At 41.8% G+C, this 52,848-nt stretch overlaps 4 protein-coding genes across 6 annotated transcripts; 2 read left to right on the top strand and 2 right to left on the bottom strand.

The window, feature by feature from the left end:
- Window positions 1-3,683: 3,683 nt before the first annotated feature.
- On the top strand, window positions 3,684-8,508 carry lmod2b (leiomodin 2 (cardiac) b). The gene is made up of 6 exons (XM_063905070.1): window positions 3,684-4,236; window positions 4,487-4,963; window positions 5,593-5,853; window positions 5,982-6,197; window positions 6,711-7,139; window positions 8,163-8,508. Exons 1-6 carry the CDS (start codon window positions 3,961-3,963, stop codon window positions 8,187-8,189), a joined length of 1,686 nt encoding a protein of 561 aa, XP_063761140.1. The 5' UTR covers window positions 3,684-3,960; the 3' UTR covers window positions 8,190-8,508.
- A 3,177-nt stretch (window positions 8,509-11,685) lies between these two features.
- Window positions 11,686-33,096, bottom strand: waslb (WASP like actin nucleation promoting factor b). Of its 3 annotated transcripts, none has more exons than XM_063905762.1 (11): window positions 32,522-33,094; window positions 25,749-25,883; window positions 25,486-25,572; window positions 24,667-24,763; window positions 22,981-23,004; window positions 19,821-20,004; window positions 18,845-18,887; window positions 17,175-17,328; window positions 15,767-16,287; window positions 15,512-15,620; window positions 11,686-15,010 (listed from the first exon to the last, which is right to left on the bottom strand). In XM_063905762.1, exons 1-11 carry the CDS (start codon window positions 32,624-32,626, stop codon window positions 14,949-14,951), a joined length of 1,521 nt encoding a protein of 506 aa, XP_063761832.1. In that variant the 5' UTR covers window positions 32,627-33,094; the 3' UTR covers window positions 11,686-14,948. The 3 variants fall into 3 exon arrangements, with proteins under 3 accessions (XP_063761832.1, XP_063761834.1, XP_063761833.1); XM_063905764.1 differs by lacking the exon at window positions 32,522-33,094 and adding an exon at window positions 31,720-31,820; XM_063905763.1 differs by lacking the exon at window positions 22,981-23,004 and having other exon boundaries at window positions 32,522-33,096.
- Window positions 33,097-37,999: 4,903 nt separating this feature from the next.
- Window positions 38,000-46,083, top strand: LOC134879408 (hyaluronidase PH-20-like). The gene is made up of 8 exons (XM_063905909.1): window positions 38,000-38,117; window positions 38,810-39,568; window positions 41,813-41,979; window positions 42,059-42,227; window positions 42,337-42,555; window positions 42,641-42,799; window positions 43,525-43,614; window positions 44,306-46,083. The coding sequence occupies exons 2-8, from the start codon at window positions 38,822-38,824 to the stop codon at window positions 44,741-44,743; spliced, it is 1,989 nt and encodes a 662-aa protein (XP_063761979.1). The 5' UTR covers window positions 38,000-38,117; window positions 38,810-38,821; the 3' UTR covers window positions 44,744-46,083.
- A 328-nt stretch (window positions 46,084-46,411) lies between these two features.
- Window positions 46,412-49,671, bottom strand: tmem229a (transmembrane protein 229A). Its single transcript, XM_063905910.1, has one exon. The coding sequence runs from the start codon at window positions 49,398-49,400 to the stop codon at window positions 48,321-48,323; it is 1,080 nt and encodes a 359-aa protein (XP_063761980.1). The 5' UTR covers window positions 49,401-49,671; the 3' UTR covers window positions 46,412-48,320.
- Between the last annotated feature and the right edge of the window lie 3,177 nt (window positions 49,672-52,848).

Below are 52,848 nucleotides of genomic sequence, written 5' to 3'. Positions count from 1 at the left end.
TGTGACCAAATGACCTCATGTGAGTGAAGTCACAATCAGGGTACTTTGTACTTACGGGAGAGCTGGAAGTGAAACTGCAGCAGAGCTGAGTCAGGTCGTCTACAGCGGGTCTAAATATAACCCAGACACACACGGCACACGCTCACATCAACAGGTGAGGCGGATTGTGAACAAAATCACGTGTTTGAGGTGTTAGATGTGACAGATTTACACTAATGTGCCTAACATGTGCAGCCCTTTAGCCCCCAGCTGTGACACAGTGCAGACAGGTGTGACTTTAGCATGTTTGAAGAGAGTCGAGCTTGAGTTTACTTTATGATAATAATCCTTATTGTGTCCCTGGATGTAGAAATGGATGAGAGGAACTTATGGAGTTTGTCTTTCGAGAGAGCATTCAGGATGCCTACAAGCAGCCATGTGGAGCTGAAGGGTCTCACTAAGTGCACAGCCACTCATGAAGCTGCAAAAGTAAACAATAATACTGGCTTGGTAAAACATTGCGCAATCACATTTGTTGTTGAATTAACCAGAAAACACTTTTCCCAGCAGCACCATCAGGCCTTGCTGTGTGTGTGTGTGTGTGCGTGTGTGTGTGTTCCTGTGCTCCGCTAGGTGGTGACGTGTTTGCCACACAGTCCTGTGTGACGCGTCTGGATCTGGAAACTTGGACTGCATCGAAGCTACTTCTGCAGAACGGAGCCAATCTAGCTACGCCTGCCAGCTGCCCATCCACAGAGCTGCATGTGAGGGACACACACTGTGAGCTCCAATCATCCAGCATTATTCCCATGCATACAGTTTAAGAATATCAGAGCTTTTAATGCACATTATACAGGTCCAGGAAGATAAGATATTCCTGAAGGGAGATTGCCACCCCTCTCCTCTCACTTGGAGGCCAAATTGATCCAACTGTGAAGTGTCTCTCTCTGCACCTCGCAGCTCTGCCGTCACTCTGGTAATTTTCCACAAAGAGCCTTCTGTGTATCACTGTTTTGCAGTTTCATCACCGAACAACACTGCAGCAAAACCACAATCTAATGAACATTTTTCACGATGTCCTGTTTTCTGCTTTTAGCATTTGTTTTTCACTGTGTCTGGTATCTCTCTCATGCTGCCCCCCCCTCCACCCTCCTCCCCTCCCTTCTCTCTCTGTCTTTCTCAGAAAATATTCAATTCCAAAACAGCTTTATTGGCACCAATGTAACAAGGAAAATTGCAGAGAAACATTCAGTCCATTCTGTGTGTGTGTGTGTGTGTGTGTGTGTGTGTGTGTGTGTGTGTGTGTGTGTGTGTGTGTGTGTGTGTGTGTGTGTGTGTGTGTGTGTGTGTGTGTGTGTGTGTGTGTGTGTGTGTTGATCAAATGTTTATCGAAACACATGCAAACAAGGGAAATTCAGACTTTGCATTTAACCATAGTATTTGGATACTACGCCTAACCCTCCATCACAGATTCAGAATCATTTGCAGTAGGTGATGAATTACTGTTAATAAAAAGAGGGGCGGACACACACCCTGCCGTAGAATGCGCTTTATTACACACACACACACACACACACACACACACACACACACACACACACACATTCTTCTCAGTGTATCATGCAGCCAATCAGTGAGACAATAGTAAAACACGTTCAGTAAACAACATTCCACATCAGTTCTGTGTCGGTGGCGTGGCTCGCAGATGTGGTCGGCAGCTTTGTAAGGACGCTCTTGTCATGTCAACATCTGTCCCGTCATCACCCGCGTCCTGGAGGAGACGCCCCAGTGGGAGGATATGTCTGAGTAAAACTTTAAACCTTAAATAAGATCCAGGGTGTAGATAAGAAGGCTGGAGGCTGGTTGTTTGTGTGTGTGTCTCCAGGCAGGCTGAGATCTCTGCTGCAAAAGTGAAATGTTTTCTGTCTTTATTGAGTCTTCTTATGTTGCATTGACACATTCTCTCCTTTTTTAAAAGAAGATTGATTAAGGGCCATGAAAGACTTAAAAATAAATTGAATAAGGAGCTAGGGAAGGTCCGGGAATATCCAGAAAGGACGCGTATGGTTTTAATTTACGAGTTGGATCAATCAGTCTGGTAATATCCTTAAAAATTGTCCAATTGTAGGTTTTTATTTTGAGTTTTGTACTGATCTGACCTTCAGGTAATTCCCATGTTCTTACATAAACCATCATCATTAAGAAAAACCACGTAAAGAAACGGTTGATGAAGAAAATAGGTGCATGTGCTCGCATTTCAATGACTTTACTGAGTGTGTTTCTGTATGTAGTATATTGAACCCCCTTATGTCAATGTTTCTGTGTGAATTTGACACCTTAACCTTGATTTTGTTTTACAAATAAGGTCTTCCCCAGGTGTGCAGACTAACAGACAGTGTGCATACAATGTCTGCAAGAGAGCCATGAAGCACCTGGTCACGGCGCTAGGGTCTTAAATGCACGTTCCTCTCACACAGGTGTCTACACTTCACGCTTCAGCTCAAAGGGAACACAGGCAGGGTTTTATTTGAGGTCACCAAACTACATCAACCAATCAGAACCACTGAAGTGCATTCAGACGCAGTCCTGAGAAGAGGTCCAATCAGTGAAAACACCGGTGGTATTCTGACTTTGTACTGGCTATAAGTGATCATATTGTGTATAATCAATAAGGCTTTTTACGTAGTACTGTCCGTTACACATATGTACAAGAAGGTTGCAATAAAAAAAAGTGGTGTTTACTGACAGCTTAGGGTTTTTGTGCTCTTATCTAAAAGCTAGTCACTCAACAGATAGATCATCAGAAATATAAGCTGTTTTAAAGCCCTTAATAATATCAGCAGAAACTCCTGTAATTATAAAATGAGAAATGTGAAAGTGTTGATAAGAGACGTCTAACCTCACAGCAGCAAGGGCGGGCATTCTAAAAATACACGTTGAGTAAATTAGCGCTCAACCAGACCCTACTTTTTTTTTAAAAGGGACAAATGTGACAGATTTAATACTGAGGTCAAGCTTATTTACATCCCTCATTCTGTTATGCAACACTGGATATAATTCTCCCACCATGCTGGCAGTTCTGTGAAGCTGTAGCCTGCTTGACGCTAAACGCTAATGACGATGCTAAAATGCTAACGTTTAGTAGCAGTAATGTTACAATGTTTACCACCTTAGCTTAGTGTGTTAGCATGCTCATATTGACTAATTAACACTAGTGTAATGTGTAGTTAGCAACTGACAGGTTATTGTTGCTAGCTTGGCTAAAAGCACTAAAGCTGAATTCTTGTTCACAGTACTTGAGCGTGCTTTTGTTTTGGCGGTGCCTCAAAATCAAAGGTATCAGAAGAGACAAGAAGTTAGGGGTGGAGAAAAACCTCAGCCCACACCTTAATCCTGAAGCAACAACAAAAAAAATAAACCCTTTAACCCTAGCTCCAGCCTCCATATGTTTTTAATCATCCAGATCGACTGACAACCACAACAACAGAGGAGTGCGATTGAGTATTTGTGCAATACTTTATCTCTGTTGGGTCCAGTTGTTCTTTTTTGGCCGTGAACAAAGCCACTCATGCTGTGGTGACAGACAGCTACATTGACAGGCCACAGTCTCTGAGCTCACATGCTTTTTGTGGCTCTCTAGAGCAGTGCCTCCCAAAAAAGACGCTGCATCATGGGGCCCACACTTTGGTACGCTCCCCTCTGATCCCTCTCTTAAGGCCAGAACGGCAGCTGGAGAGATTAGACAGGAGAGGACACACACAGCCAACACACAGCGATACGACAAGCCAGGATAGATCCAGTTCAGACTGGAGTGGGACCTGTACTTCCCCCGGCTCGGATCACCTCAACTGGACCCCTTATGACCGTGGATAGCAAACTCAAGTTGGACCTTTTGTTGGATCTTCTATATCAATAAACTACTTCATTTTGGGCCTGGTTCACGTACAACTCTAGTGTTCCTGCGGTTCAAACGCTTCGGCCATGAGCTGCTTCGGGTACCGCAGAGAGTTGAGTAAGTACGAAGATGTCGATGAGGACGAGCTTCTGGCTTCCCTCAGCCCCGAAGAGCTGGCCGAGTTGGAAAAGGAGCTGGTGGACATCGATCCTGACGCCAACGTGCCCATAGGACTCAGACAGAAAGACCAGACGGACAAGACCCCGACGGGTACCTTCAGCAGAGAGGCCCTCATGAAGTATTGGGAAAATGAGACCCAAAGAATGCTTGAGGACGAGATAGCTGGAGGAAGCCCCAAACTGGTCAGTATTGATGTTTGATTAGATTTGCTTGGCATTTCTACAATGTGCTAGAGGCAAAAACAGCTTGTTTGAAGTTTAATCAGATGGAGACCAAGACCAAATATTTAAAAAAGCTAAAAGTAAAAAGGAATTTCAAGCAATAAGAGGAAAAATGTAACTTTCTTTCTCTGTTTCTTTCAAAAACACATCATTTAGATGAACAATAAACATGTCTTTAAGAAATGAAAAACGTATAGCACTGCATTTACAGGATGAAGAACAAGAGGAGGCGTGTGTGACGGAAGAAAGCAGCGGAGAAGAGGATGAAAAAGATATTGAAAACGAGAAAGAAGACAAGAAGGAGAAGGAAGAGGAAGAAGAGGAGGAGCAGGAAGAAGAAGAAGAAGAAGAAGAAGAAGAAGAAGCAGAAAGTGAGGAAGAAGCTGTAACAGAGGAGGAGGAGGAAGAGGAGGAGGAAGAAGAAGAAGAAGATGAGGACGAGGAAGACAATAAAAAAGTGGAACCTGAACCCTCAAAGGATTCTGGGGTGCTGAGTTCACGGGCAGAGGCCCCAATGCTACTGAAGCCACAGAGGGCGGAGCCTATTCGACTGACTCCTCCCCCTCCACCTGCAGACCCGAACGCGATGGGAAACCCGACCGTTGTTGACGAAGCTCTCCGACAAGCTCTGGACAACAGCCCTGAACTCACAGAGGTCAATCTCAACAACATTGAGGATATCTCTCAGGTACGACTGCAAACACACTGATGTAAACAAACCTGTAGCTGCAGAAATAACACAGAAATAACACAGAGATATAACGGCTAGCGAGTCGTACGCAGTGATCCAAGTCCAGATTAGATCGTTGTTTCGTACATTTATTTGTTGTACCTGTTTCCAAAACATTCACAATCTCCAGGTGCCCAAATCACCCAGTACCTAAAGCTGCCTTCAAAATAAAAGCATACTTTAATTAAATAATGACCCTAAATAGATTGGAAAGTAACAATAACTGCACTAATGTTTAACCATTCAATTATATAAAGCAATATATAACTCCAACAAAACCTTTAATATTTCTGATGATCCTCTGTTTATAAATGAGCTATGAGATTTAAAGTGTATTTTGAGCTTGCTAGCATCCTAGTCTGGGTAACTTTTGGTAGTACATCAACCTTATTTTTAGAGCGGGCGTCTTGTCTTGGTTGTGTAACTGATAGTGTAGTTACATATTTGGCAAAGCCCACATATTATGATTGGAAAACTACCAAAATCACGGCGTCCACAGGTCTGTTTTCAGTAAGATATGGAGGACGATAGTGACGCTGGTCAAGTATATTTTTGTTGCTGTACAGTTTCTTTTTTTTACATTTTAGGACACCCTTATCCGCTTTGCTGAAGCGCTGAGGTCCAACACACACGTCCGGGTCTTCAGCCTGGCGAACACCCATGCCGATGACCCTGCGGCTCTGGCCATCGCTAAGATGCTGAGGGAGAACTCTTCCATCACCAGTCTGAATATAGAGTCCAACTATGTGACTGGGAAGGGCGTGATGGCACTGGTTCAAGCTCTTCCTGGGAACAACACCCTGACCGAGCTCCGCTTCCACAATCAGAGACACATGTGTGGAGGACAGGTCTGTCGCCAAAGACATCTTATGGATATTTCTTTCTGTTTGATTCATTTGTATTGCATTTGATATTAGGGATGAACAAGTCTTCAATATGCACATTGTCTTGCTCACTCAAACTCCGTCCCCTCCAGGTAGAGATGGAGATGGTGAAGATACTGAGGGAAAACAACACCTTGATCAAGCTGGGCTACCAGTTCAACCTTCCCGGTCCCAGGATGAGCATGACCGGGATCCTCACCAGGAACCAGGACCGCCAGAGGCAGAAACGGATGCAGGAGCAGAGGCTGCTGCAGCAGGGCCAACCAGGGGCGCCAGAGGGAGCTGGTTACCCCAGAACCAATGCACTGGTATGTAGCTTTGCCATCAAATAAGCCGATAAAACGTATATTTTAGGTGTGTTTCCAGTGACAGTGGGTCAACTTTATAATCCCTGAAAGTCACCAAGGGCTCCGGTCCCAGCTGTGTGCGTCACTTCTTAGTGTCCCCGTTTCCGTTGTGTATTTGCAGCGTTACGTTCATGCAGCACTTCTAGTTAACGCTGCACATGTGTTGCCAAGTTGGTGAAGAGGTTTCTTAATTTGCATGGCACGTTTGGGCTTTTATATTTGCAGCGTTTTGGAAAGTGCAGCTAGTTTCTCCCAATGGAAATCTTTTGGGCCGTCGTAGCGTGTTTGCACCTGTCGGCCACCGTACGTTTCAACTGTTTTCACATGAAAACTTCAATGCTTTCATCTCTTACACTTCAAATGACACTGCACAGTCTTTCAATGCATCCTTACTGTTCAGAGTAGGCGAACACGTTAACCTTTTCTAGCTATAAACGCATTCCTAATAATCCATGTTCCTCTCTTTGTCTCTAGAAAGGAACCTCATCCCCTTACAGCTCACCCAGAGCCTCTCCTTGGTCCTCACCCAAACTTACCAGGATCGACCTGGTTAAAAAACAAACTCCTCCACCTCCTCCACCACCACCTCCGCCACCTCCTCCTCCTCCTCCCCCACCTCCTCCCCCGCTGCCACAAGAGAAGAAGAAACCCACCAGGATGATTGCGGAGGTCATCAAGGCGCACGAGGCGGGCGGAAAGAAGGCGAAGAAGACGAAAGGTAAGAAGGGCAAGAAGGGGAAGGAGGAGACGAGCAGCATCCTGAAGGAGCTGAAGAACGCCCTGAGGCCGGTGTCGGTGGAGAGGAGAGGGGAGGAGGGCAGCAGGCCGTCCACGCCGATGAGGTCAGCCCACGACCAGCTGATGGAGTCCATTCGGAACAGCACAGGACGCAGCCTGAAGCGGGTGAGTGGAGGACGTTTAAACCACCTGATGGTCATTTCATGGTCGTTTTTTTTATAGTTTGCATCAAATGTACCCTGTGGTATTATCCAATGCTTTTACAGTCAGAGAGAGATCCAGAAAATACAAAATATAGCCAATAATAATGTCAGCCAAGCCTTATAGGTAGGAAATAATGCATCTGAACTCCTTTACCTCGGTGAAGAGAGTGAAGTATCATCCTGGCTGAGGCTCTAGTAACGCTTGTTATTGCTGGAGTGGAAAATGAGTTCTGCCCTCAGATGCCGGGGTCTCCTGGCTGTGAAATTCCTGCCACTTAGTGAAGGTATTTATAGAAACCGTTCAGTGAAACTTTGATAAAGACAGATATGACACTTTACCACAGCGAGCACACACACTAACAACACCACACACTTCATCTGTTTACCCCACTGGTTCCTCAAACATCCACATGTCAATCAGCAGGTTAGGTTAGCATAGCATAAAGCCTGGAAACAGCTAGCCTAGCAACCTCCAAAGGTGACAAAAATAAATGATCATGAACTTTCTAGGAAAAATATACAGAAGAGGATAAGCGCCACGTGTAACTTTTAATAAAATTTCAACTTGTTTTGTCATATTTCTCAACTTGTCGGTCTTCAAATTGTTGTTCACCCTAATCTTCTCCTGGCAAGATATTTATTCGCAAAATAATGAGAACTTTTCCCAATTATGAATTGAAAATGCGTCATTTGTTGATACTAAGTCTTTCATTGAGACACAAACTCATTATTTTTTAACATTAAAATGAATAACACATCCATAAAGTTGGAAAAAATGGGCTCCCATATTTGCCTTACCCTAACATCGATACCATTTTTATTAAAATACAAATCACAGCTGAGGGAAGATGGAGCCCGGCCAGTGGATAGGACGAAGACGCCAGCCTAAACCCAATGAAAAGTAGCCAATAAAACCGTGGTTTGAAAACCCATGATTGCCATTTTATTCCGTGTATAAAACTGACACAGCATTAATATTTTCCAGGTGGAAATCCCACATCACCTACGATAAAACGAGCAGACGTACAGAGTCTGTTACATCTGTCGGAGGCCACGCCGCCTAATGATGACACTGGAGGGATGGAAACTCAATATGGGATGTTAAGTAGGCAAAAACTGAATTCTTACTCAAGAAAAATATATATATTTACTGGAAATTTGCACTGCAGTTATAACTTTACATGTTTGTTTTCTAATGTATTTAAACATAGTTGGAAATGAATTGATACGCTTTCTAATTCAAAGTTTTCTTGTAAAATTGTAAATACGATCTGTTGTTGGTTGAATTATTCCTTTCTTAATATAGCCATGTGGTGTTTACATTACTTCTTGTCAGTGTGTATTCTCTCTTCTTCTTCTTCGGTTTCTGGATGAGGTCCATTTCAAAGAAAAGGGTCACGCTGTTATGCAGCAGGGTTTTTTGAGTGAGTCAGCTTACTGGTCAAGTAGCACTCATGCTTTATTCCCACTGCGACACACTCACAATACACCCACTCCTGTCAGAGCGCGTTAGAGCACGGCTTTTGCTGTGGTACTGAGTTTGAACAATTCACAAAGCATGACGAGTGAAGGGAGAGAATAGACACTCTTAACACTGACATGAGATGAGACAAAAATCACAAGATCAGATTTGGAGCAGCTACTGGGTGACGTTACATGAACAATGCCCTAAAACAAAGTCTATGAAACTGTAGAAATATCCATCTGTGTTACCAGCACAGGAACTAAGCATTGCTGTGGACGGAAACAATCAGAAACCTTAGCCTTTTATTCAAAGAGCTCACCTTAAGAAATCAGTTTACGTTTATGTATAGAAGATATTTTCACCTTACTGTCAGACGGTGTTTTCTGCTTTATTGAACGTCAACAGACTAATTTAACAAACACAGTAGTTTTACCTGGATGTTAGTTGGGATTCACTTAAGTCACACTAATACACAAGTACTTAAATGACCAGGGAAATGGTATATCAGCAACTGTTGTGTTACAGAAAGTAAAAATGCTGTTATTGTGAATGGAGTCTGGCAGCCATATAGAGAGCATAGAACACTGCTATAGTTTAACATTGGGAAAAGGTTGTCCAAAAGCAAATGGACTATTTTAAAATCCATAAAATAGCCTCGCACCCTCCAAAAGTGACGGACAAGTAATCACAAACTTTCTCTGAAAAATATACTTACTTAAAATCTGAATTCTTAGGTCTTTTTTAATCAGAATTATGCATTTTTCTTTTCCGAATTAAAGGAGATAATTCACCTTGGGTCAGATTTAAGTAAAAAAAGTCACATGTGGCCCTAATCCTCGTCGGTCCGCTTTCTCTAAGGTGTCTTAGTATGTTTCGTTGCTAATACTCCTGTTTATTTCTCCACACTGATGGCTATTTTAGGTAACTGTTAATAAGTGGCTCAACCCCACTTCAACAAGTCTGAACCAAGATTAAAGAAGTTTGAACCAAAAAACAGGGTAACATTTCAAGAGGAAAGCTGTCGGTACAGTAGGTAAAACTAATCTCAATGTATTCTGGATTGGTGGGATTACATTAGGGATGTATTGATTGAATAGGGTTAGAGTTAGGGGTTAGGTGTCAGGTTTATAAAGGGGATGAGAGATGAGAGAGTCTGAGGGGTGTGAGCTATTAGCATCCTAATCCTGATCGTGCTTTCGGTGTCTTTCAAGAGCTCTTTAATCTACAGTGCAGCTGTCAGGGGATCAAGGGTGGAAACATGGGGAAACATACAAATGACATAATGGTTAACGCTTTACCAAAAGAAAGCAGACCTCTTTGGAGTGAGTTACTCTTAAATAATCATTTGTTTGTTTTAAAAAATGGGTTATTATTAAATGGCAGCATAGATGTATTGCAGGCTCGCATGTTGATGCTTCAAGTTTTGATGTTAGATGAAGGATACACTCCCCATGCTGAGAAGCAGTTCTCAACGGCCTCCCCAACCACAGCGGTTCAGAATGCACAATGCATTCCTCAGACCTAAGTGTCCTAAGAATAAAACTTCCTCTACTCAAGCAGAGCACTTTGTCATATCTGTCAAACTGTCAATAGGGATCCTTCCATAAAATTCATGCATAAAATGGAGACACTTCCTGCTCGTTAAATGGGGTCTCATGGTGCACTCAGGGTGGCCACCTCATTTACTATTCATGATGGAGGGGTTTTCTGCACCATAGGGAAATTAAATACAAGTCATTGAAACTGTTAAGTGTACACAGGTTTACACAACTCTGGCTTTAAGCTCATTTAGGGGCAATTTCACAAAGAGTTGTTTTTATTTTCTACTGAGCTAAAATCACATTTTTCAATGTCTGGCTGCATTTTAACAGCAAAACCTTTTTAGGAAATCATATCAAACATTTAGAGGGAGGCCCTTTTGTGTCCAAAATAAGACATTTTATCCCTTTAAAAGCCAAAAGGTAAACAATGAGTATAATAATGGACAGAATCTAAAGCCCAAATCACTTCTATAAATGCTTTTGTTTATGTGCTTGTGTGTATTGTATTGTGTGTGTTGTTCAGGGGGGGGGGGGGTCTCTATGGAAGCAAGCCTTGCTGACACAATAGTGGAAAGTGTAATGCCGCTCTAATCCCCCCTCATAAACTCAGCAGCACACAGAACTGATGCAGCTGATGAGGACCATCACCTAAAAATAAATACAGGCGTTGAACTGTAGTGGTCGTGATTGTGACAGTGAGAGTTAATTAAGGTCTGTTTTTTCAGTGGAAATATTATTTGAAGGGCAATTTTGTGACATAGCTATGATGGTATTTAAGGGTCACTGAGGGTAAAATAACAGAGCTATCATATCTGAGAAAAACATAGAATTTAAGGATTACATTTCCAAGAAAAACTTCCCTGAAATGAAGTCACAAACTTTCCAGGAAAAACAGAAAGTGATAAAACATGTTTCTCCCTCATACTTTACACCTGTTGCATAAAACACACAGCATGGCGTTGATCCAACCTTGGAAAGTGGAGCAACATGTTGTACCTTTTCCTCGAACATTTGTGATTTACATTAGTAAAATCCCCCCCACCCCCACCCCCACCCCCAGCTGAATATTTGTATCTTTCACTGGCTCTGATAAACATAAAGTTATACACACAGCTTTACTTTTACCTGCCTGATGAAGTAGAGTGTGTGATAATCCTCTGCTCAGCTGTTTCCAGATCTGTGCAATGCCTGCATGCCTATATACTGCAGGTGATGAGGCCTGTATCTATCACCACACACCCACACCCACACCCACACAACAACCTTGACAGACCTGGTTGTCCTCTTTTAAACTTTCTTCAACAAAGTCTGTGTGCATTAAGTATACGAATGGTGTGTCTTTTCCCTTTTAAAACTCAAATAAATGAATCAACATTGATCAGAAAGCACACAAAAACAAGGCAGAAATTGCACTGGAAATGATGGATCCTAAAAACATATTTGGTAAGGAACATCTATTATTAGAGGCTCTGAAGGTAAAGGAAGCCAACATGCAAAGTATGTAAATACCAACCTTTTATTGGAGTGAACAATGTATGAATCATTATTTGTTAACAGCTACAGGAGCTAACATTAGCGACAACATGGCTATGGTTTCCCCCTAAAAGTATCTTGACAAAGGAGGTCAGTTCTTACATCCAACAAGTGGGGATTGTTCTCGTAAAGACAAATAAGTTAAACAGAGAAAAAGAAAAACACATTTTGACGGGCCATTGTGTTTGTTGGATCTTTATTACACTGTGGTAAAAACGTCTCTAGCATGCTACTCGGGTTACATGCCCCCAGTCCGACATCCTGCCACTTCGACATGCTATTTGTCAGACATGCTGCTATTCCGACATGGAACATCCGATATCAGACATATTTTAGTACCGCCATTCCGACAGTCCTATTATTATTATTTTTTTTTTTATTCAATTTATCTTCACGGTTCCTGTATCAAATTCCAACATCCTGAGAACCACGGATGAGCCTAATGTCATCTGCACCCGCAGCTATCAATAATCCACCCGCCATCCACCCGAGGCAATGCTTTTTTTTTTCAACAATTGATATCCACACCCGCCCGCTACCCATCATCATTCATTAGGACTAAAAGGTGTGAACACATATCCTAGCAGCACTTCACTGGCTCCCAATCTGGAGAATTAATTTTAAAATTCTTCTTTTAACTTTTAAAGCTCTTCATGACCTTTCCCCCAATTACATTTCAGACTTGTTAGTGCCCTATCGTCCTACCCGTACATTGAGGTCTGCAGGCAGGCTTATTAACCATCCCTGAGTCCCGCCTTGCAAGTAAAGGAGACCGGTCTTTTTCCGTCTTAGCTCCAAAATTATGGAATGAATTGCCTGAGGAACTAAGGTTGGCAGATTCTGTCACACATTTTAAGTCTCTCCTTAAGACTCATTTATACCGCAAAGCTTTTGAAGGGTTTAAATAAGTTTAATTTTGTCATTGTTTATTTTGTATTAACCCTTTTTGTTGTTGTTGTTGTTGCTATTTTGTTTATTTTATCTGTAAAGCACTTTGTGATTCTGTTCAAGAAAAGCGCTGTATAAATAAAGTTTATTATTATTATTATTAGTAGTAGTAGTATTATAGTAGCCTAGCCTATATGCCGACACGTCGCTACCAGTCGCTTGCCCTCAAAGTCCATCAGTTGTGTTTTACGTTGGTTATCTTGATTGTGTGATGCATCACCCCATACATTAATAGTGTAGAATGCTTTCATAAGATTTCATGTTTTTTTTACACACGGACTACAGAAAGCACGCAAGCAAATAGGCTACTGCAAGATAGGACCCATTTCCCTTATTACATTAATGGCCCTAATGTCGGAATGACGGGACGTTTTTTTTGTCGGAGTGGTGGGAGCTTTGAAAACAATGGAACTGCTTCCACTTCGACAATTAGACGTCAATGTCGGAATGGGGGTATGTCGGAATTGATGGCGGCTACCGCTACTCGTTAGCAATTTACACATGCTAACGAGTAGCATGCTAATATTGCTATCATAAAAAATAAAAAGAATAGCAGACTGGAAGTCAAATATTTATATTTGTGACCTAAAAGTAAGATGGGGTTAGCAGATAAGAGCCATACAACGCGAAGATTAAAGTGAGGAATCAAAACGTTATGAATTATTCAGGAATAACATTTTTAGCAATAGGCCTACTCGGGGGTTTCGCCTGGTCTGGGATGACCAGGTAGCATATAGAGTCTAACGTTAGCTAACTTTAGCTAGATATTGTTCAATTAAATACATTGTTTGTCTCCATTTGTCATACCATAACAGTAGGTTTTAATGTACTTATTGTAGTTATTAGCTGTGTTTAAAGTAGCTGCTGTTTAGCAAGCTAAAGTTCAGCTTCAAAATAGTTACTCTGAATTGTTAGCGTGTCAACATAGGCCATAAAACCACAAATGCTAAAATAAAAGGATATTTTCTTAAGTTTCACTTTGTTTTGAACTTTGGCTTGATGGATTTACCACATCTGGACAAGTCATGCCACTATGATTGTCTTATCAAATAAGAAGCAGCTAGTAACTATGTGGAAATATGATTTAAACATGAAATACATGTCGGTATCTATTTGGGAATCATTAAGCACTGTAATAAGCCATTCCTACCTCATGATTTACTAGATATATAGAAAATATTGATATTATTTTGAATAATGCTATGGATCTATTGTTTCTAACTGTGTCAGCACTTCGTGTCTACAGGAAAAACATTACATTGGTTCAGTACAGTAGAATATAGACACGGACCGGTACAAGCGTCAGGTGTGTAAAACTAAAATGTCTTTATTCCTTAAGCTCTACATAATGAATGACCTGATTCCAACAAACAGTCATTTATTAATACTCTGAAAAAAAGATAAAAAGAAAAGAAGCACAATTTCAATTGAATCTGTAGTGTAACAGTAACAAAAAAATTAGCAATAAATCACAACGAATAGCCGACATAACACTGTGGGCTATCTACATGTGTATACTGGTTGTAGTGTGTTGGGTTTTGTAATGCTTAGTGTCCAAGTGCTTCATTTTTTAAAGCACATGTTCCAAGATGTAACAGATCTGAAAATGTCCTGTATTCATGCGCCGAGTCGCCTCTTTCAATCTGTGCAAAAATATAGCAAGACTCAAACTCTGGAGAAAATGTACAGTCAACAGCGAATGAAGCTAAATATTTCAAAAAAGAGCATTTTAGGTTTTCTCTTCTTCTTTGTTTTAAGAAAATATGAGCGCTAAACTAGGTTCCTTTGAATAAGTAAAAATAAACTAAAGAGCAATAGGTTATGAAAATAGTTTTTTCCCCCTCCTGACATTGAAGACACGATTGATGAAAGATTTGTGGCGACATAGCCCCGCCTTCACTCACTGACCTAAAGAAAAACGTTTAACGCTAGAGGTTAAATCGACAATTTGATGAACGTGCTAATCTGGAAGAGAGAAAGTGTGACGGGTGGAGGCAGGTATGAAGCGACAGATGGCGGTAAGGATGCAGAGAGATGGAATAACAAGTTCAAATGGTGCTATCAAGACATAGAATAGAGCCGGAGATAGAGAAACTAAGACCTCAGATATGAAAACTATCACAGATGAAATGAGGTATTGCACAGATTAATAAAAAAAAAAGCATAAAAAGGCAACAAAAATATACAGCGAGTTGATAGATCATTTACATTTAGAGTTTTGAACTATTTTAGTGTCATCCACGGATAAGGGAGGGTAGAAAGAAAAAAAGCCAATGAGATATAGCTAGTCCTCCCATTCATCATCATCCTCAAAGTCCTCATCATCTTCATCGTCATCGTCCTCATCTATGGAGAAAAAGAGATTCACTTGTAGATAAACCAAGTGCATTTTCCAGACTTCACAAGATAACGTTTGTATGTATGGCAACAAGTGTCTTATTTCCTTCCGTCTGTTCAAGAGTAACCCTTCACTTTCTATTTTCTTACTTCAAGGGAAGAAGTATTTCCCTGACAGAGGCTTAAAATACAATAAAAAGGACCAAGAGGGACGTTTGAGACTGAAGAGGAAGTGGTGAAAGTCAGATTTATTTTGGACGACAGTGTGTCATTTCTTAGTGACGCAAAATGTCAACAAACTGCTGCATTTTTAGAAGTTTAAGAGGCAAGGTATACTTCTGAATCCACTCAAAGGAACAGTGAAATAATCACAACTTAATATATGTGTGTTTATTAATGTATACATGTTTGATATAGTTTGGGTACTACACCTGAAGTACAGTCTGACGTAAACAAAGAGTATAAGAGTGTTGAGGGTCAGGTAGATGGTGGAGGTTTCTGAGGTTGTACCTGAAGAGTGAATGGCCTTGCTGCGTTTCTGCATCACCTCCATCAGAGCCCCCACGATGCCTGCCGACGGGGTGGGGGTGGAAGGAGCTGAATCGTTATTTTCCTCCCTCTGTAAAGAAGCGACACGAGTTAAAGCACAGGATAAAGGTGAATAAATATCCCAACATTTGTATGTCTCAACGCTAATATGTTATTTAAGTCACTTAGTTTTTGCGGGACTAATAAAGGAACTCTGATATTTGATTGACTGCTGACCGCTTTGAGTTGGATTCCTTGTCTGATTTGGTCCAGAAGTGCGTCTCTGCCGGTGCTGCTGGACACCGGCCTCTCTTTCTGCTCCACCTTCTTCAGCTGGGTGCCCTCTCTGATCTGACTCAGCAGGGCCGACTTGGGCACCTCCCCTCCGTTAGCCTCCACGGGCGGCGGCGGGGCCGGTGGCGGAGGTCCGGGAGGTGGTGGAGGAGGAGGGGGAGGCGGCGGTCCTCCAATCGAGGCAGGAGGAGGCGGTGGGGGAGGAGCCACGTGGATGGAGGCGTGGGCCGGCGGAGGGGGAGGCGGGAGTGCGCCTCGGCTTGGCGGTGGGGGCGGAGGAGGAGGAGCGGACATGCCCGGTCGGGAAGGAGGAGGAGGAGGGGGCGCGGAGACGGGAGCTCTGGAGGGGGGAGGAGGCGGTGGCGCACCTCGACCCCTGGCAGGAGGAGGGGGTGGTGGGGCCGAGCCGTGGTGGGGGGGAGGTGGAGGAGGAGGGCCGCCTCTGGATGGAGGGGGCGGAGGAGCTGGGGAGGAAATCACAACGAACAGAAAACTTTAAAACATTTCAAAATGAAGTCACTTTTAAAATCTCACTTTTCTGTGACTTTACTTTATTCGTTATCTCTGTAGTTTTTGTTTTATTATTTTCATTCTGTTTGACTTTCATTGTTGTTTAGTTCACTGAATCTACCTATGATCAGTCAGACAGCACACTGCAGCCGGGAGCAACATCCAGATCTCTCTCTAAAAATACGTTCATAAAAAGCGACGGACAGAAGATCTGGATGCTCACAAAGAATTTCACAGCACTTCTGTCAAAAATGCATCATGCAGTTACATGTACATACCACAGGGGGCATCCTTCACCTGCTGAGAGAAACTGTAACGTTGATTGTGTGAAACAAAATGCTTTTGAGTTTATTAGTTGTGTTATTATCGTTTGTCTTCACCACTTTGAAAGATGACAGAGGGTGAGCTTGTTTTATTTACTGTGTGTTCCTAGGTAAGTTATCAGTGGTTTCCTTTTTGTTTATTCAACTTTATTAACCTTTCAACTTCAGCTCGGACTCTTCTTGAAAGCGCGATGCAGCCTTCAGTCTAGTTTAGCCTCTTGTTATTGATATTTACTGTCTCCAGAGTCAGATAACGATCAAAATCAAACTCAAGAACAAACCAAAAGAGCAAACAATGAGCTAACTTAGTAATTGCAAAAACTTCAAACATGCACAGCAGCATGCACAGGAACCTACCGCTCCAGCTGGGCGGACCTGAGGACAACATCACCACACAGTTAGATTACTGTCCAAAGTATGGGATCTCTCCTCTTCTATTTACCCGTACGATAATATAATCTATAATATCTTTCCAGGGCCGAACCCAATCAGTTTTCCCTACATGTAAAGCTTGTTACCTTGTCTCCGTAGCTCATTTTTGACAGCTTCTACGCCTCCTTTCTTCTCGATGAAGTCGTAGATGACCTTGGATGTCTCCTTGTCCTTCAGCTGAGCCTCGGAGATGCCGCACATATCGAACAGATTCTTCAGCTCTGGGTCCAAGTTATTCAGCTGAAAGAACGGATTTTTGGATTAGGTTTATTGTACTGAATTACTACAAAAGGGTCTTAAATCGAACAGAGACACTACTGATCATTCTCATTAGGCACATTAATTAAAAACTGTATTTACATCAAACTTTAGTTTCACCTGAGAGGAAAAACTCATCAAAACTCGTCAGCTGATACTGTAGAATCAGATATTTAAAAAAGGAGTACACAGAAGCATGTGTGAATCATTTGTGAAGTTACACTTTCCTCTTGTGACAACTTTAGAAAAGTAGATAAAAAAAACCTACAATATCAGCTGTTATGCTGCCCCCTGGTGGCGGGGGGTTACACTACAATGCAGGACCTTTATGTGCGTCTTTCAGGAAGAAAAATCATTATTTAATCATCACTATTTGTTACTAAAGTTCCCCTTTTTGAATGCTTCCCTTTCTCATACAGTGCTCTGAACTATACAGCATGCTGGGTTTTGATTTAGCCTCGCCTGCCCCTATATCCTGTTCCTGGGTTGAGTGTGCGGTTAATGCTCTTGGCAGATTTGTAAACAATGCAAGATACACAAACCTGCCGACACCCTTATTTATTTTAAACACACGTGCTATTAAGTTGAGGGATGTGGAACAATGTAGGAGTGAAATGAAAATAAAATAAATGATCTTCCTGCAGGAGATGGAGGTATATGGTATATTTGTAGGCATGCATTTTTTATTCTAAAAAGTCGGAATATAAATCAATTAAAGCAATATTATTTTGTAATTTGTATGACTGTTTTTCAGACATGTATCATGTTGAGTTTGCTCTCTCTTTTCTACTCATTTTATTACTCTTTTTTAAAGTCCAAATGTTAAGATCCTCATCTTCAGAGTTGAAGTGTATTTCCTTCCACATGTAACTGTTTATGTCCATTATTACTAACATGGATTCCAGTTTTAACCCTAACCCAGTGTACAGAAAACTCCAGACCTTTTAAAGTGTTACTTTAAGGTGGATTATCACTTCTATATGAAATGATTTACCTACATTACCTTTAGTGTAAGGATAGAAAAGAATGTAGCAAGACTATGAAATATATCTCTTATGAGGGTTTTAAAAGGCGATCAAGCTTTATTCAACTGACGTCATCCAATTAAATCAGTCCTTGAAAGCTTTAAAGTTATGAAATCATCTGAATTCATTTTGTTTCAGTTTCTGACGGTAAGTCCTCTGACCTGCGTGATCTGGCACTCATCATCCCACACGCTATAATTACTGATGATGCCTTTTTTGGGACCGAGTCCATGGATTATGCAGATGCAGGTTGAGTCTCTTCCCTCTCAAATATATCCTTGTGTAACCCTCCTGATGACTTGGCTGCGCGGCTCGGTTTCATATTTTTGGAGGAGAAATTACATTTGAAGGGTCTGTCTGTATGAGGGATGTATGACTGAGGAACAGGGCCAAGTTTTAGGAACATCTGGAGGTTGCATACGATGTGAGAGACAGATGAACACATAACAAACACAGTCTTGTTTTGAACTTACATCAAAACCGGTATTTGGATCCCATCCTACGTGCCCGATGTGCCTGAGAGAGAAGAGAAGAGCAGGTGAGAAGGAGAAGATATAAGCAGCACACATCCCCAAAATAGAGAGGAAACACACAAGTAGAAGCTCAATACATTGCAGCCATACACTCCTCTTGTAGGGCCCAGTGGTAACCATCAGAATCGCTTAAAAGAACATGAGAGCTGCCTCCGACTATTCCTGAAGGCATCGGTCCGATATTCCTGCGTTTCCAATAACTCCTCACGCTGTATAGGATTAGATTCTAAAGGATAACCGACTGGATTAAAGCCTCGTCCAGATCACCCGTCCTTATAAGGGCATGGGTTATATAGGAGTCTGGGCAAATGCGACGTATAAGAAACTAGAACAAACTCAACGACCCACAGTCATGAAGTCATTGTACTGTGAGGTTTATATACACATGTAATCTGCAGTTGTGTCTTGATGCGAATAGAATAACATATTTAACCATCATTTAAGCAGCGTTTTGCAGGTTAAACAACATTAATGATCCAGGATAAGGACCTCTTTACTTCCTCTACAGAAAAAAGGAGAGTAAAAGAAACAATCCAATTCAGAAATCCCAGTTTAACTGCTGCCTGCCAACTCCCACCGGACATCCATCCCTATTGATATAAATTAAACCATAAATCAACGCTGATCATCCATCGCCAATAATGTTCAATTATTCAATTTGTCTGACCATCATAATTGGGCTTCTTGTAGATAAACAAGGTGCAATATTATCAATTTTTCGATGTAGTAAGTGATATAAATTAAGTCGCTAGGCTACTGCGACACGTTTAAAAGTCTGTACCAAAGTTCCAAACCTAGCTCAGCCTCGTTGTCTTTCCACAAACCCGGACGAAACCAAATATAAACAGCAGATGAATAAGCATCTCGGGTCCTACGGTATCATAAAGAGTTATGAAGAGATGTGTGTCTGACTCACTGGAAGTTGCTGGGGGTGCCGATGTCTGCCTTGGTCAGCCTCTTCTTCTTGGCCTTGCCCTTCTTCTCCCTCTTGGGGAAGGACGAGTGCATGATGTTGTTCACCTGAGAGTTGTTGTTGTAACGCTGCATGTTGCTGATCTCCGGGTTCTTGATGTCAACCGTGGCCATGGGCAACGTCGGGCCTGGAGAACGAAAGGCAATAAAGTTTAGGGTATAGGGGTATATATTTAGGGTGTGGGGTTTTGCATTAGATCTCACAGCCTTTGTTGACGTGGAATAAAATGACCTTCTTAAACACAGACAGGGCTGGAGATAAGGTCCAAGATGAAATGCAAACATGGGACTCCTTCAGGGACAGCTGTGTTCCCAATCTTACGTAATACATATTTTCAAAAGCAGACTAAAATATTGACTCTGTTTGGCAAAAATAAGCTTTTCTGGGTTTGAAATATGTGAGATTATAACAACATTTCAGGGCCAAAATGAAGAGATTACAGAAACAGAACAACCTCAGTTCACAATGTCATAGATATAAAAGCTTTTAATATGTTTTAGGACTCTTTCTGTCAGTTTGAGGAGCCTATGATCCTTTAGTCTGAGCCCTGTTTCATACCCAATCAATCATGCAAACTGTCAGCTATGTACAGTGAATGGACTTTACTTTATTAACTTAACTCTCATTTATCCAGTAAAGTCATATCTAGATGTTAATCCCAATAAGGCCTCGACAGGCAGTTATAACTATGAGTTGTCAGACAAAAATGATGCAATATCTGACATCAACGCAACAAGATTTTGTTATCGGAAGCTGGCTTTGGTTTGCAATTTGGATGGAATCTACCAATCATGTTGGAGCGGGGTTTTGGTTGCACGCAGGTAGTGTGGATCCCATGTGGAGAGCAAAAAGAGGCGGAACACCATCCCTACACACAATGGATTTAGTTTAACATTTGGGTTTTTCGCTTCACATGCAGATCGGAAAGTGTATACAGCCTAGCCATGAGCCCTCAACTATTTTAGCTTCTCACACTGTATAAGATGTCCGATGCATGACATATTGGGCGATGAGACTACATTGTCATAGGACAGATAACATATGGATCCAAGTTTGATCAACTACCAACATAAAATGGACAAAAACTGACATTAAATGTCAATAAAAGATGCACTTTTCGCCTTGTACATAAATCTAAAGAACAGGAACTGGACACAGGCCACATGGCACCCACATAACTACGCACTAATGTGACCCACTAAGCGTTCACAGGAGCTCCGTCACACACGTGCAGCCAGACAACGTGGATTCACATCACCATTGAGAGGTAGCAGTGCCTCCGTACCTTTGACACTCTCACTACACGGACTTCTGGGTGTTTTGCTGGGCGATGGCGAGGCGGAGCGGCTGCGTCGCCTCCTCACCCGGTCCCAGATACACCCACCCTCCCTCGCCGCACACGTGCCCATACCGACACCTAAAAGCATTCTGTCCACCAGGTTTCCAGGTCCCTCTTCGGAGGGTACGGCGACGGGAGCGTCGGATGGATACAGTTCGTCCTGAGGGAGAACCAGGCAGTGTAAAGAGGTGAGGCAGCTCCCTGGGCTCAAACCTCCACCTCCTACTGCCCCTCCTCCTCCTCCATTGACTTCATAGTTAGGTTCCTCTGAGGGAGCGGACAGGAAGGTGGTGCAGAACATCATCGTGGGAGATGTTCGCAGGGCATGAGCGATACAGAGAGAACAAGAGTCCAAAGAAGATCCAGGTTCAAACTAAAGAGTTGTGGTTTGGCTCCAGGAAGATCAGAGGTGTTCTTTCTCAGTCAAGTAAGGAATATTGTGAGCTGCAAGGTTAGGATTCCCAACATAGATGGACAACTTCCTCTTTAATTTAATGCTGTAAGTCGCAATCCACGTGTTGTCTCGTTTCAGAATTGAGTCATGGAGAAAAGATTCTCAAGAAATCAACGATGATCTCAAAGGTTTTCCAAAACACCAGCTCTGAAAATAAGCCAACGTGTGACAGACTCTGAGGTAATATCCTCATCAGACATCTGGTGGAGTTTACACGCTGTCTGAGCTGTGAAGGCAGACGTCCAGCGGTGCCATCAGAAAGGAAGAAGGGCCCACCAACAGTTTAAAGTTTCCTCTCTCATTCCTTCCATCACAGCAAGAGTTTCCATGCAAATCGTTCACCAAATGTCCCGGTTTTAACCGTGTCTGAGCTGCGCATATTTTCTATCTGTTCTGCAATCATTTTCTATCCCGTTGACTTTCCGTCTCAGCGGGGAAGCACCCCGCCCCCACCTACCTCCACTCCCACCACGGTCTCCTCCCTCTCCCTGATAAAACACACATCTAATCCCAGCAAATCATTCTGGATTTAGAGCTGGATTTTTTTTTTTACGTAACACATTAAAACCCCATCCGTGCGTAATCCCACGTTAATCTCGGGAGGGGGCGTTGAAAGACGATGGATGTGCACGGTGAGAGAAGAGAGTCGAAGAAAGGGCAGAAATGATGAGAAAAAGGGCAGAATAGACGGAGAGCAGACAGGAGATGACGGACAGTAACTGAGATAAGATGCCTTATGGAAGCCAGAGTGAGACAGATGGAGACGGAGAGGAGGTGCTCCTGTGGGTCGGACACGGCACCAATTCACACACGAGATGCACTTGCTCACAAACGACAAATCCAAGACATGATGAGCAGGACGCATCCTTTTAATTCTCCGGTCCTCTGCATAAAAACAAGCTAGATAGCAGAGTCAAGTCAACCATTATCCCACGAATGGTTTATACCAGCTCGGTGTCACACGGTGGTTTAGATACGTCACAAATGACCGAATCTGACCCCACGTGACCCTGAAGCAATGTGTGGAAATGTGTCTGCATGCACACACACGTATTAATAAGCCAGCTGTTTTCAACCATGCTGCATGTCAGCCTCGGGGTGTGTGTGATGCTGCTTGTCCACAAAGAGTGTGTTTTTGCAAATGCATTCCTTCTGTAAAGGCATCATAATGAGTGAAGGTCGGGCCATGAAAGGCACGTAGTTTAGAGATGAGGATCACCTAAAAAGTGCATTTTTAAGCCTGATTCCCACCCTACACTCCTCTTGTGTTTATTCCTGAAGCTAACGACAGGACACATTGGAAAACGTACCATTTGGAGGGTCGCGTCTCTTCTCTGTGAACACACAGACAAAGTGAATGGTTACAATGCTTTGCTGTTCAGTGGCTTGTGTTAGTGAGAGGTGTCAGACAGACATTTACACAGAGTTTATTGGTGAGTGTGAGGCTCGGCGGCTTTGTGCATGTGCTGCACCGAGTGGAAAGTTAGGGAGAAGTTTGCCAAGCGGAGTGCGTGTGGTTAGCGCGTTTTAGGAGACGTTAATCAGACATTCTTCACAGCCACGATTGCTAGTATTACATAGACGCCAGAAAAACTGAAGGCTTGAGTTTTGCAGTGGCTGAAGATCACAGAAGAAGACGTGTCGGTATCATTTGAAACCCAGGGGAAGAGATGAAAGGAGGATCCATTTAAAAAGTGACCCCGAGGAGAGGAAGTAGTAAGACAGGCGGTCTTAATCAAGCCAGAGGGATGAAATGTAATAATTAGTGGCACTAGGTTTAAGATCGTGTGGTGTTGCATAAACAAATCAGTCAAACATTAACGGCTCATTTCATTGGAAAGAAAGTTAGGAAAGAGGCTTTAATGCGAAAGAATTACAATTCTGGGCTGCTCAATGTGTTATATTAATTATTCAAAAAGAATAATAACCATGATCAATTTATGAAACTAGAAATATTATGCCTCAGTTCTTATTTCATTTATTTTGCTAATTTGAACCTGAAACGGTCAGTATATCTGTTCAACCCCCAGAGGGCAGTGGTGTGATGCATCCCAGAGGTTTTTCTAAAATACATTCTGGAGTTACAGAGAGCTTCTCTGACGGTACGGAGTCTAAAAAGGTTTAACATAATAAAACTGTTAAACTTTCTGTTCACCTTTGTGAGTTGTCTCTGTAAGTGTCATCAGAGCGCCTTAATGACGCAAAGTTTTATAGCGGTGATTATGGGATATCAAACGTTTCAAGAACTGGAAGAGGTTGTAGCAAATCACAAGAAGATGGTATAGTTAGCAGACCCAGGCAAAACCTTCTTACACGTTTCCAATACATGACTCTCTGCTGAGCATTGGTTTAAACAGACTCAAATATCAGGCCCAGAATTCATGTTGGTCATGTATGGAAGTTAGGAGCATTTTGCCCAGGTCTGTGCAGTTGAGCATTGTGAAGAAATGACACGTTTAGAAATGAATGTGATCTTGTGTTCAAGCCAAGCCTGATAAATTCAAACCAAAACCTCCTATTGCATCTTTTAAGAGACAGATAAAGTGAAGTATAGACAGAAGCAGACAAGACAAATTGACTGCTTTTAAAACTATTTTCTGCATCTCTTGTTTTAATTTTGATAAACTGGAAAAAAGTCTTACAAATCGAACTGTAAATATCTATAGTTTCCATCAAATAGGAGATACAGGGTCCCATGTTACCAGTCAATCCTATAATTAAATACAGAGTTCAATCCCAGATCAGATGACGTTAAAGGGTCTTTAACATACTGTATTCAGCGATTGCAACGTCCATTCAAAAGTCTGTTTACTTGTGTCTTATCTTAAATGTTTGTTGCACATGCAGGTGCTGTAATGCAAGAATAATTTCAGGCTTGATCGGACAATAAAGTATGTCGAACACAAGAAATGTATTTGCTAAACCCGTCATTCTTTCAGCGTGTTAGGTCAGGAGGAAGGTTTGTAAGCAGGTTTGCAGCAGCAGTTGGTAGGTACCAGATTTCCTCTGTCTCCTCCCGATGAGCTCGTTCACATGGCCGCGGAAACGCTTCGTCTCCTCCTCGCTGGCGAAGTTCAGACCCACCTGGCATGACTGTGAACACACGGCCACACACACGAACACACGAACACACACGAACACACACACGAACACACACACACACACACACACCAACAAACAAATCAATACGAATACAATTGCAAAGTCAACTGATTTCCACAGATACAGTCCCAGCCTAGGTTTTCACACACAGTGAGTTTGCGTTGGTGTAAACGGTGCATTCAAAGACACAGAAAGAAGAACATGAGGCATAAACAAGAACAATTATAAAAGCTATTTTAAAAAGCGCTGTGTCGATTTAAAATGTGGAGGATTTACAGTATTAAAAAGAACAAGACGTCGTGCATTAATGTAATGCGTATGTTTTTATGGGGTGGATCATAGACAGTACTATCAGCTGTCCCATGTTGCTCATTGTCTGCTGCAGGCTGAGCTGCTGTACACACCAGCTCAGTTGTTGCTCCACAAATAAAAGCGTCTCCACATTAAGCGCTTTAGATGTCTCGAGGCAGGATTTATACAAGCAATGTACACAAACGATAGGTAAGGCAAGACATGTGTTCATGACGGGTACCAGCGCCCTTTCTCAAAGACTCAAATCTATTTCATCCAATGTAATGTCTCTGGTGTTGAGACCTAGTTTGAATGAGAGGCAGACCCTGAAGTTATCCCAAATAATACTCTCCCCTCTCCAGCAGCATTTCCATGATGAAATAAGAATAAACAACGACTAAAGGTGAAAGAGGGACACTCACATCTCCAGTAAAAGTGATGAAGTACGGTTTGGGGAGGTAGATGCTGAAGTTGTTGTACAGCTCCTGCTCAAACATCATCTTACCCTCCTGTAGGAAAACACAAAGACACAGATCAGTAAATGCTTAATGATATCTAACACAAATGATATCCCACATCCTCCATCATGTGGTTATAAAAATATGAGGTGGTTATGAATATGAAATGGTGGTACACCACCACTGGATATTATTGCTGCTGAGTTCCATCCTCTGTGTGTCCTCACCTTGATGTCCCAGACCCTGATGAAGTAAGACCGCAGTGGGTTGTCTTTGACCAGACAGGCCACCCCGCAGCATCTCTTGTTCCAGCTGGAGTTCCTGTCGGCTGTATACACCTGCACCACGGCCGATGATAGGGACTGGAGGGAGAGGAGAGGAGAGGGAGAGTCAGGCATAGCCGAGTCAAAATAAAAAGCATACTGTCCAAAGGGAATATAAACAGATTGATTCCTTTCAAACCAAAGCTCCCGTCACACATGCGCTGAAACCCTAAATTAGACCCCATCTAAAAGGAGCTGTATTTGAGAGCATAAAATGTCCCAATACGCTGAATCTTAAATCGCTCATTGTTCGGATAATTCACAACAACGAAGTCTGTGTGTTGATGAGGTTTTCATGGGTTCCTTTACATGAATCAGCAAACCTAAATGTCTTACTGGCGAGAGGACATTTCTGTCAGTAAGGAAGGAGACTCATGGACGATCTCCTGCTGGTAGCACTTTAACCTTCAATGTGTCTCTGAAGGAATCAACTGTGTAGATCTGCAAAGCCCATGTTTTTCCAAAACTCAGGATCAGCTGGAGATACAGCTCTGCGTCAGTGTGTGTATAGCAGTGACTCTGCAGTGGATAAAGAAAGGAAGTCAGGAAGTCCACTTTGAGATGACTATACCTTCTTTCCAATTCCAATCAAACATGGATCCTGACATTAAGAGATTACCCATCGTCTTTGAGGATGTTCCAAATGGTAAAATACATCAGAAATGAGTGCCTGCTTTGCACATAGGGTAAAATTGGGAGCTGCTTTTGTGAGACATCTATTCTGATTTGATTGGTATTATACTAGAAGTAGATTCCAGTAGTGGATTGATCGGATTGTTTCGGACTCTCCTGATCCAAAAGTCAACATCTATAGAATAGAAATTGATGCAAACATTTCCAAAATTAACCTTTTTTCGGCTAACAAAACAATCAGCTTGAATTCATATTTGTTTGGTTATGCCTTTTTTTGAAAATCTATATTTTCCCTGAGAAAAAAACCTTTTGGTTCTCCCTTTTGCTGCACACAGAAATCGGCACACATATTAACTGAACGTGGTAGCAGCAATCTAACATCATAAATTAATTAAGACAACCAAAAGACAAGAAGCTTCAGATGTGAAAACCACAGTGCCACACGCTGAGTAGCACACCTGTAACACACACTGACACACCCGTGATCATAGGAGCAAACGAGGCTCCAGCAGGTTTACAGGAGGCTGCAGGGGCTCACACACAGCGGGGTGGGGTCTGGCTTCAGTCATTACTACCACACAGATGAAAGCAACAGCAGCTCGCAGGGAGTCGCTGCTGAGCACCTTTTCAACTCAGTGCTTCCCGGAGTTAGCGTGCTAAACAGCCCTGGAGTTGCTCGATGTAAATGTGATGTTTAAATGAAGCAGATGAAGGGAGCAAGAGCAAGGATCTGAGTTTTCTCTGGTTATTTTCTCTATTAGCATATTATTTGTGCTTGTTTTTACAGCGGTTGAGACAACAACAACAACAACAGTACAGCTGTAGGAAAACATCAATAACATTGAGGAACTCATGTCCCTAGTCCCTTTATTGATATTGGCCAACTGTATGAATGATTACTGCATGACAAGTAGCAGAGAAGTTAAATGTGGCTCTCTTTCTGCTCCTCCTTGTCATCATATCATCTGCCCACAAATTCCCTGGCTTCAACTTCACATCAACTAAATTAAAAATCGTAAATTCTGGCTTCAATCGCCTCTGTTCAACCGCATGCTACGTCATTGTCAATAGTCTTTTGTGCACGTTAGCCATGTCAGGACCAGGTCACCCTAGAATCTTATATTGGCCACTTGGTAACAGCCGACCAAAAAGATCTGACCTTAGCAATAAAGGAGGATTGAGCACTAAGGCTAGCAGTTCTAAAAAGGCAGGTAAAGTTTCCAAGAAGCTAACTAAGTTCCTTCCTACCATTTCTTTGAGTCGCACTTCTAAGAACAATTTCTGAAGAGTAGCTACCAACAAATAGACAGTCTTGAAATCAAGCAATTCAACTCTAAGCCCCCCAAAAACCCCCATGAATAGTCATTCGGACTACTCGCAGCCACTGCGGCAGACAGAAAGAAAGCTGGGAAGAGAGACTATTATACAATTGGAGTTGTGACACGTGCACATACAGGAGCTGTTATATCATAGTGATGGTGTATGATGAGTATAACCTCACTGTGTCAGCCAATCAGAGAGCTCTCCCCAAACGTTCGCTGCACTAAATTCATTTAATAGCCCGGTGCTACTACTAATTGACATTCATCCCATTTTAAACCTCCAATATGATGATTTGTCGTCTCTTAGAGGCATTACAGCCCTCGATTCTGTTGGTTTTGATAGCTCAGATCAAATGGTTGATATGGATTCCCGCTCTATGAATTTCCATACAACAACGACTCTAATGGTGTCCATGCTGCTAAATCCCGGGGCTTCATCTGCCCGTGGAGCGCTGATTGGTCCTGACAGGGCCGAAGGCAGGAAGTGGAGCTGCGTCTATGGCGTCATCAAGACCCGACAAAAAATAAATGACGCTTACACACAGTCACACACACATAAATTCTCTCTCTTATGCACATAAATGCTTTGTGCTACAATGAAGAAGCACACACACTGCACAATCACGATCTTTCACACAATACGAGCCATTATTTTAATCCTGGATTCTGCTCTTAAGGAAACATTTATTCAGAATAAACCGAGTGGAAACAAATGAATTCTCCCAAATGTTGAAGTACGTCTAAAGTGTTTAAAGGTGAAAAATCAATCATTAGCTGTTTGCCTAAGGGGGGAAGCTGTGTCCAATGTCATAAAGTCGTAATCATTTATTTAAGTACAACATTAATAGGATTGAGAACTACCGCACTGAACCTCAGTATTTTGTGAAAGCGAGACAAAAAATCTGTCATTTTCTATGCAGGGAATCTGGAATCTAGTAAACTACCTTAAAGAATATATCAAAACTTCTATTCTGTGTGAAAAAGGAAAAAAGGACATGTAAGCCAACTATAGCTGACTCATGTTGAATGCGGTCCATTAGCCATTTGGTCAAGCTGTTCCATATTGGCACACATTCGCCACACCTCTTCACATGATCTTCTGGAAGGACAGCAAGTAATGATGGGAAGGAACATAGAAAAGGAAGAGAGGCAGTGTAGGAGGAGGGACAAAGGGACAGTGTGTGGGTGTACTAAGGGAGGGAAGGGATGTACAGTAGGAAGAGATGGGCTTGATGCAGGGCTGAAGAGAAAAATATGAATGACAGCACAAGATATTAAAGCTGTAAGGTGATACTAAACAGGAGGAAGGACGGAGAGAAAGGGGGCAAAGTGGAGTCATGTTCCACTAGCACAAATCACCAGAGGAGGTCGACCACAGGACTTTGTGTACGAGAGGACTGCTGATCAGGCAGTCCACACAAACACAGTGTGTGTTGGACCCCTTCCACCCTTTGCTCAGTCAGACAGTGTTGCTGATGGGAAGAACAGCAGAAGGAATACCAATGAGCAAAACCAATGAGTAAGAGCACTGTGCACGTACCTGTGTGTGTGTGTGCATTATTCAGACACACAGCAGAAGGCAGGTGGAAGTACTAACATGCACTTCCTAAAACATGATCCAAGTAGTTACACATTTACAGGAGTAAGTCATGCTCTTATAAATAAGAAGATGTCATGTGTTTTCTGTAAGCTTTGTTGCAAAATAACACACAGACTTAATAAATCAATCATTTTTTAAACCTGATCTCACAAATCAGTGGTGCTAATAAATTACAAACACATGCACCTAATACATTCAGTTACTCAGAGTCCAAGGTCTTGTTTTTTCAGTCTTAATCCCAACTAAATTCAGTTTAATGTGACATAAAGGAGAGAAAACCTCCATATTTGAGAACCTGCAACAGCCAATAGTCAGGTACTGTCAGAAGAACTGGTAAAAAAGTAGAGCCACAGGATTTAAAATAACATGAAGCGTGGTTTCTATGTCATTAAAGCAACAATACAGCAGAAAAACATGCCCTTTCTATCACTGTTGACCATACATCTCTATACTGACAAAGTAAAAGAATAAACTAATATACAAACAAGCTTTTAACAGCCAGAATAAATAAAGTGTAACTCAGCTGCACGGAGCCAATTAATGGCTGTGTCGCTTACAAAGAACCGTACAAAAAAAAAGGTGACAATTTCTGCACAAGTACATAACACACTCTCACTCAGCCACTAAATCACTGCTGGGCATTCTAATTAGATTGGTGGGGGACACACACAACGTCTGTCTCCTTCACACACACACACACACACACACACACACACACACACACACACACACAGATACACACACACAGACACAGACACACAGACACAGACACACAGAGCGTAGGACTGCCAGGAATGTTCTGGATTATGCTCACATGTGAAGTGACAGGGCTGAGCGATGTTTTGGACTGATACTGCAGTGTAATTGCACCCTTTGTTATAAGTTTGAACACTACGATCTGTAAGCCTTGACCAAAACAATACTTTAATATTGCACCTTATGCAAGTTGGATATTGCCCAAGTTATTTTGCAATAAAGATAGGATTCTGACTAATAGTTCAGCCCAAGTGAGTGACAGTATTGCTAGAATGCCTGAGGACATTCGTCATTTGATTTTGTTAAAGCAGGTGTAGTAAGACACACCCCAGGAAGCTTCCAAGGGGGGAGGTGAGGTTCGCACCATGTGACCACTGACAGTCATGGGATAGGAAATGAAGCCTTTCCAAAGTCAACACCAGAACAGTGAGACACAATGAAGGAGAGCCACTTTTCTGTCAGTCATACACACAACCTGTACTGTACACACCGAGGACAGTATGATCAGTATGGGGAAGTTACCGGAGAAAAGGCAGCGTCTGGTCTAGTTAAACAGGCACGCAGACTTGGGGTTTGAAGAGTTACAGTAAATCAAAAATCAATATTTTTGGGTTGATACTTTCACAAAATATTTGCACACTGACAATGTTGATGCATAATCATCTGTAACTTGGACAAAATGACTAAGAAGGTAAAGATAAATAGTAGAAAAAGCTTGAACAGTCCTGTGAATTCAGAAAAGGACATCGCTGTATACAAAACCAGGAAAATACAACACTTTATGTCATCACAATATCCAAAATCTAAAATGATACCTCATATTATGATACCAGTATAATATTGATATATTGCCAAGCTCTATCCATAGAGAAAACTTGATTTTGCTATGCCAAGATCACATTTATTTATCTTCCGATACCTTCACTTTCAACATGTCTTATCTGTCAATGCTATCCGTAACAGGCGAAGGAGAGGCATTCTTTCCAGATGATATCACTGGTGACATAGTTTCTTAAAAAGCTTCCTAGCAACTTTGGTCAGGGGAATAAGGCAATTTTCTAGATCAGAAATGCAAACTGTGAACTTGCCAACCGTGCAGCTGCCAAAATCATTAAGAAATAAACCAGATATGCAACTCAAATAAAACAGCCCCTCAGGCACCAGCTAGCTGATCTTACACAGGGTTTCAATGATCCAAGTCGAGGTAAAAGACGTTTAACCCAGTCTATCTCTGCCTCCTATTTAAGATGTCACGTGCACACCATTTTTCAGGCAATTTAACAAAAACCCTCACTGCAGAGAGCAATATTGTCAACACAAAGTGGAAGATTTGCACGTTTGACTACCTTAACAGGTGGTAGTGCAATTTTCCTTACAACAGAGGCAACCCTTACACCCATTAAATAACTAAAACACCCTTATTGATTTGACATGTCAGCCAAAATATGGATAGGTAAAAAAAGGCAAAGTCAAACACCCTGTCTTCTGCTGCCCTGGTGGAATATTAACTAGTTTTACCTGCTGCAATTGTGTATATAGTTGAATAATATTAATATGTACTAGCCTGTGGGTGTTCTGTAGCTGTAGTCCTGCAATATCACAAAGAGGAGACAGAAGAACATGTCAACGAAATGTTAGATTTAGCTACTGCTGTGTAATATTCTTGATGCAGCTGCACAAGTGTTGCATGAATTGTGCTGGCTATGGGGCAAGCTACAGACACAGTGCAAACATACAAATGAGTCAGCTGAATCATGCTACACGTGTTACGTCATATCAGACTCAATATTGAATCGTGACTGTGCATTACTGATCTTTTTGACTGCAGTCACACACTCTCCCTGCTTTCTGCTCAGGTTTTGAACCTAGTCTGGGGACTGTTTCAGCTCGTCCTAGAACAATTGTGGTGGGCACATTCTTCTCAGAGGACACACTTCCCGAAAACAACCAAGGTTCAGCTATGTTATGTAATGCAAAATACCACTGATTGATTTAACAGCCCCCTAACCACAGCTATTAACTCCACTTCTATAGCTAAAGAATGCTAGGCTTAGCTCAGCCAGGCTAGCTGTCAGCGGTGTGTCAGGAGGATTTCCTGGGTGCTTTCAGGTGTGTCACGCTTTAAAAGTTGAGGGTGGAGGCCTGGAGCAGGGATACAACTGGTTTTCCCAAATGGGACGTTTATATCTCCCTCTTCTGCTGTAAAACAAACCAACCCATAAAGTATTTCCCAGGGAAAACGTCAAACTAAAGGCCAAAAACAAACCGTTACACCTCACGAGCCAACGGTTTGTCGCGCGAGGAAACACACAGTTAGCGTTTTTTCTGAGGCAGCATAATAACATTTTAATTGGAAAAAAACTTACAATGCATTTCCTGCCAAGGTAGTTGAAAAGGCAATCATTTTCCTGCGGTGTCAGGAGTATGGAACCGACGTTTGCTTGCCGACGTTGCGGCGGATGTCCACTCATTATTGGGGATCAATCTATAAAGTATGCACCGACTGTTACTCGTTATAGGAGACCCAACAACATAAACAATCCCTCGGTCATCCGTGGCCTTCCTGGACCTCCTCACACCGGTTTATCCTGGAGGTCCGCAAGAAGGGGTGCAAAAAAATGTATGTCGTTTAGGGATCCAGTTGTCCTTTTGAAAATAAGGTCAAAACTGCAGCGACTGAGCAAAGAAGGAAAACGCTTTTTTAAAAAAAAGTTTCCTGGGAAGTCCAGCCGCCAGAAAGCCCACAACCAGCTCCATCCAACATGGCAGGGTAAGGACGAGTCCACTATCTGGGAATAGGGGTCGCACGTTTCCTAGCTGTGTCCTACATAATCACTAAGGATTATGTTTGGGCACAGCATACAGCGGAAAGAGTATATATTTGTAGTTAACAGCACAACTATATTTTGGTAGAATCCCAGTAAGGAAACTATGCTTATTACAATTATAATCCTCAGCGCACACCCTATGGAGATGGTTTAGTTCAGTCTGCCCGTGGCTTTTATGGCAGGAATGCGTTGGAGTGCAGAATGGGAGGAGATAAGAAATAAGGTGCAAGTGGGAAAGATAATGGCATACAATGTTCCCTGTGAGAGGAATTATTCAGTTGAAAATTAATGCAGAGCTAAGCCTAAACTCTTTAAGGCTGAATAGGTGTTCAAGATGGAAATTGCCCTATAATGATAATGTGCAATTATATTCTTGAAGTTAGAGAGGGGTCATGGCCCAGCTAAAGAGCTGTTATCTGGTGCCCATTATTTCCTAGACCATAAACATTCTGCGAGATGTAAAATGATTTGCGCTCCTGAAACTAAAATGCCTCCAGGGATTATACACAGAGGTCACTCCCTTTCATTGCAATAATCCATAAATAGCCTATATCTAAACTGAAGTACTATTAAGGCTGCTCCAGTTACTATACACAGCCTGAAGGGTAAGACTGCTAAGTGTGACTTAATTCTTCAAAGTGTACTTTTAAGAGTGTTTCTATACTCCTATAGGGGAAATTGTATAATATCCCGAAGTAAAGCCTTTTAACCTCTTGACACATTTTCTTATAGCGCTCAGTAATTAAACAGACATGTTCAGAGGCTACCATGAGTATCCTCGAACAAGGGCAGGACATGGTTGATACATATTTTACCAATGCCCCCAGGGGTGTTTGTAATGCTCTGCAACATGCTCCGTCAGGCTCATAAATGGGTGTTGTTTGCAGGATGGTAGCTTTTGAGAAGTGTTTACTTTACATTGTGATCAACTCCAGATGAGAATTTTGCTATTGCACAGTTTTACAAAGTTTGGATAAACATTTTGGACTTGTTGAAAGTAATTCTTGCACAGTCCTTGTTCTAAGAATGTGCATGAAACCAACGGCTGTTTTCATCGCTTGCCGGGTTGGTAGAGAAATTTCCTGTGGAGCTTCATAGGTCATTGTGTTGTACAGTAACCACACTCAGCTTTAATGATGAAAACTAAACAGTAATGTCCAGATGAAGACGCAACAATATTGCTCTTAAAACACTTAATATGACTTTAATTTAACTGTGGAATTTTCTGAATATTTACAACATTTGTTGATTTCAGCCTTATCAGCATAGCCTTATCAGTATGAGAAAGATAGCTCAGACATTACAGATAAACTGATACCTTCCTACTACTCACTGTTCTCCAATAAATATTATCCTTATCTAGGCTGTAAACTCGTTCTGTAGATCTTAATTTGATCATAAACTAAAGCTGCCCTGGACTTTTTCACACTCACTTCCATGTGCTTCCACTTGTTTCAACCTGGTTCCCTGCTCCTCTCAAGAAAACTTGTTAAACCTGAAACACCCGACTAACAGGCAGAGAAGCGCCTGGAGGAAATCTGCTCTACTCCATCTCGCCTTGGCTTGGCAAGGTATAGAGTTGTTAGAAATGACTCATAATGAACATGAAAAAATTACACTTTTTAGCAGCTAATTAGGAAAGGAAGGGCAGGAGATGAATAAAAGCAGCTGGAGAAAGAAAGTACGCCTAAAGATAAATAGTAAAACTGTGATTTTAGCCCAGTGCATTAAACCCAATTTTACTAAATCATGTTACAACGTAAGCAATTACATCAGCACATGTTCATCCACTGACATATTGAGAAAGATACACATGCTCTATTCACAGAAACTCAGTGATACTGACAGCTAGTAATCCTTGGTATGCACTTACTCACACACAAACAAGACAAGTGAACTGAGCAGATACTGTTGCTTGTGCAAGATACCTAACTGACATTTCTGAGCAATGACAACGAGGGAGAATGTGTCAGGTGTGAGAAGATACGTCTTGTGGGGTTGTACAAGGTATTTATCCATAGTCAGTGCTTTACCTACAGTAGATGAAACCTATAATAGCCTGGGAAGAAAGCTATGTATTGCTGTGAAGGACATGGCAGAGAAAGTATAAGATAGGCCTAAAAATTCAAAAAATAATGACATATCGTATTCTATCACTGCTCCTTGTGGTCAGACAGCTATACATTATATATTTTTTAACCAAAGCCACCAGACTTAATTGGCAAAAATATGAATTGTACCTTGCAGGTCTGAGAATCAGAGATGCTGAAATACCGCTGACTTAGATAATTAGTTAGATAAAACAACACAATAACACAGCCTTAAGTCTGGTGGCGTTAAGGAGAATATAGATGGATATAACGACCTCAGTGATCCGTCTGAAAGGGCTTTCCAACAGCGAGGTAAAGCAATGAAAAAAGTTGAATTTGCAATTGTTTAGTTGAGCCTTTAAGTGGCTTAAATGCGATTTGCTTCTCTACACAGCAGTACATTGTTTACCTTTCATGCTGGTACCCCACTTTTCCAAACCTAAGGCATGCCGTAAAACACTGACTATGGATAAGCACTTCATGCAACCACAATTCCCTTTAAATGTGCCTTTACATGTTTGATATATATGTATTATAGTGTGTATTTAAGTAATGGAAAACTCTGCGGATGTGTTTTGAGGGTTATGCAGACCCACCTTCTGGGGCTCCCCTTGTAAAACATTTATTTGACCCACTTTCCAAAACAAAAGAGGTTATGAGAGGAGGAAGAGGACAACATGAATATTATATCTTGAATTCTGGAGGAAGACATCCCCCTACAGGCCTCAGTATGAATTATTAATGAAGTTGGCCTTTCCATATCTCCTCATCCTGTTTAATATTTTGGGGGAAATAACACAATGGGGTCATGACAACAGGCAAAGTATAATGGTGTGCCAGGGGCGACGCTTTGCTTTGTAAATAGGAATCAGGTTTGCATACATCACATACACAAATGAATCCCTAAAAAAACTCACAAGTGGGAATTGTTGCCCCATGTGTACATCCTAACCACAAGATGGCAGCATTACAGTAGATACTACACTGCTGATGCTCCTCAGTGCACTCAGCACAGTGCTTACTGGATCAAATTACATTAGATCAACATTTATGCCAGAGCACAATACCCATGTTGTGCCATTGTGCAAAATGCTGCATGCACACATCATCAGGCAGCTGGGAGAATGAAGAGAGTGCTGCCCATCTGTTCAAATAACAAATCTTTTCATGTGTGTTTTGTGTCTCAATAACAGTAGTGGCAGTGTTGCGGTGTCATGATTTGGATGTCAAACAATGCAGGTCATGCAAAGCAGGAGACGTTTACTTAGTTTTGGGCTACCTTTGCAAAACCTGTGCTGTGGAAAACAATGACCTAAGCACAGGAATAAGGAAATGTCATGTGGTTTGTCAGTGTGTAAATAAATACCTGATCAGTTTGACATTAAATCTATCAGATGACTGCATGGTGCCGATCTATCAGAGATGACATAATCAGATTAAAAGGGTAAGAATAAACCTTTTGTTTGTTGGGCAAAAAATATTTTATTTTTTAGTATCTGGTACTGAACCTTCACAGGAACATTTGATCTAATCTATTCTAATCTAATCCAATCTAATCCAATCTAATCTAATCTCATATAATCTAACGTGTAATAGAAAAATAAACCCATTTCTCAGTAACTTTCCATTTTTACCATTGGTCAATTTAATTCTGAGGTCAAGAGCGAACACTTGTTTTACTTAAAAATGTGACTGTTTACTTAAAGGAGACATATTACACTCACTCTCTGGTTCATACTGTTATTTCAGGTCTCTATTTAAACATGTTTACCTACTTTAATGTTCATAAAACACTTTAATTTTCTCATACTGTGTGTCTGAATATAGCTGCATCCACCTTCTTTGTGAAATGCTTTGTTTGAACGCCTGTTTGTTTATTGGTCAGTGGTTCCTGTTTTTCCGCATCTGCATATTTGGATCTTCTCTTTTACACGTCATGAAAGAATAGTAGTGACGTCACAACCGTACACAATTCAGAGTTTCTGAATACTAGCTTTTCTCCGTGGATTGAGCGTGTTCACAGTAGGCTATTCTGAAAGCACCTAGACCTGGTTTATAATAATAAAAAAGACACTGAATTCTCCATTTTTACATTTTAGAACCTCCAAATGTAGCTGTATTATCTGAACAACAGAAAGCCCTGTCCTGAAAACAGCCACTGTTCACACTGTGCCTCTAACCTGTGAGATGACCACCACCATTTGGTATTACGTGTCCCTGACCAGACGCATAAAAACATGTGCAGGGTAAACAGTCCAACGAACAATTATTTGTGACATGGCAGTGAAAAGATATTCTTAGTTAATAAAGTTATTTTCGTCTGGAAGCAAATCCTCTGTTGGCACCTAGGCGCAAACTTTCCTGTCTCCTAACTGGAGGGGCAGAATGTAAACATGTTGGCTGCTTGTAGCATGTAGCATATTCTGCCATCACTTTTTGCAATCAGACCCACCTTCAACCCAATGGTATTGTTTCAAACTACTTCATTTGATTGATTTTTGAAAAGAAGAGAAAAGGAAGCCAAAAATGTGGCGTTATCTTGAAGAGATCTATGTTGTTCTGTACGTTTATGTCTCCATATGTATCCATATTACTCACAAAATCAACTTTAGAGTCACTAATGGTTACCTGTCATGACTTTAAAAAAGGAGACATGAACTCTGCCTGTAGATGTGAAATATTGAGCGAGATTATAGAGTAATCCCATTTGCTTTCACAGCCTCCATTGTGTTATTTATTTATTTCAACACCAGCTCAATAACAATGTAGTCTCCATTCTGATTTCCCCTCCCTGTGAGGACAGTGAAAGAACCACGACCTCACACCCAGGTGTTTCTTCCTCTCTGCTCCAAGATAAACTTGGCACCATGCGAGACAAGAGTCCTTTCTGAGACAAAACAACAGAGAAGGAAGGGCATCGCTGTACCCGGCACTGCCCACTGAGCGCCCCCCCTACTATATCAGACCGTGTCATCTCAAGTGAGGACACATTGCTCCGGTCAACACTTGCTATGGTGAGACGGATCCACTGAAGGCATGTCCAGGTATTGTGTCTTTTTAATCTGAAAGTTGGATTTGAGTTGGAATGTTGTGGTTCATGATTGTCATCAAGATTTAGAAATATAGATCAGTTTACGTCAGGATTAAGCTTTGTTGTTCTTGGGAGGAATCTCAGATTTCGGTCAGATTTTAGGCCTGAGTTGAGAGCACAGCAGAATAGAGAGAAAGGTATTTTACTGTACCTAAATATGTAAGGTAACTAAAGACACTAAACTAGGCAAGTGAGAGAGAGAAATGATGGCGATCCAAGTCTGATTTAAATTGTTTTCTGTCCTGAGTTTAGGACTTAAAGTACTGTAGGAACAAGCAAAACAATGTCTTCCATTTTTGCAAGAATATTTTTCATTTACTGAAATGAATCATTGTTTCTCTTGATACAGTCATGACTTGATTTTATAACACACTATATACTTTATGCACCTTGTGTTTATTGCCTTTGGTCCCATTCATTGCTTGGCTAGTGGTGCACTTCAGCCTCTTCTGGTTGAAATGAGTATTACAACAACAAACACGGTTGTTCCACTTTCTTTTCTCAGCTGTTTTCACAGAATGAAATAACATTCTGACAAATAATGAATAAAGAAAGAATATCCTGCCATGTTCTGTAAGCATTGTCCATCATATTCTGCTGTTATAGTGTTTGATTGTCTCTTGTCTTTACTCCTCTTCTCCTCAGCCTGGGTGAAGAATGGTTTCAGTCACACAGAGGAGCGGAGGCTGTGTGATGCTGCTTCTGTCTCTCACCCCATCAATCTTCCCCCCTCTGCCCATCTCCATCCTCCCTGCTCTCACCCTCTCCGCCTGGCCTGCTCTGTCATTATCTGCAACACCCACAGCCTTCCCGCCTCCTGTTGGCAACACCAGCATATCAACCATTTCTAACGCCCTCACCACTCCTGCAATCCTGAAAGCATCCACCTCCACCATCAGCCCAACGTCTATCCACGTTTTTGACCAAGTCTCCCCCAGAAAAAGCCCAATTTCTTTAGATAATTTGCTTGGTAAAAAAGCACCTCTTCACAAAAACACACCATGCAATTCGTCCAAAATGACTCATGTGTGTTCTGTCAAACTACCCCTTCACACGGCTGAACTATTCCCTCTCTCAAACTCTTCACATCCAACCAGTTCCCCATCTTCTCCTCCACCTCAAAGTTCTTCGACCCAACTTTCTTCTTCAGCATCACTCCTCGTAAGCGCTCAAACATCACCGCCTCCTCTTTCCAAAACTTCACCCAAAACGCTCACATCTCAGCACACAGCATCCTCTCGCCGGACCAAACCACTCCTGCCCCTCCCCCTCCCCCACACCACAGTGCCGTTGTTCAAGCACCAGCCTTTCATTGTGAGTTGGAACATTCCTGATCTGGTGTGTAACAGGTACAACGTCTCACTGGACACCTCGCCCTTTAAAGGAGTGGCAACACCTGCTAAGGTATGAGGACATGTTTGACTGATACAGTGGGGCAAAAAAGTATTTAGTCAGCCACCAATTGTGCAAGTTCTCCCATTTAAAAAGATGAGAGGCCTGTAATTTTCATCATAGGTATACCTCAACTATGAGAGACAGAATGAGAAAAAAAAATCCAGGAAATCACATTGTAGAATTTTTAAAGGATTTATTTCAAATGATTGTGGAAAATAAGTATTTGGTCAATAACAAAAGTTCATCTCAATACTTTGTTATATACCCTTTGTTGGCAATGACAGAGGTCAAACGTTTTCTGTAAGTCTTCACAAGGTTTTCACACACTGTTGCTGGTATTTTGGCCCATTCCTCCGTGCAGATCTCCTCTAAAGCAGTGATGTTTTGGGGCTGTCGCTGGGCAACACGGACTTTCAACTCCCTCCAAAGATTTTCTATGGGGTTGAGATCTGGAGACTGGCTAGGCCACTCCAGGACCTTGAAATGCTTCTTACGAAGCCACTCCTTCGTTGCCCTGGCGGTGTGTTTGGGATCATTGTCATGCTGAAAGACCCAGCCACGCTTCATCTTCAGTGCCCTTGCTGATGGAAGGAGGTTTTCACTCAAAATCTCACGATACATGGCCCCATTCATTCTTTCCTTTACACGGATCAGTCGTCCTGGTCCCTTTGCAGAAAAACAGCCCCAAAGCATGATGTTTCCACCCCCATGCTTCACAGTAGGTATGGTGTTCTTTGGATGCAACTCTGCATTCTTTCTCCTCCAAATACGACGAGTTGAGTTTTGACCAAAAAGTTCTATTTTGGTTTCATCTGACCATATGACATTCTCCCAATCCTCTTCTGGATCATCCAAATGCCCTCTAGCAAACTTCGGACGGGCCTGGACATGTACTGGCTTAAGCAGGGGGACACGTCTGGAACTGCAGGATTTAAGTCCCTGGCGGCGTAGTGTGTTACTGATGGTAGCCTCTGTTACTTTGGTCCCAGCTCTCTGCAGGTCATTCACTAGGTCCCCCCGTGTGGTTCTGGGATTTTTGCTCACCGTTCTTGTGATCATTTTGACCCCACGGGGTGAGATCTTGCGTGGAGCCCCAGATCGAGGGAGATTAGCAGTGGTCTTGTATGTCTTCCATTTTCTAATAATTGCTCCCACAGTTGATTTCTTCACACCAAGCTGCTTACCTATTGCAGATTCAGTTTTCCCAGCCTGGTGCAGGTCTACAATTTAGTCTCTGGTCTCCTTTGACAGCTCTTTGGTCTTGGCCATAGTGGAGTTTGGAGTATGACTGTTTGAGGTTGTGGACAGGTGTCTTTCATACTGATAACGAGTTCAAAAAGGTGCCATTAATACAGGTAACGAGTGGAGGACAGAGGAGCCTCTTAAAGAAGAAGTTACAGGTCTGTGAGAGCCAGAAATCTTGCTTGTTTGTAGGTGACCAAATACTTATTTTACCGAGGAATTTACCAATAAATTCATTAAAAATCAGTCAATGTGATTTCCTGGATTTTTTTTTCTCATTTTGTCTCTCATAGTTGAGGTATGCCTATGATAAAAATTACAGGCCTCTCTCATCTTTTTAAATGGGAGAACTTGCACAATTGGTGGCTGACTAAATACTTTTTTGCCCCACTGTATCTGTGCATCCAGTTAAGTTTAACTATGACTTTCAAATCCAGGCTGGGATAACACATGCTGTAACCAAATCACAAACTAGTTTACATTACATAAAGCTATCATTGAAGGACATTTATGGTGATGTGTTTACTAAAGTTACAACGGCTATGAGCGAGCTGTTGCATGTTTTGCGTGCATGCAACAAAAATCGATTGTTTCCTGTTCCTACATGTTTTACTACTCCAGTTAAATGCATTACAGGATGATTTATAGAGGCCTCTTCACTGTCTTTTAAAAGTCATTTTATATTTATCTAGCAGAGACACAGAGGGAAAAAGTTATACATTTGTATCTATAAATATGTCAATGAAACATGCCAAGGGTAAAGATTCCATGCTTTCTTTTAGACACTACCTGTAAATAAAGGTAAAAATGTGTTAGATAACACCGTGTAACTTCTCCAGTTAATAACTGACATTAGGAAAGTGCGTTTGTGTTTAAATATACAAATAAGGCATCATCTAAAGATAACTTTGGGTGAATTTAGGAGAAATCTACAATCACATATAGACAAAAAGTATAAAAATCTTAATGCATGAAGACATCTTGCATCACTTTGTCTTGTCCCTGCTGCAGGTCCCGGGTCAGTTCCTCTCTCTGTTCTACACTGACCGGCTGGGTCTTTACCCACATATAGACCCCCGCAGCAGGAAACAGCTGAATGGTGGCATCCCACAGAGAGGGGACCTGAGGGCCAATATGCACAAGGCCAGAGCCGACATCAACTACTACATCCCATCCAAGTGAGCATAAATAAAAACGATCCAGTTTATTGTTTGACACATGCTCTTTAATTTGTACTTCTTCTTCCATTACTTCCAGGACGAACCGAGGCCTGGCTGTGATCGACTGGGAGGAATGGCGCCCCCTGTGGGATAGGAACTGGGGCCCCAAGAGAATCTACCAGACTCTATCTGTGGCTCACCTCCTGCAAACCGAGCGCTCCCTCACCCTGCAGCAGGCCACAGAACGAGCCAAGACTCAGTTCCAGGTCAGGACAGCGACTGTGGAAATGACACATCTCAGAGTCTGAAGTACTTTCATGAATGTTGAAGTGATCATAATCAGAATTCCTTTCCTGTCCTTTCCTTCTCTTCTAGGTGGCAGCTAAGAGTCTCATGTCCGGGATGTTGGCGATGGGCCGAGCCATGAGGCCTAACTACCTGTGGGGCTTCTACCTGTTCCCTCACTGCTACAACTACGGCTGGGAGGAGCCCTCCTACAGCGGCCACTGCTCCAGGGAGGTGAGGAGGCAGAACGACGAGCTGCTCTGGCTGTGGGAGTCCAGCACTGCGCTCTACCCCTCCATCTACCTGCAGGTTGGGCAATAAAACATGGATCCCTACTATTCGTTCTGATATGTAACCTCCTTGGATTTTTTTATGCATCCTGGCTCTGTTTCAGGTGTCTCTGGCTGACAATCCCAGAGCCGCCCTGATGGTGAGGAACCGCGTCCAGGAAGCGCTGAGAGTGTCTGCCCTACCTCGACAGGGAGGCACTGCGCCCGTGTTTGCTTACATGAGACCTGTCTTTGTGGACGAGAACAAACGCTTCCTCAGCCAGGTACCTGAGAGCTGAGAACTCACTAAAAACTAAAATATATATTAGCGGGCAATCTCGAACAGATGACATCCTAGTGAGTGCCCACACTTGACTACATTAGCTACATCTAAAGTTACGTCTTCCTCCCAGCAGTGAGGTGTTCCCAGCCTCAGGAGTTTGGTTTCTTGGTGTAACACCACCCTGCCCAGGTGGTAATCCTTATCCTGTCTTCTCACCTCGCATAAGGAGTTGATTTCAGGGAAATAAAACCAGAGTAAAAGGCTGTGCACCATGCATGGAGAGGTGTAAGAAGTATTTCGATTCCCTACTTATTAATACCACACTTTGGGTGTGCTGCATTCCAAACCTTACATAAAACTATTCACTGTGCAGTAAAATGCCCCATGTTAGTGTTTTAGACATCTTAATAGACCTTCAGTATGTTTTGTATTAATATCACTGTTGCATTAGTGTGTATGTTGCATTTTACTGTTGTAGTTGTTTAAGGTTATGCTAATTTGAACTTCTTTATTATATTATTACACGTTAGCTGCTGCTTTTATCCAAAGCAATTTACAGTTTGTGCCATTCACCAAGAGGGAAACTTATTCTGAAAAGCGATAATCCTGCAACAACGTCCACTTAAACTCCAATTATATACATGCATGTATAATTTGTGAATGCGTGGGGCAGTGTATATGTATCTATACAAAGAAAATAATGCACTTTTAACCATTTGTGTGCAGGGAGACTTGGTCAGCACAATTGGGGAGAGTGCAGCAGTAGGGGTGTCCGGTGCCGTGCTGTGGGGGGCAAGCGCTGACTATGATGACCAGGTAACATCACCCTGTACCCCCGCACTGACCTGCTGAATGACGGCAGGAAGAGAGACCAAGCACAATGAGTTCAATCAGATGATATAGCAGGCTGTCGTCTCTGTGACTGACTCATACAACACAAATACTGAGGGATCCTGTTGGTTGGCAGTGTGACGTTTTATTTGATTCAAGGCAGCTCGATGAAAGTGACTCGCACTGCATGTGTTTGAAGGACACCTCACTAAAGTGTGGTGCAGCAGTGATGTATTTCTGTAGGCCGACCCGGAAGTTATCTCCCTTGACAAAACGCAATGGGATTTCCCCAATTGGATTCCCGTATATTGCAGAAAATAAGTTTGTTCAGCAGGATAATCTCCACATATTAACACCTCTTTCTGATTTTTTAAAAGCGTAAATGCAATAGGCAACCTCTGTTTTTATGACACGTATTTACTTCGGACATTCAACATTATTATATCCTGGATTACAGTCACAGTTTTGAACATGTGGTTAGTTATGTGAATTACAAACAAAACTACTTGTAAAAAAACATGATTTGGCTTGAACAAGTTATTTAAGTTCTGGACCTATCTTTAAATAAATTATACTTGACTTTTAATTTCACACCGGGCCTCTTGGTGAAAGCCCTGTGTTTCTTTGCAATCCTAACCTTCTCACTTCATGTATTTTCTTTTCTTCTACTCCCCAGACATCTTGTTCGGCCCTCTCGTCCTACCTCACCTCCACCCTCAACCCTTACATCACCAATGTGACCGTAGCCGCCCAGCTCTGCAGCAACTTCCTGTGTCGAGGGAATGGCCGCTGTCTCCGAAAGAAGTACAACTCCGATCACTACCTCCATCTAAACCCCGAGAATTTCCGGATCTTGCATGTTCAGAAGCGCTTCCTTGTCCTGGGGAGACCTTCCCTCTCAGATCTGAAGGCTTTCCGCCAGGGGTTTAGCTGTCAGTGCTACACAGGACTGAGCTGCTCTCCCAGGACTAACAGAGAGCTAGCCAAGGCCCTGAAATTTAGTGTGAAGCAAGGACTTTACCAGAAATTTCACACTCTGAATAAAGCTATGTTGGAGGATACAAAACAAACCAGTTTTACTGAGGACAATAGTAAAAATTATTTGACAGTTTAGCATGTTGTTGTTGCTTTGACACTTCTAAACCAAACATCAGAGCTGGTTTTGTCATTATCCAGGGCTGGTCATCTGTTATTTAAAGTACTTACCTCATCTTGCCTGCATACTACGACCACTGACAGAATGTTACACGTGCCATAGTCTTCAATGCCAAATCTCAAATGTACAAACTATGTAGTATAAAGGTCTGCTAGGTATTTGCATTTGATTTGACTGTATATGTAAATAATTAAAAGAGGCAGGGAGGCATAGGAGTGGTCGGCTCTGCGATAGACTCTCAATACACAGAATATAAGATAATGTTCATTTGTAAAGGCTGTAGTTAACAAAAAGATGATTTTGCTCACTCCTTGCACAAGTATTTTCACTTGTATTACCTGATTAGAGCTGCTCTCTTATACAGAAAAGGTGTAATTAAGATAATAAGCAGCTTTGTTACACCCAACTTCAACCTGTGAAGAGGTCTAGTCAGAAAGTGATTACCTATGTGTACACAGCCTTTAAAGCAACGCTAATGGATGTTTAGGCCACTAGAGAAGAACTCAACAAGAACCTAGCTACAGTTTAGCATCCTGGCAGGCTGTTTTGGCTGCTGTTGTTAGCAAACAGCTACCTACTTTCAGATGCTGCTAATGTGGGGCAACATTCAGTTGGAAACATGTATATCGCTACTGGGTGAATATAAGTAGTAAATTAATCTTATTTTACTATTTTTTAAGTCTCAAACTCATGAGGGAAATAAATAACTAGTGCATTAGCTTGTTTTTGACCAGCTAATAGCTAAGCTAGCTTTGTTTTGTCTTTGGTCCGGTGGTTTAGTTTATCATGGCTTTTTAAAAAATGAAATACCTGTGATTTGCTATTAAAGACAGGGCTATGAGTACACACATTCACACATGTGCTTTAAAGGCCAAACATAGAACATATTGAAGCTATAAAAAAAGGCAGCAGGGAATTATTAGCCAAGTTTCTGTGTGTTTATCCCTAAGGAGGCCTCTATTACATCCCATGTATTAGCCATATTAGCATGCTTTTTTCAGATGCTTTATTAATGATGTGGATAATAGTGATGCTGCTAAATTAAAATAAGCATGTGTTTTAACCCTTTTACACAGCAGTCCTGTACTTCTGATAGAGAACGCTAATGAGTGTTTTTGGAGGAGTTTGTATATTCCCACTGAGCGGTTGTCAGCAGATACTGTACGTCATCGGTGTGTTGGCGGTGTCCTCTGGGAGTCTGGGTTCACTTGTTTGCTTGTGATAAGGATAATCTGCCAGGTTGTTTTGAGAAGGAGAAGACAGGTTGATACATAAAGGGTAATGCAGCCTCATTTTAACCACTGTGGTGCTTCCTTTTTTGTTGTTGGTTTCTCACTGTATTGGTTAACATATTTATTTATCATAATATCTTAACAAGGAAGTAGTACTGCAAGGAAACACAAATACCTTTTGTGTGTACCAGGAAATGACTTATGTGTTCTGTGGGCGTAGGCCAACATTATCTCTCATGTTGTTTGTGTCTTCGGACTTGTTTCCTGCTTGAGATAAAATATGTTGTCAATTAGGCTGCTAGCCAATGACAGTGACTGTTAAAAAAGGACTGAAACCCTGATGAATAACGTTTGCTAACAGTACAGTAGAGGAATGAACGAACGCCAGTCGTGCAACAGGAAAAAATCTGATTTAATTCAGTAGTAAAGTCGTACAATACATGCCATTGCGAGTCAACTTTCTAAAAACAGTGTGGTCTTTCTTTTTAAATTGGTGAGTGACAAAAAGTAAAGTATTTAGAAAAACAGTCCCTTAGCCATGAGCATCTTAAGGTTCTATAAAGTCCTTCACTCTGGTTTAGTGAACACATATAAGAACCTCTATAGCTGCCAGGTTGGACAAAACAAAACCCCCACACGAATGCTGTTAACCTTCAGTGCGATTTCTATCACTTCTGACATGGTTTTGAACATTTGTGCCTATTTTTATTAATAAAATAAAGTGTATAATGTTAAGTATATACCAGTTACCCTTCTAATGACAAAATGCAATTTGATTATTTGATGAAGAAACTCATTACCTTTGCCATATTTTGCGAGAGTTACTGAACCCCCAAAAACATCTTCATCTAGCAGAAATAATTAAAATCAATTCCTTTGGAAAGTTATAAATAAATGAAGGAGTTTCTTCATTAATGACAGGTCAAAATGCAAATTAAACAGATTCAGGTGCTAGTGATGCTAACTCCAAGTAGTGGTTACTCACCAGACAAAGTGAGTTGTAAAGAGTACACAGGTTTGCTAAGATTTACCAGATTTAGTTTAGTCACAGTGCATGGTACTAATACTAATTTAAGGCATAAAACCAGCGTAAAGCATATGTGGAGATCAGAAAAATGCTTTATTTAGGGAATATTTAACCAAAGAAATGTACTTCTGGATTTACAATATGTCTGTACTAGATTGACTTTGAGCTAAGCTGATAAATCATTTATATAAAATATGCATTTGTTTGTTTTGGATATAGAAATCTGTATCAGCTGTATTTAAATGTGCATTATTTGGGTGGATCCAGTGTAAAGAAATGCAGCCTCATTGATGCTAAAGATTAACATACTTCTATAATAGTAATTGCTCGTTGCTTTTCATATAACACTTGGAGCCCCATGGACACCAAGCCTTGTGTGTTTGAGTTAAATTGAGTCCGTTAGCACAGGAAGGCACTGCAGCAGAGTAACGTTTGGTTTAGAAAAGATTCACAGTAAAATCTCACTTCATCGCTCCTCCTTTCCTCTCAGCAACAGGTGTCCATGCTACATATATCCGGTCTACTGGATTTGAAACTACTCTAATAGTTGCCGTGCAATCCAGGGTCACATGATGAGTGAGAAAAAATAGTATTACATTGAATTATAAGGAAAAAGGGATGAACATTTAAAAACGATTTTACTGCCCAGTTGTTTATAAGTCCTATGACTTTTCAATGTAATCTGTAAACCTTCTAGATGCTATTTAATGTCTACTTTAAGCATGCAGATATAAGCTCAATTTAAAGCAGGCTAATGACACTTCAAACTCAGACTAGACCTGTTATAATGCATGTTATGTATAAAATGGCAAGTCTGTCACTGCAATCTATTAAAACACTGAAAAGTCACATTACCAAAGTCATGAAAACTGTTTAAAATATGAATATTAAAACTGTATTCTACATCAGACAGATAGAAATGGCAGTAGGTTATCTGAATTTACCACTGAGCAGTTCAGGGTTAGTTGTGTTTGACCTGCGTTTTTGATCCATACATATCCAATAATATTGAATCCAATGTCTTTATGTTCTCACGGCAACATATTGCTAACCAACCGTCCAAAATGTTATATTCTGTAGATAAACAATTAACATATCCCCCAACATATCAAGGTCAAACTGGTCCCAGAGTAAATATGTTGACCTATTGCACTTCTTAATGAATATCAGCTTATATTATTTCTATCAAATCGGTTTGATTTGATTAATATATTAGTCTCCATTAGTCTGATGTGTGCAAAACTATCCCTTGAGTTAAACATTAGAAAATACAAATTTACAGTATTTTTTTCTCCAGCTGTCCGTTGACCTCTCCATTCCCGTTGCTTGGACCCGTTACATCTTTGGTGCACTTGACCCTGATCAGGGCGTTAGAGAGCACGTCTTGGTACAGGCTGAGGCAGACCCAGCCCGGCAGGTACAGCAGCGTGATGAGGCCCATGAAGTTGTAGGGATAGTGGGAGTAGTCCCAGGAGCAGGCGCCGAACTGCCTGAGAACCAGGCCCCAGGAGAACTCCCAGGTGTAGATGAAGCACACGTAAAAGGGGAGCCTCCGCCACGGCCCCCAGCCTCTGCTGAAGCGCAGGTGGAAGTAGAGCTTTTCCACCAGGTAGCTGCAGCTGCCATACATCAGGAAGGACCACAGGGAGGTGTGGCCGCTCAGGGTCCGGTCAGACTTCTCCACCAGGTTAAAAACAGAGGTGAACACCACCTCGTCCAGAAAGCCATGCATCCCAAAGAACAGGAAACGCACAAAGCCGGGGAGACCTTGAAGGGGCTCATGACCTCTGTCCACCTGGCTGGGTTTGCATGCAGGGTCAGGGGTGCAGGGGGTGTCAAACCTCAGTCTTGACAGCCATCTGTGGAACACATGCCCAAAATACAGAGCCAGGATGTAGTGCACCACCAGCTGCGTGCCGGAAACCATCCTCACCTGCTCCGTCAGTGTGTTGATGTTCCCGATGAGGATCTGCAGCCCGATGTAGATGGAGGGGTAGAAAACCAGATGGAACACCACAGGCCGACCTCGGAAACTCCTCTTCTGAGAGTATATCTTCTCCAGTGCAAAGTGGGTCAGTGAATGCATGACGCACAGATAAGGGGAGGAGAAGCCCACCAGTTTGGGGTCTCTGTGGTTTACAAACCCCTGCAACGAAGAGAGCAGGACATCCAGAGTCACGCCGTGCATCCCGTAGAAGTAAAACCGCATCCATCGAGGCAGCTCCCGAAGCGATCCCTCCGCGTCCCCTGCTTCTCCGGACGGTTCCTGTCGGTGGGGCATCTGCACCGTTTTCAGGCCCCCGGGATCAGGCTCTGCTGAGCGGCTCCGGACACTGTCTTGCCTTGGACTGGCCATGATCAGTCACTTGTTGTGCAGAGATTCAGCTTCCTTCTTCCCACTCATTGTGTTCAGTGTTCCGCTGCAGAGCTGCGGCTGCAAGCATCTCCTTCACCGCATGGCTGCGTTCAAGTACCTCGTGGAAAAACACGTCTTTTGTAAACCCTGTTTGAGAAGGCAACCAGAGAGGAAGAAATACATTCTTTTCAAAAGCTCAGTCAGTGTTACTCATCAAAACGTGTAAAACCTGCACACATCTAAAATTTATATTTGCACACATTTAGTCTTTCCAAATTCTTCACTAGCTGTCTGCCACATTGTTTATTTATTTTGACCATGATAGTTTGCTTTTGCATTTGTTTTGAATGATGGTATATGAACAGTAGAACTCCTCAGATCTTGTTCTTGAGTAAAGTAGAACTCCTCAGATCTTGTACTTGAGTAAAGTAGAAGTACTCAGATCTTGTACTTGAGGAAAGTAGAAGTAGCAGAGTGTAGGAATACTCTGTCACAGTAAAAGTATTCTAAATGTTCCTCCAGTGAAAGTAGAAAGTACTCTCATCTAAATGTACTTAAAGTAGCGACAGTAAAAGTAGTCATTGTTTGATTGGTCCATTTCAGAATAATATCTCTGATATGTTTTATAATGATTGATCATTAAAGTGTTCTCAGAGCTGGTAAAGGTGCAGCTAGTTTGAATGGCTTTGTATACTGCAGGGTAGCTGCTGGATTTACTGCAGGTGAACTAAAGTCTGATTTAAGGGCTGATTATATTTACCACCATTAATCCTAATCTGCCTAGCAACTAAAGGTAGTAAATAAATGTAGTGCAGGAGAAGTACAGAGTAGCAAAAATTGAAAGTAAAGTACAAGTCCCTCAAAATTGAATTTAAGAACAATACTTGAGTTAATCTACTCGGTTACTTTACACCACTGACCAGAACACACTGGTCTCCTTACACCTCACACAGCCTGTGTGAGTCATTGTTTACAGCCAGCAGTCTTCTCCTCCCCGCCTTTGTGGGCACAGTGCCACACTTTTGCACGTACTTACACTAACTGCTGATCTGTATGCATGTGTGAAACTTTAACCTGTCTGATGATGTTTTGTGATAAGACTCCACTGCAATTCAGAGGTAAATCATGTACTTTCACTCCACTACATGGATTTAATCCCTTTAGTTGCTAGGCAGATTAGGATTAATGATGGTAAATATAATCAGCCCTTAAATCAGACTGTAGTTCACCTGCAGTAAATCCAGCAGCTACCCTGCAGTATACAAAGCCATTCAAACTAGCTGCACCTTTACCAGCTCTGAGAACACTTTAATGATCAATCATTATAAAACATATCAGAGATATTATTCTGAAATGGACCAATCAGACAATGACTACTTTTACTGTCGCTACTTTAAGTACATTTAGATGAGAGTACTTTCTACTTTCACTGGAGGAACATTTTGATCCTACACTCTAGTATACTTCTACTTTTACTTAAGTATAAGAACTTCTCCTACAACATGTCATCATCATTCAAAACAAAAGCAATAGCAAACTAAAAAGTCAATAAAAAATGTGGCAGGCAGCTCGTAAATCAAATCTTTTAAATAAGCACATTTCGATTTGTGTGCCAATAAAAACAGCGTTAGTTGTGTGCAGGTTATACAAGTTTAAATGTGGTGAGGTCATAACTGTCACTTTGTGCCGTGTGTTTTTGCATCTCACTAACAATGTTTCCAAATTTCCAACAGTCCCTGAAGGCAGCACAGGAGAGAAAATGATGGAGGAGGTGGTGTAGCTGTATTGCTGTAGTGGAGATGGGACAGTTAGGCTCTGACAGGGTTATTAATAAAACTCACGTCCCCCTGAGACGTCCTGACTCTGTTTAATTACGCCTCACTAATTATAATTACATCAGAACACTCTGCTGTAATATCAGGACAATACGGGCCCTCACCAGAGCCATTTGTTAATGAAGCAGGCCTTCACTAATCCATCACCTCATCAGGATGTTACAAGGTAGTACAGACTATCCTGCTGCTGGATAGATGGTCCTCCATGTACGTCTACGGTTATGATCAAACAGAAGAAATTACATTTTGTTTGATGATGAATGATGGCATGAAGGAGATGCAGCCCTGTCACAAAGTCTCCAACCACTTCCCCAAATGGTTTCCTGTTACTATCTTTATATTGATGCGTTGTTGATATTCTTACTTATTGGTTCAGCTCTAATGGGTTCAGACTAGGGTGTTTCTCATTATGTCCTGAATGCACAGTGTTTGGAGTATGCATTTGTGTGAGTTTTTATTCACATGTGTTTGTTTTCATTTTGAAAGTGTAGTGTGAGTGTCATCACACTCAATATGACTCAGCTTTGTGTGTGTTTATCCGTCTGCATTTATGTGTGTTTGCATTTGAAGGTCTGTTTGGAGGGAGTGTGCAGGCAGAAGAGAAGTGTGTGAGGATGCAATAGAGATATCTCAGGTCTTTCTGGGCCACAGAGATAACAGCGTGTGTGTGCATGGTGTAATCCCATCAGTCACATCAGCCGGGAACAAATTGTGCTCAAAGGATTTATTTACAAAATCAAAAATATTTTCAGTCTGAAAAACTCAAACAAAACAGGTTATCTTTATGTCAAGAACAAATACTAGCTCACAAATATCCCAGCTGTTGACTTCTCTGCAACCAAACAAGACAGTCTGTTTAAAACCCAGAGCTCCTCCCAGTAGACTTTACTTTCAATAAGGAAATACTATTTACACAGCAATGTTTTAATAAACAGATCATGAATGAACAGGTTATATATCATATAAATTCATCATCAGATACAAATAGTATTTCAGCCGTACGATATCAGCATATTCTTACTCCCCGTCATTTCTTAAGTATTGCTTCCTGATGTGTTTATGGAGAAGGTGGAAAGACAAATATGAAGGGCCTCTTTGTCAGCAGTACAGAACTTCTGACAGTTGGGCTAGCTAACATGAGAGAATATTTAAGGAAATATACTTTCTTCCTTTCTTTGTATGTTTTCTTAATTTGCTGCCATATTGCAGTGTTTCAAACAAACCCCATTATATCCCTTAACTGTCACATAGTAGTGTTATTATTGGATCCATTTCAAATGCCTGTCCATCATTAATAAACGGGGGGGGAAAAAAATCATAATTAAAGCTGTCACGTGACCTCGGAATTACACGAGGAAAGCGTATTTAAATGGCGGAAATGACATACTTCGGTATTTTCAAAATAAAATCAAACTGGAAAGAAGAATCTGCCGTTCACTGCAATTTATGAAAGTGTAAAATAGGTGAGTTTAATGTAGGTTTAAATAAATGTGACACCAACACGTGTTCACCTGTTGTCGCACTACAAAAACGGGAAAGGGAAAAGTGACGTTAGTGAAGTTCAATGATTATTTACTGACGAACGGAAGCGAGCGGGAAATGTTTGGTACATG

The sequence above is a fragment of the Eleginops maclovinus genome, chromosome 17 (assembly GCF_036324505.1).
Source record: "Eleginops maclovinus isolate JMC-PN-2008 ecotype Puerto Natales chromosome 17, JC_Emac_rtc_rv5, whole genome shotgun sequence".
In the NCBI taxonomy this organism is placed as follows: Eukaryota; Metazoa; Chordata; class Actinopteri; order Perciformes; family Eleginopidae; genus Eleginops; species Eleginops maclovinus.
The sequence above is the reverse complement of the archived record's forward strand: the minus strand, read 5'-3'. Positions and strand labels throughout refer to the sequence as shown.

What these genes read in the sequence shown, in the direction of transcription:
- waslb (XM_063905762.1), bottom strand. Translation starts at nt 32,626, where the DNA reads ATGAGTGGACATCCGCCGCAACGTCGGCAAGCAAACGTCGGTTCCATA. An exon ending in GGCACCCCCAGCAACTTCCA is followed by an intron (nt 18,888 to 19,820) that starts GTGAGTCAGACA and finishes CTTCTCTCTCAG; the next exon opens with GCACATCGGGCACGTAGGAT. An exon ending in AAATGAGCTACGGAGACAAG is followed by an intron (nt 16,288 to 17,174) that starts GTAACAAGCTTT and finishes TTTCCTCCCCAG; the next exon opens with CTCCTCCGCCCCCTCCATCC.
- tmem229a (XM_063905910.1), bottom strand. Translation starts at nt 49,400, where the DNA reads ATGGCCAGTCCAAGGCAAGACAGTGTCCGGAGCCGCTCAGCAGAGCCT.
- LOC134879408 (XM_063905909.1), top strand. Translation starts at nt 38,822, where the DNA reads ATGGTTTCAGTCACACAGAGGAGCGGAGGCTGTGTGATGCTGCTTCTG. An exon ending in AACTACTACATCCCATCCAA is followed by an intron (nt 41,980 to 42,058) that starts GTGAGCATAAAT and finishes CATTACTTCCAG; the next exon opens with GACGAACCGAGGCCTGGCTG. An exon ending in GAGCCAAGACTCAGTTCCAG is followed by an intron (nt 42,228 to 42,336) that starts GTCAGGACAGCG and finishes CTTCTCTTCTAG; the next exon opens with GTGGCAGCTAAGAGTCTCAT.
- lmod2b (XM_063905070.1), top strand. Translation starts at nt 3,961, where the DNA reads ATGAGCTGCTTCGGGTACCGCAGAGAGTTGAGTAAGTACGAAGATGTC. An exon ending in CTGGAGGAAGCCCCAAACTG is followed by an intron (nt 4,237 to 4,486) that starts GTCAGTATTGAT and finishes CTGCATTTACAG; the next exon opens with GATGAAGAACAAGAGGAGGC. An exon ending in ACATTGAGGATATCTCTCAG is followed by an intron (nt 4,964 to 5,592) that starts GTACGACTGCAA and finishes TTTACATTTTAG; the next exon opens with GACACCCTTATCCGCTTTGC.